The following is a 72,089-nucleotide window of genomic DNA, read 5'->3' on the forward strand; positions in this document are numbered from 1 at the left end:
TGGGCAGGCCTGGTTTTTTTTTTTTTTTTGCGCTGCTGTCTTTAGTTTCTCACTATCTTTCATACCAATAGACCCTGGGACCAAGTTGATTTTTTCTATCACCTCTTGTATCAATCGCAGTTGCCTGTAGACTGGTTTCCCTGAACACTCTAGAGCTTTAATAATAGCGACCAAAAATGCATAATGGGATTTTATGTATGCAGTGTCTTTGGAAATTGTTGTGTCCTTTAGAAGATCTTTAGCTGAAGTAACGCTAACTGCCTTCTCCCGCAATTTAAGAAAATGTTCTTAAAGTCTTCCAAATGCTCGCTGTAATATTCCACGTTCCCCAGCGACTAAGTACGGGTTCTGGTGGAAGTGGTACGGTGGGAAGTTCCTCTCGAAATAACTGGATTCTTGTAGGTGCTTTAATAGAAAAAAACCTTTTGATGACTGAAACTAGCTTATTTACCTGTGGAAAATCGAGATGTATCGTCTCAGCTACACGATTCAGGGCATGGGCAATTCATGTGCTCTGGAACAAGGCTGGATAAAATACTTTCAACAACTTAACAGCAGCAATCATGTATGCGACAGCATCATGTAGATTGCAAATACTTTCTTTTCATATAGACTGTTGGGAAAAAGCAATTTAAGGGCTTTATTAACAAAGTGAGCAGTTGTTTCCCAGTTAGTATTTTTTAGCTCCCTGCTGCAGTTCCGATGAGGTACGGAGCGAGTGTCTGTACCTAACTTTCCAGCAGTCTGTCAGTTGTCTCACCGACAGTGATCCATATGTATGAATCGCCTAGATCTTCCCTTATCCTGTTCAAAGTATTTTTAGATAAACTATCTAAATAGATCTTTCTCAGTGTGGATTGTGATAGAATGGTCCAGTGACAGTATTCCCCTAGAAAACTTTTGAACTGGCTATTTTCAAATGCATTGAATGGTATGTTTGCCACAACAATGGCTCAACACATGTCAAGATGAAATTCGTTCTTGTTTGTTGCATTTGATTTAGTTACAAACGTTTGTTTCAACTCTGATTTATTTTTTAAAATTTGCCTGGTGTTTAATCCCTGCAACATGCTGACTTAAATGCGGCCTCTGTTCAGAACGTACCTAAAAACGAAAAGAAATGAGAAATACTTTGTGGAACAATTAACGTATGAGATCTACTTGGCAAAATTAACCTACATTAAGCGTTTAGAAACAATATTTTTGCATTCTCACGTGTGTGGTCCAATTTAACTCGGGGGGGGGGGGGGGGGAAAGTGGCATCACTGTTCTCTGAGTGGGCGTAGCAGATAAAAAGAATCAGAGATGATTTGGAGCTGGCTGCTTTCGGTATGCTTGACTTTCCGCAAATACACATCCAAGCAGCACGCTGACCGACTGAATGAAGACAGTGCAGGTTTTTTAAACAGGCTGTTCCGACAGGGCAGGAAGGCGCCCGAGGCATATCACAAGGCTCCTCTGTGGCTTGCCAGTCCATTTGACCGTTCACTTCACGCATGCAAACAAACCAGTTATCATTCAGTTACTGATTTGTAAGTAGACGGAAAGACCAGAAGAGTAGTTTTAGTGATACAAGTTTTATCTGACTGGATTTTTAAAAATTAGACACAGTTTCTATCATGAAATTAGGTATTTTTAGGATTTTTAAAAATGAGGTACAATCAGGTTCTAACATGAAATTAGGTATTTTAGGTACTATAAAATTACAATTTTCGATAAAATATTTGCGTAATTCTTAGCTGTGAAGACTATGAGTGAATGTTAGCCATAAAAATTTTTATTTAATTGGATTTCAAAAATTTAGGTGCAATCAGGTACTAACTTGAAATTAGGTATTATTAGGAGCTATAACACTGGCATTTTCAATCGGGTAAGTTGGCGTAATTCGTGTATCTACAACTTTTGTTGCCTTTAAAGAGGAACAAAATAGGTTTTTACCTAAAATCCGAGATCTAATTATAAGGTTTAATGCATGTCCGCGCTAAATTTCGAACTTCTGTAAAAGATCGCATGTCTCGGAAGTTTTGCGTCCGTTTAAATCTGATAGGCTTTTTTAGTTGTTTCTGCAACGGTGTTCTGAACCGTTTTGTGTACCAAGGGGGATCAGCGTCGTGTGTTGATTTATTTGGTGTTAACCTCTTAGTTGCTGCAGATATTATTTCTTCGAATTCAAGCCACATCCGGTCTGTGCTTACATTGTTAATTTGGAATGAGTGGAGATTGTCTCTCAGGAAAGCTTCAAGTGAATTTTTATCTGCTTTTTTTAATATGTAGAGGTAGGGGTGTAAATATGGAAATGTGTGGGTAATGTGGAAACGTATAGTATCTGACCTGCTGAGTACTGTACTGTAGCGGGGCAGCCAGAAATTGTTGCAATGTTTTCCTATTTGTCACGGTAGAGGGTTAGGAGTCAGCTGAGCAACAGACGCCATGACAGTGATGGAATTTACGTTCGCGCATTTTCTAAACCTTTTTCGAGGTAAGTTGTGGTATTATATTTATCTACATACTTGTAGTTATTTTTCTTTACGTCTGCTAGCTTATAAAGGGAGGTGCTTAGAAGGTGTTAGCAGTCCTTTGTCAACCTTAAATGGATAGTTGTTTAATGTAATCTACCGAAATGTAAAACGGACATTGTGTAGGTAATATGGAAGCATACTTAAGCTGGCATTGCTGAAACGTGTCCACAATACCGACATCAAGTACATTACTTCTAATACGTTTTACGTATGTTTCTAGATACCACAAAAGCTAACTGATCGGAAACCAAGAGCTATTGTAAAGAAGTGGGATGCAGAAAACATGATTAAGGCTATAATAGCCTTAAGAGCAAAGCAGATGGGGCTAAGAAGGGCAGTAAAAGTTTTCAGTGTACCTCAGACGACACTTCAAAGGTTTGTGCATAGTGATATGTCACCTGAAGAATTTTGTCCTTTGAGACTTTGACGAAGGCCTGTTGTTGTGTTCATAGTTCCGCGTAGTCAGCGCATACACAACTTTCCCACTAGAGCGCGCCCCACTAAGCACAAAAGCGCAGGCGCAGCGCTCGTCCGTCTCCACACTACGAGATGGCGCTGCCTTAGAGACGGACCAAATTCTGCTTCCGCCGATCCGCGTATTAATATGTAACGCAGCCAATGAGATTGCTGCTAACGTAGAACCTTTTCTCCTTGCGGATCACACTCGCGCAGTGATACCTGATTATAACGAGTGTACAGACCTCCGATTAGTCAGTCTGCGTTAGTCTGCATTAGTCTATAGTCAAGTTTCAGTCTGTGCCTAATAAGATTATCATATTCCTGTACATAGCCATGAAAAGAAATGTATAGACACTTTGTCAAGTATCAGATATATGTGAGAATAAGATTAACGTACCAAGACCAAAGGAACTTCAGATTGTCAATTGTAAATAGCATCCAGAACCAAGTTAAGTTATTTTTATGCTTGCTATTATTTTAATAAATGTGTGTGAAAATTAATCAAGTTCTGTTTAAAGTTGGTCACCGTCAATCTTCTACTCTAAGCGTGCAAGTGGCATTTCTATCGTCTGACCTAACGGCAGAAGATAAACACACCACGATAAGACCATGAGACATATTGCTGACACTCGTCTACTTCATTAGAGCGACAAGTCAAATAATCTGATGGTGTGTGTACCGAAGGTCTTACAGTACACACACCACACCTGTACTACCTGATGCTATTGAGAAACAGTTGGTACAGTATCTCATTGAAATGGATAATCGCTTCTATGGCCTTACCACATTAGATGTGAAGAGACTGACACATCAGCTGGCGGAAAGAAATAATATTAATCATCCTTTTACTTCAAATGCTGCAGGTAGAGCTTGGTTTGTCCTTTTTCTTAGACGACACAGAAATAAACTCACAACCCACAAACGTATGGGGATCTCATTCTCGAGAGCGAACGGGTTCAACAAAGAAGCTGTAGACAAGTTTTTTGTCATTTTGGAAGTTGTGTATAGTAAACACTCCTATAGTGCTTATCGTGTGTACAATGTGGACGAGACTGGGCTCTCTGTCGCCCAGAGCAGAATACCACATGTAATTGGACTGAAAGGTAAACGTCAAGTAGGTGCCCTCACATCAGCCGAGCGAGGATCCCTGGTGACTGTCATATGCTGTATGAGTGCTGGCGGTACTTTTATACCACCAATGATGATCTTCCCCAGGAAGAACTGGACTAATACTCTACTGAAAGGAGCACCACCTGGAACAATTGGTAAATGCTATCCTTCACGCTGGATTCAAACTGAGCTCTTCTCTGAGTGGTGTGACCACTTCATTTCTAAGGCACTCAAAAGAATCTCCTGTGTTGTTAATTCTTGATGGGCATAACGGTCATGCCAGAAACCTTCAAGTTATAGAACGTGCAAAGGGAGAACCATGTTACAATCTTGAGCATCCCGCCTCACACCTCTCATAAAATTCAGCCACTTGATAAGACCTTTATGGGCATCTAAAAACCTAACGCTGAGTATGTTCGCCAATGGTTGCGACACAGCAGCCGGCACTTATATCTGAGTTGTTTGGGATAGCCTACCTAAAGTGCCCCCAGACTGGCTCTATTGCTGCAAAAGGATTTTTGTAGACTGGAATTTTCCCATGTGACGGGACTGTTTTCGCAGAAATCGACTTTATAGCTGCCACGTCGGCTTTAGATGAGGCCAAAAGTGTGAGAGGAACATGAGAATCCAGCATCTCCAGGTGGAAGTAATGACCTCATACAAGAAGACACTCAGAACGCATTCAGACTTGTGACAACTGACAGCTCAAGTGAAGATGGCCAAAGAGAAAGCAGAAGGTCAACATCGTTGTCAAATACCTCATCAAACACCTGTGTGTCTCCACAAGATATCGTGCCGATCCCTCTTCTAAAGAAGAAGGTTTCCAACAGAGGTCGTAAGCCAGCTGTTTTGACATCTTCGCCTTATAAAACACACCTTGAAGACTCCTTACTAAAGGGTAAACAGAAGCTTCCTAAGGCACCCGCCAAAAGCAAGAAAAAACGTGAAGCTCCTCCTACAAAACCATGCAAAAAAAAGGCTTATCTGAGGATTCAGGTGAAGAGCCTAATGCACCAACTGTCTCTTCAGGCGAGTCAGATTTGGATCTCCCAGTTCGAGAAGAAAAACCTACTGAAGAAGATGCCATTTGTACTTTTTGTGGAAGCGCATTTTCCAAAGACGTACGGGGGGAATTGTGGCTTATGTGTAAAGTGTGTGAGGAGTGGAGTCACTCTTTGTGTGCCGGAAATGAAGGAGATATTTACATATGCGATTTTTGCAAGTGAACTTCCCTTATGACGCATTTTTCTATTAAAGTTGCGTTTAAAAGTATTTTTGTGTGGTTTAAATTTAATATAAAATAAAATAGTTTCTAATATTTTTAATAGTTTTCGTTTGAAGTAGTCAGTTTCCCACAATTTTAAGGCGTTTCCACATCACCCGCACTTCTTGAAAAGTTAATGAGTTGTTGTGCAAGCAGAAAATATTTTTTTAATCTTTAACATATTGAGTTTTTGTGTGTCATAGTATTACATTCACTGCCAAAACATTATGAATCAGCTGTGGCTAAATTTTGAAGCTGAAAGAGAAGTAAACATTTCTTTTATACAACAAAAACAAACTGGGTTTCCACATTTACACCCCTACCTCTATTTTTCGTTTATTTTTGGAGGATTTGGGGGTTACAATATTCAGTCTCCCTGCGACAACCCTGTGTTCACTGATCCCCTATCCGTTTTGATGCTCGTTATTACCTCAGGATTATTTGTTGCTAAGAGTTCTACTCGACTTGTCTTCGGTAACGCCAAAAGTGAAGATATCACCCCTTCTGACGCGGGTAAAGAGCTAGACTAGTATTGTGAAGATGCCTGTGTTTGAGTAGCGTTCCGGGAGGGGCCGATAGAGTCCTCTGGTGTCGGTGGCAGGAGCGGCGATGGGCGAGATACTGCAGCGGTGGGTGTGGCGGCGGCTGGGCGTGGCTGTGGACAAGGATCCGGCGCTGTTCGCGCGCCAGGTGGCCGACGGCGTGCTGCTCGCGGACCTGCTGCAGGCTTACGGCGTGCTGGGCCACGAGGCACACTCCTGCGTCTCTCCAGTCACTGACCCGCGGCTGCGCCTCAGCAACCTGCGCTTCCTCAAGGTCAGCTCACTTCCACCACCACTGTACTCCGTTCATCATAAGAACAAACCCGAATGAAAACATTACGCCGTGTATTCTTCCGCGTTTGCTTGAATCTCATTGGATTTCGTTTCACGTGGAGCGGAAGCCGAGTTGTGACCAGTACAGTCAAGTACGATCATAGGGGTACGTTTTATACTGTGTTACAGCCACATAGATTGAGCGATAATGTGCGGGACAACAGCTTTACTGCCGACCTGTGTGGTCGAGCGTTTCTAGGCGCTTCAGTCCCGAACCGCGCAGCTGCTACAGTCGCAGGTTCGAATCCTGTCTCGGGCATGGATGTGTGTAATGTCCTTAGGTTAGTTAGGTTTAAGTAGTTATAAGTTCTAGGGGACTGATGACCTCAGATATTAAGTCCCATAGCGCTCAGCCATTTGAACCATTTGAACAGCTTTGCCGGCGCGTTAAGCTTGGACTGCACTGGCCAGCCAGAGGTCCAACTAGCCTGCACTGACGTGAGCGTTGCAGTTCAGACGGAAAGAGAGACGGGCAAAGAAACAAAGGATGAAATAATATTTGAAATTACAATGAAATCCATCCACGCTCTATCCATCTGGTTTTTTTTTTTTTTTTTTTTTTTTTTTTTTTTTTTTTTTTTTTTTTTTTTTTTTTTTGTTCGTTATAGTTCATAGTTCGTTGAGTTTGGTTTGGGCGGACGTCACAAGACATCCGTTCAAGATTCTTTGACTCAGTTTTTTATTACAGAGAGCACGCAGCCCTCTGACCGAACACTAGCTACTGTGCCCGTTATACTCATCACTAGTGGCTTTTTGCGATTCCCGTAAAAAAAAGTGTTCGGGCACTGTTTGTATATCCGCAGAGAAGAAGATGGTCAAATGGCCGGTGAGCCTTAACTATATATAGTTAAAGAAAGAACAGATACCATCTTCATATATATGCGGATGCACAAACAGTGCCCGAACTCTTACGGGAATCGGTAAAACGCCGGGAGTAATGGGTATAATGGGCAGGGGCACTATGGATATAGTGCTGACAGTAAGTTGGGAATGTGGGTCCCACGGGAGGCGTGCCAGAGATAAGTCCTTGCAGGCGCACTATACTCTGTCTCTTCGGTGGCTCAGATGGATAGTGCGTCTGCCATGTAAGCGGGAGATCCCGGGTTCGAGTCCCGGTCGGGGTACACATTTTCAACTGTCCCCATTGACTTATATCAACTCCTGTATGCAGCTAGGGGTATTCATTTCATTGTAATTTCATTTAACGAGCTGCATGGTCACCGATGGTATCTGTTCTTTCGGACATGTCCGAAAGAACAGATACCACCTTCATATATAAATAATATTTGGCAAAACTCCAGCACTGCCGCGTGCTTCCTAGGTGACCAGATGGAAAGTATAAAATACTCGCGTTCTCACCTGACATAGTATTCTGTTTACAAACACAGGGCAATTTTTCTGATCGAGCTATGTGTGACGCAAAAGCATACAGCAGGGATTTCACCGCACTGTTGAATACTGAAGCCACTGAAGCTATTAATTACAGTCAGTGGTCTGGTAACCTCTTAGCTCCTTCCTTATCCGAATCCGAGAAATACATTTCAGTACTGGAACTGTCATCTGCTACGTTGATAACGAGTCGCTCAACAACAGAATCCACAAAGCCACCCATCGGCCGCATTTTCTCCTCTTCTTTTATGACGTGGCATCCTATATCCTGCCAACGTTCGGACGTGGGAAAAAGCTGGGTGAGTTAGTTCCAGTACGTCTGGCAGCTTAACAGCCTTGTTATTTCTAGGGCCAAATCCCTTAACTTGACTCCAGATCGGTTCTGCTGGGTTTATATTGTAATGGTGCAGTGGCAAACGTAAAAATGCAGCACTTTTATGGTGCGCTCGATGCTGTGGAAATGATTTTTCATGTTTCTACGAAATATATCTACATTCGTGGTATAAAACAATGGACATAGTCCAAATACAGAGTATTTAGTTTTAATTTTTGCCTTAAAAATTTAATTGTTATGTTTTCTTAATTTTAGCAACCTTTAATAAAAAGTCTTTCATAAAATATCAATAACTGAGACATTATATTTCAAATAAAAACAGGAATTTCGCGTGCAATATGTAATTACATAACTTTACTAGAAGAAGGGATCGGTTGGTAGGACTCGTTCTAAGGCATCAAGAATCACCAATTTAGTATTGGAGGGCAGCATGGAGGGTAAAAATCGTAGAGGGAGACCAAGAGAAAATACACTAAGCAGATTTAGAGGGATGTAGGTTGCAGTATGTATTTGGAGATGAAGAAGATTGCACAGGATAGAGTAGCATGGTGAGCTGCATCAAATTATCAGCTATCAGTACAGTGTCATCAACATATCGAATGTTATCCGTTAGCCTTTATGCCATTTTCTACATCATCAAGTGCCTCCTGGAAAATACTCTCAGAGTATAAGTTAAATAACAGGGGTGACAGTATGCATCCTCGTCGGACTCCTCTATATATATTGACCAAATCTGTGACCTCATTATCAAATTTAACCTGCGCTGTCTGATTCCAGTATTAATTCTCTATACAGCGGATATTTTTCTCATCTATATCAATTCTTTTCAGAATTTCCATGAGTTTATGATGTACTCTATCGAGTGCTTTCTCGTAGTCAATGAAACATAGGCCTACATTTTTACCCAGATCATAGCAGTTTTGTTCTAGAACTTGTAGTGCGGCCATTACTTCTCATGTACCTAAACCTTTTCTAAATCCAAACTGTGTCTCACTAATGAATTTCTCACATTTCTCCTATAGCCTTTGATGGACGACTCTCAGAAATCTCAACATTTGGTCTAACATCTGAAAAGATGTTCTTAGGGTAGTCTTCCCATATCTCTTCCTTCTCAATGGTATCCAGAACTATTTTATTATTTTTGTTGGTTAAGAAGGAGATGTTTTTGCTTCTTTATATCCTAGCAGTTTCTTTTAACTTTTTATGTAAGTTAAAATCGTCATGTGAAGCTAGCAAGCTGTCAATTTCTTCACATTCATGTTGTAGCCATTCGCTGCTCTAATCTTTGATTGTATGAGTTTCTGGGTATTATTGTACTTAGTTTGATCTAACTGGGCTTTATATCTTCACCGTTCATCCATCAATGAAAGAATTTCATCAGTCATTCATTTCTATTTCTATTTTAGATCTCTTGTTTTATAGCCTATTTTTTCTCGAGGAGTGGTTAGCATAATATTTTTCAGCTCTTCCCATACTCTGGTAATGTTTTCTTGGCCAATCAGAGGTTTCATTGTCACTATTATATTGATGATGTCCTTGCTAACTTCACTTCTTAGTTCAGACTGTTTGAGTTTTCGTAAGCAATCTTCCTTTGTTGAGTTGATTTTTTGTGTTTTACAGGTTTTGTTTTTAGAGAAACTACTAGTAGCATATGGTCAGATGGAACATCTGCTCTAGGATAAGTGGATGCTCTTGTAACTGAAGTTCCAAAACGCTTATTAATTAAACTATAGCCAATATGGTTACGGACTATATTGTCTTTGTTGTCAGCCGGAGATTTCCATGTATAACGTCGTCGTTGTGGTAATCTGAACGATGTATTAGTGACATTCATGTTTTCTTCTTGGCAGAATTGTAACAGACGATCACCTCTCTCGTTTCGTGTTCCTAAACCAAAAGGACCTACGTGTCCTCATTTCCTAGCTTGGCATTTAAATCTCCCATTATTATATTAATTTCGTAATGTTTTGTTAGGGCAAAGACTTCTTTGACTTGGACATAGAAAGCGTCCACTTCTTGTTCATCTGCATCTGCAGTTGGTGCATATACTTGAATAATGTTGAGGTTAACTGGCTTGGCACTGAGTTTCAACAAGGCAACCCTATCGGAAAGTGACAAAAAATCCGTAAAGCTCTTGGAATAGCGCTCTGAGACAATAACGCACACTACTCTTCTATGGTTTCGGTCCTGATTCCCAGAATAAAACAGTGTACATCCAGCTGTAGAACACATTCCACTGTCAGGCCACCAAGTTTCTGCTATACGAAGTACATCAATACTTAGTCGTGTCATTTCTTGGATAACATTTGCTAATTTTTCTGCTTCATATGTTCTTCGAACATTCCATGTCCCAGTATTAATTTTCTTCCTTGTGTTCATCCTTAACGTGGGTCCATTTAGAACTGTTCCCCCTGGAGATCCAACTGGGGAACTATTTAAAACTCCGGAACATTTAGAAATGAATGCATCCATCCATGTTGTTCACTAGGAATTATGTCGGGGTGGTATCCCGTTGCCTTCTCTCAAAATGGTAGCCGCTCCTAACATGCAGACAGATGCTATTAGCAGCCGCCCACTGTGGATCAGACGCAACTGAGCCTGTTGGTCCGCCGGAAGTATTTGATTTCCCACCTACCACCCATATCTGGGAGGCATTCCCCTATCCACCACGCGTGGACTCTCCATCTAGGGGTTACAGGCTCCCCCGAGGGCGTAGCAAACTGAACTGGTTAAATCTCTACGGCTCCTACAAGCTTATCGCTTCTCTTATTAGTAACACACTTGAAGCTGTTCACGATATTAACAGAAATGCCAACTACACCTAGCACGTTTGAAGAGTGGAACGAAAAACTTCCCAAGTGCCATTTTTTTTTATAAAACGTGTTTTGAGACCATTGTTTTCTCTGTATTATACTCCACGTCCATGTTCTAAGCTTCAAATCATGGAGAAAATGTGTGAAACATTCATTACTAGAGGGCACATGGACTTTGTGCTAAGCAGTGATTACCAGTAGAGTTCCAAGTGCCATGCATCAGGATCTCTACCATTTAGCCTGGGATGGTTTGAAGAGACAATAAAAGTTTTCGGTGATTGGGCACAGCTTTTTGAGCTGCGACAGAGATTTTGCAGTGATAGAGAAAAGAGGAAAGGCAAGAAAGGCTTTGTTTGAGCAAGGTTTACACAAGGCTATTGAATCAGTTAAAGTTATAAACACTTTCCGTGTAATTTCAATGCATGGCAGCCGACTTGTTTGATTCTAAAGATGCTGCTGAAACGTTGTTGCCAATGCAGGCTTGTAAGATCCCCAAATATAGAGTCTTATACCCATCTACCTCAAAATAGTTTAATAAGCCACGGCTGCAAAATGCTAACACGAATTCGTTACAGACGAATGGAAAAACTGGTAGAAGCCGACCTCGGGGAAGATCAGTTTGGATTCCGTAGAAATGTTGGAACACGTGAGGCAATACTAACCCTACGACTTATCTTAGAAAATAGATTAAGGAAAGGCAAACTTACGTTTCTAGCATTTGTAGATTTAGAGAAAGCTTTTGACAATGTTAACTGGAATACTTTCTTCCATATTCTGAAGGTAATTGGGGTCAAATACAGGGAGCAAAAGGCTCTTTACAATTTGGACAGAAACCAGATGGCAGTCATAAGAGTCGAGGGGCATGAAAGGGAAGCAGTGGTTGGGAAGGGAGTGAGACAGAGTTGTAGCCTATCACCAATGTTATTCAATCTGTATATTGAGCAAGCACTAAAGGAAACAAAAGAAAAATTCGGAGTAGGAATTAAAATCCATGGAGAAGAAATAAAAACTTTGAGGTTTGCCGATGACATTGTAATTCTGTCAGAGACAGCAAAGGACCAGGAAGAGCAGCTGAACGGAATGGACAGTGTCTTGAAAGGAAGATATAAGATGAACATCAACAATAGCAAAACGAGGATAATGGAATGTAGTCGAATTAAATCGGGTGATGCTGAGGATATTAGATTAGGAAATGAGACGCTTAAAGTAGTAAATGAGATTTGCTATTTGGGGAGCAAAATAATTGATGATGGTCGAAGTAGAGAGGATATAAAATGTAGACTGGCAATGGCAAGGAAATCGTTTCTGAAGAAGAGAAATTTGTTAAGATCGAGTATAAATTTAAGTGTCAGGAAGTGTTTCTGAAAGTATTTGTATGGAGTGTGGCCATGTATGGAAGTGAAAGATGGACGATAAATAGTTTAGACAAGAAGAGAATAGAAGCTTTCGAAATGTGGTGCTACAGAAGAATGCCGAAGGTAGATGGGTAGATCACATAACTAATGAGGAGGTATTGAATAGAATTGGAGAGAAGAGAAATTTGTGGCACAACTTGACTAGAAGAAGGGATCGCTTGGTAGGACATATTCTGAGGCATCAAGGGATCACCGGATTAGTATTGGAGGGCAGCGTGGAGGGCAAAAATCGTAGAGGGAGACCAAGAGATGAATACGCTAAACAGATTCAGAAGGATGTAGGTTGCAGTAGGTACTGGGAGATGAAGAAGCTTGCACAGGATAGAGTAGCATGGAGAGCTGCATCAAACCAGTCTCTAGACTGAAGACCACAACAACAACCTCAAATAGCTACATAAAAATTCTCACGCTCAAACATAAGAATGGACAAATGTCAATGTACTCAAGAGAGGAAAGAACATGGCAGATGCATGCCATGAAGCGCTTCATGTGAAAGACCAGGCATATTGAAATGCCTGATGACGATGTTGCCATTCTTCCTCAGCTGCACAGGATGTTTTACAGTAAACTTTCCAACATCTGAACCCAAGAATGGTGTTGCGTAAGAAACAGATGCCAATACTGAGAGATTTTTTCCCTGAATTGAAAAAAAAAAAATTGAATAGAAACACGAAACGGTTTTTGTTGAGTACAGTTCTTGTAGCTAAAATATTGCTAGTATGGTTTGGCAGTTGTATTGTGAAAAATAAACGTAATGCCTCTGTATTAATGGCATCTGAAATAAAAATTTGTTTATCTTTACTTAGAACCAGTCGGCTTCCTGGTCTGGCATTATATATATATAGTGGTAACACCGGTTCCCGTCAGATCACCAAAGTTAAGCGCCGTGGGGCTGGGCTAGCACTTGGATGGGTGACCATCCTGTCTATCGAGCGCTGTTGGCAAGCGGGGTGCAATCAGCCCTTGTGAGGCAAACTGATGAGCTACTTGATTGAGAAGTAGCGGCTCCGGTCTCGGAAACTGATATACAGCCGGGAGAGCGGTGTGCTGACCACATGCCCCTCCGTATCCGCATCCAGTGACGCCTGTTCGGGAGGAGTTAAGTTTAGTTTAGGTTTTGGATACAAGTAAGTTATGTTCAAATGAGGTAGATAGTTTTTTTAATTCTCCTGGCGTATATGAGGTCTGGCCTTTTGCATTTCCACTCGTCATTTGTCTGAATGATAACAGTCTGCCACACTAGATGATACTGGATGGATTAAAATATCCCTTTTCTAACATTCTGTCATTCTAGCAATATGGAGACTGGCGGTAGTAAGAACACAGGACAAAAAATTAATTACCTCTAGAAGACATCTCGATAATACCGCTTAATATTACATGCTGGTTCCTGTTCATGGTAACCTGATTGAGTGATATCAAATCGTGATACGAAAAAAATAATCCCCAGAACATCACAGAGACATTTTCCGCCTGAACTGTACTCTTCACACATTGCTCTCATTCTGCTGTCGTGACGCTCGATGCCTCGTATTATTTGAAAAAGGCACAAAATCGCGACTCTTCGGACCACGCTACACGCCCCCAATTACTGCTGTCCAGTTTCTATGTTGATGGGACCAGTGAGGACGTGCAGGTCTATGTACCGCTCTGTGCAATGTTCTTCTCTGAGGAACCCGATTCCAAGTGCATTGCATAACGTTCCATTCGCAATGTTCACTCGAAAACTGGAGATGGACCTACATACAGTGACAGCAGGAATTTCAGTCGGGTTTGAAAGCGACTGTTACTGACAAGCCACAGCACTCATCTCCGGTCTCTGTCGCTTACGATCTTCTGACGACCACTATTCCTACGCCGTGTTACATCGCTGCGGTTGATATACTGTTTCTTGTAGACAGACTGCAAAATCTGCGTTGATACTCCAATTAACCAGGCTTCTTCGTTCACGTGCGCTAAATAGCTTATTCAGACATGATTGCGCACTTCTGTCACGTCTCCACGTCGACCCAGTCTACTGCACTGATACTATACACTCAGGTGACAAAAGTCATAGGCTCCCTCCTAATATCGTGTCGGGCCTCATTTTGCCCGGCGCAGAGCAGTCACTCGAAGTACACTACTGGCCATTAAAATTGCTACACCAGGAAGAAATGCAGATGATAAACGGGCATTTGTTGGACAAATATACTAGAACTGACATGTGATTACATTTTCACGCAGTTTGGTTGCATAGATCCTGAGAAATCAGTACCCAGAACAACCACCTCTGGCCGTAAAACGGCCTTGATACGCATGGGCATTGAGTCAAACAGAGCTTGGATGGCGTGTACAGGTACAGCTGCCCATGCAGCTTCAACACGATACCACAGTTCATCAAGAGTAGTGACTGGCGTATTGTGACAAGCCAGTTGCTCGGCCACCATTGACCAGACGTTTTCAGTTGGTGAGAGATCTGTAGAATGTGCTGGCCAGGGCAGCAGTCGAACATTTTCTGTATCCAGAAAGGCCCGTACAGGACCTGCGACATGCGGTCGTGCATTATCCTGCTGAAATGTAGGGTTTCGCAGGGATCGAATGAGAGGTAGAGCCGCGGGTCGTAACACACCTGAAATGTAACGTCCACTGTTCAAAGTGACGTCAATGCGAAGAAGAGATGACTGAGACCTGTAACCAATGGCACCCCATACCATCACGCCGGGTGATACGACAGTATGGCGATGACGAATACATGCTTCCAATGCGCGTTCACCGCGATGTCGCCGAACACGGATGTGATCATCATGATGCTGTAAACAGAACCTGGATTCATCCGAAAAAATGACGTTTTGCCATTCGTGCACCCAGGTTCGTCGTTGAGTACACCATCGCAGGTGCTGCTGTCTGTGATGCAGCGTCAAAGATAACCGCAGCAATGGTCTCCGAGCTGATAGTCCATGCTGCTTCAAACATCGTCGAACTGTTCGTGCAGATGGTTGTTGTCTTGCAAACGTCCCCATCTGTTGACTCAGGGATCGAGACGTGGCTGCACGATGCGTTACAGCCATGCGGATAAGATGCCTTTCATCTCGGCTGCTAGTGATACGAGGCCGTTGGGAACCAGCACGGCGTTCCGTATTACCCTCCTGAACCCACCTATTCCATATTCTGCTAACAGTCATTGGATCTCGACCAACGCGAGCAGCAATGTTGCGATACGATAAACCGCAATCGCGATAGGCTACAATCCGACCTTTATCAAAGTCGGAAACGTGATGGTACGCATTTGTCCTCCTTACACGAGGCATCACAACGTTTCTCCAGGCAACGCCGATCAACTGCTGTTTGTGTATGAGAAATTGGATGGAGACTTTCCTCATGTCAGCACGTTGTAGGTGTCGCCACCGGCGCCAACCTTGTGTGAATGCTCTGAAAAGCTAATCGTTTGCATATCACGGCATCTTCTTCCTGTCGGTTAAATTTCGCGTCTGTAGCACGTCATATTCGTGGTGTAGCAATTTTAATGGCGAGTAGTGTAGCATCGACTCAGCAAGTCGAAGGAGTCCCCTGCAGAAATACTGAGGGATGCTGCCTTCGTAGCCCTCCACAATTGCGAAACTGTCGTCGGTGCAGGATTTTGGGCACGAATTGACCTCTCGATTAGTCCAGAATGTTCTTCAAAACAATCGCGTACAATTGTGGCCCAGTGACATGGCGCATTGTCATCCGTAAAAATTCCATCACTATTTGTGAGCATGAAGTCAGTGAATGTCCGTGAATGTAGACGAACATTACCATTTCAAGTCAATAATCAGTTCAGTTGGACCAGAGGACCCAGCCCATTCCATTTAAACACAGCCCACACCGTTAAGGAGCCACTACCAGCTTGCAACAGTGCCTTGTTCACAACTTAGGTCCACAGCTTCGGGGGGTCTGCGCCACATTCGAACCTTACCGTCATCATTTATGAACTCAGATCGGGACTCGTCTGAAGGCCACTGTTTTCCAGTCGTGTATGGTACAACCGGTATGGTCACGAGCCCAGGAGAGGCGCTGCAGGTGATGTCGTGCTGTTAACAAAGGCACACGCGTCGATCATCTACTGCCATAGCCCATTACGCCAGATTTCGCCGCACTATCCTAACGGATATGTTCGTCATACTTCCCACACCGATTTCTGCTGTTATTTCATGCACTGTTGCTTGTCTGTTAACACTGACAAGTCTATGCAAACACCGCTGCTCTCGGTCGTTAAGTGAAGGCTGTAGGCTACTGCGTTGGCCGTGGTGAGATTTACGAGGTGCTTCAAGTTCTAAGGCCTCCGATTTTTTTTCTCCGGACTGGAAAGAGATAGAAACATGCACATTGTTTTAAAATGAGGCCGCATTCATTGTCAATACGTCCCAGAGATGGCAGCACCGTGCGGCAGATGGAATTTTACCGCCAGTGGTGGGAATGAGAACTGTTTTAAATACTTAAAATGGCGACGTTTTCCTTATTTGAACAGCGTGCAATCATTCGTTTTCTGAATTTGCGTGGTGTGAAACCAACTGAAATTCATCGACAGTTGAAGGAGACGTGGTGATGGAGTTATGGATGTGTCGAAAGTGCGTTTGTGGGTGCGACAGTTTAATGAAGGCAGAACATCGTGTGACAACAAACCGACACAACCTCGGGCTCACACAAGCCGGTCTGACGACATGATCGAGAAAGTGGAGAGAATTGTTTTGGGGGATCGCCGAATGACTGTTGAACAGATCGCCTCCAGAGTTGGCATTGCTGTGGGTTCTGTGCACACAATCACGCATGACAACCTGAAAATGCGAAAAGTGTCATCCAGGTGGGTGCCACGAATGCTGACGGACGACCACACAGCTGCCCGTGTGGCATGTTGCCAAGCAATGTTGACGCGCAACGACAGCATGAATGGGACTTTATTTTCATTGGTTGTGACAATGTATGAGACGTGGATGCCATTTTTCAATCCAGAAACAAAGCGCCAGTCAGCTCAATGGAAGCACACAGATTCACCGCCACCAAAAAAATTTCGGGTAACCGCCAGTGCTGAAAAAATGATGGTGTTCATGTTCTGGGACAGCGAGGGCGTAATCCTTACCCATTGCGTTCCAAAGGGCACTACGGTAACAGGTGCATCCTACGAAAATGTTTTGAAGAACAGATTCGTTCCTGCACTGCAACAAAAACGTCCGGGAAGGGCTGCGCGTGTGCTGTTTCACCAAGACAACGCACCCACACATCGAGCTAACGTTACGCAACAGTTTCTTCGTGATAACAACTTTGAAGTGATTCCCCATGCTCCCTACTCACCGGACCTGGCTCCTAGTGACTTTTGGCTTTTTCCAACAATGAAAGACACTCTCCGTGGCCGCACATTCACCAGCCGTGCTGCTATTGCCTCAGCGATTTTCCAGTGGTCAAAACAGACTCCTAAAGAAGCCTTCGCCGCTGCCATCGAATCATGGCGTCAGCGTTGTGAAAAATGTGTACGTCTGCAGGGCGATTACGTCGAGAAGTAACGCCAGTTTCATCGATTTCGGGTGAGTAGTTAATTAAAAATAAAATCGGAGGCCTAAGAACTTGAATGCACCTCGTAATGCCTGAAATTTTGTGTTCTCGGCACACTATTGACACTGCGGATCGCGAGATACTGAATTCCCTAACGATTTCCGAAATGCAATGTCCCTTGCGTCTAGCTCCAACTACCACACCACAATCAAAGCCTGTCAATTCCCGTCGTATGGCCGTAATCACGTAGGAAACCTTTTCTCGTGCATCACCTGAGTGCAAATTACAGCCCGGTCAATGCGCTGCCCTTTTATACCTTGTGTACGCGATACTACCGCCATCTGTTTATGTACCTATCGCTTTCCCATCACTTTTGTCACCTGAGTGTACAACGGTCATACACATACACGCTTTTCACTGGTTTGTCGCCCCGGGTAGCTACGTGGTCTGGGGGGGGGGGGGGGGGGCCTTATCACGGTCCGCCCTGCTCCCCCGTCGGAGGTCGAGTTCTCCCTCGGGCATGAGTGTCTGTGTTGTTCTTAGCGTAAGTTAGATTAGGTAGTGAGTAAGCGTAGGGACCGCTGACCTCAGCAGTTTGGTCGCAGAGGATCTTACCACAAATTTCCAAATTTTGTCACTGGCATGACGTCCGTTAGCAACAGAAGGTCACGGGAGCACCTGGTACCAGTTATACGCCATCTAGAGCTCTCCATAGCGGCCATTGTGCTCTTTTAAGGTGTTGATTGATATTTTGTCGAGTGACCTTATGATCTGCCCTGCGATTTCTGTTGCATGGACGGAGAACACTGGTATTGGAGCATATGATATTGTTAGCTGGGACACTACAAGTTCGGCCACTTAAACCGAAAGTGTTTTCTTTCGCCGCGCAAAATGGCTCATATATGGTTGGTGAAGTTCAGAAATCAAACATGAATCCACAAAAGCAGTTCGATGCAACTCTAAAAAATTCTGGATAAAATCAACTTTGAAGTTTTCCGATTGTCTTTAACATGCTAAAGCAGGGTCGACATTTCTCGACAGGTCGTGTGACTGTATGACAGAATGATCGCCCACTATGTATGGGACATGGATTCCTAGTCCTGCCAAAGTTTTAAACAAAGTTGCATGTTCCATGAATATTTCCATGAAGCGTAAACTACATAAGGATGTACAAAAATTTAATTTATAATGCTTTTTTTGTTCAAACGATCTTTTATGAAAGATCAGTAATTATTTATTTAAAAAACAGCAGTTATATATCTGTTAATTTACATATATTTAATGAATTTTATGTTTAAATGACGTATGTATTCAAAATGAGCGGGAGGAAACGAAAAAAATAACAACCGAAACGACATTCGAACCAGCGATTAGCAGTCTCGATCGCTACTGACTTTTTTTCATCTTTAAGTTAAGCTTCACGGAATTGCTAGTAGAACATGCACATCTGTTTAAAAATTTGTACCAGCCGAGAATCGAACCTGTAACCCATATGTGGCACGCGATCGTTCTACTACACAGCCACCCGGTCTGTTGAGAAAAATCGGTCTTGCTTTCACGTATTAAATACGGTCGGAAAATTTGTCAGTCCATTTTGTCGAGAATTTTTTAGAGTTGCAACGCACTGTTTTGGGGAATAAAGATTTGAGTTCTGAACTTCACACACCATAAACATTAAAAATTACATAAATCAGATTGCTATGTGGTCCCTTAATGAGTGTTGTGCCTTAAGTGTATTTGTGTGTAATTGTATATGACTGTAATGGCTGTGTGTAAAGTGTGGTGTCATGTTTGTGTTATATAACTTTCAGAGAAGGAAGTAGGTGGCTCTAAGTGCTGAGACGTAGCAGTCCTCTGGATTAGCGCAACAAGGAGACACCACAAACTTGAGCTCACATTTTAAGGAGAAAAAATACACTAGAAAAATAACAGACCCAGCTATCGATCTCACGTGAAAAGTTGGGCCATAATTCCGGTAGTAAGCAGTTATGACCTCCTGAATGTGCAGATTTTAAACCTTCGCGTGCACCGCTTGTTGGTCCCTTGCTCCGTCACACTCCCGCAGATTAGACACCGACTGCAGGAACTGTACAGAGGACTTACAACTACCGCTCTCCTATTCACGGGATGTTGAAGGCGAGGTCAAACTAGAGGGTGGGCAACATGTCTGCTGAACGTGTTTTAAAATCTTGTTCGAGAACACGCATAAAATACGCAATATGTCAACCTCACGCACATATTGGATATATACGAGGGGGGACCCAAAAGTAACCAGAATCGTAATGCTGCACATCGTGTACTTGTAGTGGCAGGTTGCGCCGCCAGAGGGTTGCAGTAGGAGCTCTGCTGAGTCATTCTGCCACGCTGCGTCACCCAACAGTGACAAGTGCGGTTTCTTTGGTAGCTCTTTGACTGTGCGTACAGTGCAGACGTGACACGAGGAAGTGGCTAGTTCTTATGAACAATGTGCGGCAGTGAAGTTTTGTTTCTTGCTCGGCAAGAACGCAGCAGAAACTGTTGCGGTGATTCAGACAACCTACAAAGACCATGTTCTTAGTAAAACTCAAGTGTACGAATGGTTTTCTTGGTTTAAAAAGGGAGAAATGGTCGTTGAAGATCAGCCCCGTTCCAGTCGACCTTCAACTGCTCGAAGCGAAGACAACATCGACAAAATCCGTGATCTCATCAGTGATGATCAACGCAGGACAATCGACCAACTCGAGAACTTCTCCGGGTTGTCCTGGAGCTCAATTCAGCGCATCTTGACCATCGATTTGGGGATGCGAAGAGTGGCAGCAAAATTCGTGCCGAAGCTTCTTACCGGAGATCAAGGAGATTGTCGCGTTCAAGACTGTCTCGAAATGAAGGACGCGTTCAAAGATGATCCACATTTTTTCAACAAAATCATTACAGGTGATGAGTCATGGTGCTATGGGTACGATCCAGAAAGTAAACAACAGTCATCACAATGGAAATCACCTGGCTCACCTTGACCAAAAAAGCTCGACAAGTGAAATCGAATGTGAAAACGATGTTGATCTGTTTTTTTGACATCAAAGGGATCGTACACTCTGAATTTGTCCCTGAAAACCAGACAGTAAACCAACAATTATATTTGGAGGTTATAAAACGGCTTCGCAGAAGTTTGTCGCGAAAACGTCCGGCGTTGTGGGAGTCTGGCGTGTGGTTCCTGCATCACGAGAATGCTGCCGCGCACATGACTCACAGCGTTCGCCAGTTTTTGGCCTCAACGAAAACGACTACCTTGACCCGCGCTCCCTATTCGCCGAATTTAGCACCCTCGGACTTCTTCCTATTCCCGAGGATGAAAAGAGAATTGAGAGGAAAGCGTTTTGCGGATGTGGAACACGTAAAACGCAATGTCATGAAAGTGCTAGCAGCTATCAAAGAGGACGAATTTAAAAGGTGTTTCGAACGCTGGAATGAACGTTTGAACAAGTGTATTAATGCTAATGGAGAGTACTTCGAAGAAGATTAAGGTTGTATTTGAAAACAATAAAGTATATGCTTTCTAGAAAGAAATTCCGGTTGTTTTTGGGTCCCCCCTCGTATATGGGCTGTTGATAAAATATTGACACATCTATATTTTTTCCCAGTACTTACGACGTATATCGGCGATATTTTTTCATCGAATATATCGATATACGCCTATCGGAACGGCAATGACGAGTGCCGATATTTTTGTTTTATATCATATTTTTTCTTAATTTCCTGTGAATATTTGAAACTGTTCTTGTAGTAAACCATAAATTTACTTTCACTGTGTGGAGGAATCGTACTACTTTTTGGTCTTCCATCGCGTCCAGTCTTTCTCTGAGACTGTGTGAAGCAAATATGCAGTAGGTTGCACAAAGAAGAAGTCCGGTTGCGTTTGGGGGGGGGGGGGGGGGGGTAGCGGTGTGATTGGAATGACAAGATTACTGATGCGCACCAGTTTCGTTAAAAATAATTTTTAACGCAACTAGTGTTCCATTTCTTCACATCGGCATTCTTCAAAAACAGTTGTTGAAAATGACAAGATGGACGGATACGTGTGAGGGGAAATGCTGACGTGACCGGCGCGCAGCGCCATCAACAGGAACTGCGACGTTTAACTTCACTACGGATTCTTGACGCTACAGTGCAGGTTAATGGCGTTTGCAGAAATGAAAAACCGGGGAAGTCGACATGAAATGTTCCGGACAAATCGGATACGTGACGAAACCGACCGACAGACCCATCGGACACCTTTTTTGTGCCACTTACATACAGTTATACCATTATTAGCAACGAAGTCTCACCAAGCGTGATCGTGCATCGTTTACCTTTCAGTTCTTTCATTAAGGGGAATAAGCAGGTTGATAACTTATTGATGTACAGAATATCTAATAATAAATCAGTACTTAAATATTCAGCTCTAAGACCGGCAGAATATTTACAATGTGGAGCCGTTATTTTATAAGGCGGTATGTAGGTACTCTCACCCTCTTTGTATCGATACTGCAGTCGGTATATCGAGGCAGGTGCAGATATGTTTTATTAAATATCGATAAGCGGGACTCCCGATATTTTAAGAAATATCAACAGTCATAATTTTAAAAATATCGAGACTCCGATACACAGATATAATACAGCGTGATTATAATTAAAGTTAAACTTTCAAAACGCTGTAGAAATAAGAACACTGGTTTCTATTTAGCAAAAATGACAAAAAGCAGATTTCAGAGTACTTGACGGCTCAACACAAAAGTTTTGTCTCAAGTACAGATAGTGTTGAGGATCAGTGGACAAAGTTGAAAACCACCGTACAATATGCATTAGATGAGTATGTGCCAAGCAAGATTTTAAGAGGTGAAAAAGAGCCACCGTGGTACAACAACAGAGTTAGAAACCTGCTACGGAAGCAAAGGGAACTTCACAGCAAACATAAACATAGCCAAAGCCTTGCAGACAAACAAAAATTACACGAATCGAAATGAGGAGGGCTATGCGAGAAGCGTTCAATGAATTCGAAAGTAAAGTTCTGTGTATTGACTTGACAGAAAATCCTAAGAAATTTTGGTCTTATGTCAAAGCGGTAGGTGGATCAAAACAACATGTCCAGACACTCTGTGACCAAAATGGTACTGAAACAGAGAATGACAGACGAAAGGCCGAAATACTAAATGTCTTTTTCCAATGCTGTCTCACAGAAGAAGACTGCACTGTAGTTCCTTCTCTAGATTGTCGCACAGATGACAAAATGGTAGGTATTGAAATAGATAACAGAGGGATAGAAAACAATTAAAAACGCTCTAAAGAGGAAAGGCCGCTGGACTTGATGGGATACACAGAGTACGCGAAGATACTTGCCCCCCTTCTTGCAGCGGTGTACCATAGGTCTCCAGAAGAGCGTAGCGTTCCAAAAGATTGGAAAAGGGCACAGGTCATCCCCATTTTCAAGAGGGGACGTCGAACAGATGTGCAGAACTATAGACCTATATCTCTAACGTCGATCAGTTATAGAATTTTGGAACACGTATTATGTTCGAGTATAATGACTTTTCTGGAGACTATAAATCTACTCTGTAGGAATCAGCATGGGTTTCGAAAAAGACGATTGTGTGAAACTCATCTCGCGCTATTCATCCACGAGACTCAGAGGGCCATAGACACGGATTCCCAGGTAGATGCCGTGTTTCTTGATTTCCGCAGAACGTTTGATACAGTTCCCCACAGTCGTTTAATGAACAAAGTAAAAGCATATGGACTATCAGACCAATTGTGTGATTGGATTGAAGAGTTCCTGGATAACAGAACGCAGCACGTCATTCTCAATGGAGAGAAGTCTTACGAAGTGAGAATGATTTCAGGTGTGCCGCAGGGGAGTGTCGCAGGACCGTTGCTATTCACAATGCATATAAATGATCGGAAGTTCACTGAGGCTTTTTGCGGATGATGCTGTGGTATATCGAGAGGTTGTAACAATGGAAAATTGTACTGAAATGCAGGAGGATCTGCAACGAATTGATGCATGGTGCGGGGAATGGCAATTGAATCTCAATGTAGACAAGTGTAATGTACTGCGATTACATAGAAAGAAAGATCCTTTATCATTTAGCTACAGTATAGCAGGTCAGCAACTGGAAGCAGTTAATTCCATAAATTATCTGGGAGTAGGCATTAGGAGTGTGTAATGTTGTTGCTTTAATATGTTCTGCTAGTGGTGCTGTTATTCAAGACCATAAACGTGGGTTAAAACCTGTGAGCTGTCTGGGGAAGTTAACCTTGCATTACTGTGCAATTGTTTCACCAGGTATCCAGTCTAGCTTACCAAATTCCCAACCAGACTAACATTAATTATAATCTTTTAATAGTCATACGACAACTGGTGATATATATATATATATATATATATATATATATATATATATATATATAAGAGAATTTAAATAAAAAGAAATAAATCAGTTTATATTTGGAAATTTATTTTAACATTGATCATTGAAATTTCAGCATATTAAACTTTATTCATAACTAAACTGGTGCCTTATTTAGGATTGTGAAAATGTGAGATTGTAATCTTATGGAACACATCAAATATGGAGCCAAGACTGGAAGACTGCATACAACACTGCATCCATAAAATAACACACGAAGAACGTTGAAACATATGCAAGAGGAAATTAACCACAACCAACCGATTCAATTTTCACCCAAAGAAGTTACGTTCGTAGCACAATCCTGTCCGTCATATAATTACCACACACTGGTATACTAAATTCATACTAACTCCCTGTGAAATCTTCCCGAAAAGAGTAGCTGAGGGCTACTTTGATGATTACACCACATGCTTCACGTGGTCAACTTGGTTTACACAAAGAGTGTAACTCCACAATAATTTTGATAATTAAAATAAATTAGATCGAAAAGCAATTTACAAAAGAAAAGCCTCAAACTGGTTACTATCGTCTTACTATTAACCTGATGGGTCAAACCATTGTATGAGCACGTGGTACTGCTCTCACAAAGTACACCCCACGTGGGTTGAACATAAAGAAAAGTTGCTATATTGAAAAATATTGTCAAAGAATCTCACGCACATTCGCATTTAAGATTGATGATCTTAGTTAGAGTTACTGATCAACGCGTGGTTCCACTTTACTCACAAAGTAGTGACAAAGCAACTACCGGAATATACTCTGAACTTCACACTCGAATTACACTGCGCTGCAATTTAAGATAACATTAGATATTTTAGAGCTAGGCTGAACTTAAGAAATCCATTGTCCTACGGACTTAGCAGACACGCGCTTAGCCGGAGATCTTACCACTTCTGACGCTCGCCGCGGACAGACTGACGTGGTCCCTTCCTGAGGGTGGCTCACAAATACAAGCGGAAGTGGCCAGAGAGGCAGCTTCCTATACCAACATGACAAGGGACGGACAGGACCATACTAAGGATAGAAACCTCTTTGCTTTTAGAAAGCGTAGCTACCTGTTCCGACGTTGGTGCTACTGTTCTCTAGCAGACAGGCTTGTCTGCTACCATCCAGCATGCAACTAGAAATAGATTTGCTCATTCATCCTCTCACACAGAAGGGAAAGGGGATGACAGTATCTTATCATATACAGTATATAAAAGAAAGCGGATGTAGGTTCCGTATGAGACTGTGTGACATGAATTACATATAAACTGTGTTTTAAAGTGTAGTAGTGTGACAGATCGTTCTTGTTTATGTGTAAAAGTAACACGTTTCACTGCTCAGTCTCCTCCCAGATAGTCAGAAACACCACAGTAAATTTAGAAGAGGAATTTATGCCGTAAATGACAACATATTTAAGAAATTAACATGAAAGGAATCCAACATAGACCTTTCATAACCCCAACGCTCCTGGAAAAGACTGTGCAGGAAATTTTCTAGCCGTGCCAGGACATTCCCAAGCAGGCTTGTCACACCCAACTTAAACCAAAAATGTAAAGAAAAGGCAAAAGGTCACCAGCTACTTGCTAAAACACAATAATTTCAACACATATTTAGAATCTACCAATTTCAAAGAGAAAAAAACAATCTGTGACACCTATTTAAAAGATAGTGTAGACCTAATTCGGTCAGCAAATAAAAACAATGGTTCCTGTGTCATTAATATGAAAACAATTTCTGGTTGCTACCCTTATGGAGTTCACCAGTATTTGCTCATTGCAAGAGCCAACTGATCACAGGAAAATTTAGGACTGTTTATTAACAAGTAAAATTTATGAAAATAGCAAAGGTGCCACAGCAATTAAAAAACATGAAAATAATATCAGTATTATGAAGCAGAACATTGCAATACACAAACCGCAAAGGCAAAAAAAAGGTAAGAGAAAAAACATGTTTTACGAAGTGGTTATCGCAAAAAATCCTATATCTTATAAAACTAATAATTTGTAGAACTAAAAAAACTTTGTGGCACTAATTTAATCACTCTATTTCAGTTAGTTAGCAAACAATGATCACTGTGTCATTATACTGAAACTACAATTAATTATGTGATTGTTACCCTTATGGGGTTCCTCACTATAAATATGCCCCATGCAAAGGCTAATAGATCACAGTCCAATGAGAATGAATAGCTATCTGACTGATAAACGAAGCAATGCCACAGGAATGAATTTACGCAACAAAATATCACAAACCTAATACATCACACAAGAACAAACATTGATCAATAAAACAGGTCTGAAAGAACAATAGTCAACGTCTAAAAAAAACACCAATAAATAAAACACCCGCAAAATACAAGAGTCAAAGTCTAAAAAAAAACAATAAATAGAACACCTGCAAAACACACGAGTCAAAGTTTCTCTGACAGAAGCACACGAGTCAAAGATTCTCTGACAGAAACACACGTATATGCATTGGACTAAGAACCGTATAATTACTGTTCACTGACACACTCAGTAGTTCCACTGTTCCAAGGCACAATATAAGGGGAGGGGGGGTTCGTCGCCACAGCTGTCAGTAGGGATTTTTGTCCATCTGTTGCGTACAATCCCGCCGTCTCTGCCCTCTCATGAAGTTTCTCTTGGTGGCCCGTGTCACGTACATCTCGATTTGGTTACATGTTTGTGTTGTCAAATTCGTGCGGTATCCTCGTTTGACAAGCCAGGTTGATATTCCTGGGCAAGGATGACACTTAATGGCTCTTTTTTGTGCCACCCTTATCAACCAGAGAACACCGAACCATGATTTACTGTCGCTTGACAGTGGGCATCCACCAGGAAATGCTGATAGGCGTCGTTGAAGTCTGCCAGTTTCTCTCGACAGTATGTGCCAAAAGGCTCCAAGCCTCTTGTGTTGTTACATTCTTGAGTTATCCTGAATTGGCTCGCCGGTTTGATATTCCTGGGCAAGGATGACACTTAATGGCTCTTCTTTGTGCCACCCTCAGTGACCAAAGAACATCGAACCATGACTTACTGTCACTTGACAGCGGGCATCCGTCAGGAAATGTTGATAGGCATCATTCAAGTCTGCAAATTTCTCTGGACAGTACGTGTCAAAAGTCTCCACGCCCCTTTATCCCCTGTCTTCTGTCGTTTCACCGCGGCCGTCTTGTCACGGTCGCTTGCGTGTGGTGCTTTGCCAGCAGATGGATTTCCCCGCGGGGGACCGCTCGGCCATCTCAGGTCATCGCCTCCACGAAGGGTCGCACTGGTGCGGCCGGCTATTAACTCCGGGTGCAAGGGAAAGTGTTTTCCGCGTGACCTTCTTTTGTTGTCGACCACGCTCCCGAAGTGGCCCGGTTGACAGTGTGTCCTGCTGGGAAACCCGCCAGTTTACAACTAGTCCTCCTCCTCGCTGCTCCCGCTGTCTCGTAAGAGTTTAGCCGGATCATTTTCACGTTCTCAACTGCATTCACAGAAATTGTTCATCGTAGTTATGTGATTACAAAATGTCATACATAATACCACTTAGTATTGTCTTTCACAATTTTTAAGAACAAAAGTGAGACTTAATTTTTTTTAATAAAAAAGTTAAATGAATCGACAATATAAAAATTAAAGTTAAATTACTTGACAATATAAAAAATAAAAGTGAAATGAGTTGACAGTATAAAAATAAAAATTAAATGAACTGACAATATAATATCTAAATCCACATCACTAATGTGGTTCACTTCTGTTTTAATAAATCAAATGCACACCTGTTGTCTATACTACAAACTAACTACCCATAAACATGCGTTACTCAAAATTCTACTTCTATCCACTACTATCACTACTAGTTAATCCAACAAGCTACTTCAACAAAGTGTTTACACCACTACAACATTGTTCTAATTCGTCCTCTTCCTTACGATCGCCGCATATGTCTTGTCACATGATAAATATGGAGAACTTTCCTTAAACATACACAGTAAAAGAACAATGGTTATTTACACGCCAAAACATTTATACCAGTTGACACACCTGATAAGAGACTCGCAATTATACATTTATCATACTCATATATTCACACATAAAGCAGTAAGAAAATTTCATCTAAAATTACGTTATCACAAGAATTAATCATATAGATGACTCTGAGCAAGGTAAAAATATTTTCCTTATAAAGGTTATACTACATTTTCTTACCCATTTCGTTCCTTCTTTAAGTTACCTTTCGCTTACAAATCAGTTATTTCGGCTGTGGTGGTTATTCTGGATTCATTTCTCATGAATGGCAAAATTGTGGTCTCCTCTATTCTGTAAAACAGTTTCATCTTAACATACTGAACTTACAACAGACACAAAAGATCCGAATCCTCCTGTAGTTTAAATGACAAATGTTTTGCTTCATCCTTATTACCTTAAACCAAGCTTTCCTTCGGTCCCATTATCAAAATTATTTAATCTTCCTCTACCTTCAAGAGGGAAATTTCCTCAGTACAAATCATATAGGCTGCAGTGCATCCCGCACCAGCGAAAACAGTAAGCTGTAATGCTCACAGCATCAGCAAAACACATAAACGTCGCTTTTCTAGGACAAGTATTAACGCAGAATAATTTTTCAGGCTTTGGCTCAACATCAATCAAGACTACAGAAAGGATCCATATTTCTGTTCCATTCTCCATTTGCTGGAAAACTGCTCGTCATTTGACTGCCATAATACTATTTCAGGGCCACGTAAATTACACAAACCACAATTCTTCTTCCACCTTGAAGGGAATCAATCTACTGATGAAATCCACAGACAGCACTTTACGTACTCAGCTATAAGGAACAAAAAAGATATATCATCAATATTAACATATTAGCGCATATTGGGAAGCCATTGGTTAAACAATCGTATTATCGCATCCTGTTTTCAAGATTCCAAACTTACTCTTTCCTTTCTCAGAGTTTTCCTATCTTAAAATATTCATACAGGACGCATACTATAGTAAGAGATCCTCATTTATACTGACAGATATAGAATAGTAATAGATAGATAGTAGTACTGAAAGCAGAAAATCGGAAACAAGACTATTAACAGCTGGGGACCTGGGTTTGCCAGTCCCATAATACCCACAGATCGGATATTCCCCTGAGTTTTGCATTAATTCAACACAGATCTTGCTTCTCTCAGGAGCGACTCTTTTCAATTTACATAAAAAAACCATAAACAGCATTTCACTCGTTCACAAAGAAACCTTTTATCTTCACATTTGAACCAACATAAATCTTAATTGCATAAGGAAAGAAAAAAAAACTAAAAACATCACTTCAATCAATCACATAGAAACATCTTTATCATTATTTTTACCAACATATTATTCAAAATGCATTTATCACAAATGTAAACTAATCAATTCTTTCTCCTCACCACTTCTCACTGTCCTTTCTACTCATTTGATATGTCGCTCATTTGTTCCGATTGGGCGCCTTCTGCGCTGATCGTTTGTCATTGCCGGTTTTCTTCATTTCCATTTGCTGGATTATGTCTAGGGTTAGCCGGCCGAATTTCAACATCATGAGGTGCCCTGCCTACAGTCCTATTCCCACCGTGTTCACCGTAGTATCGATTTTGGTTGCCGTAACTGTTGCGTTCACGATCCTGTCCACGTCCTCGATCATTTCTGTTGTTCCACCTGTGTTCGCGACTGTTACCCCAGTTTCTACACGGCCGGTCCCGATTATTGTTCCGTTCGCGTCGCGACGACCAGTCACGCCGTTGATTAGTACTACGGCCACGACTGCGATCGCGCTTCTGTGCCCCATAATAACTTTGTGCCTGATTAGGCGGGCATTCTGCTGTATTATATTCCAACTCTTGGAGAAGTGTCTTAAACGTTTCCACGTCCTCTTTGCATTGTCCCGCAAGAATGACGTGGCGCAAGTGCACCGGCAATTTGGTGATGCATATCCTAATTAGTTCCGCAGGCCCGTATGGGTCGTATAGAAATTGATTTGCCTGCAGCATGTGATCGAATAGGCGTGCTGGGCTGCCGAAACCAGACTGGTTCAAATTTGGCAGCATAATTATGCCATGCTTGACCCTATCTTGTGCCGCTTCCGACCAATAGGCGGACAGAAAGGCTTGTCGAAACTCCCGAGTGGAATTGCAGTGACGCGCTGCCGACCTCATGCGAATCGCCGGTTCGCCTTCCAAATAGCCACACATATATTCTATCTTATGTGAACTTGCCCAGTCGGGAGGAAGACAGAATTCAAATTGCTCAAGCCATGCTCGTGGATGTATTCCTTTTTGCGAATTTCGAAATATCTCAAACTTTCTCCCCGTAAGGAAATGTTTGAAATCAAATCCCCACCTTTCCTCCCGGCGAGGCCCGTGAATGTTTCTATTTCTCTCATGTCTGCCCCTCAATACATTCTTCTCTGTCGTCAAAATCTCCCTCGTGGCCGGAGTCCCTCTCTGCACTGTTCGTACAGCTATTTTTGGTGCTATTGGCGAGTTTGGAATCACACCCCATGCGGCTTTCCAGATGCGCCACGCGTTCTTGTAACTCACCTGTTATAGCTTTGTGCCGCCTGTTCACTTCGAACTGTCCCTTCTGAAATCTAAGAAGCGAACGCACTTCTTCGGTCTCTGCGACCGCTGCCGGTGTAGTATTGTTATTGCTCTCCGTCACCTTCATCATGCCTACGATGTCCGCTAATGCCGCAATCTTAGCATGTATTTGTCTGTTGTCCTCCACCCCAGTCTGCTTCAGTTGTTCTACTTGCTGTTCGAGTGCGTGAATCGCTAGACTGTTGTCCGCTACTATGTTGCTAACAGACGTGGGACAATGCATGTCCGCCTCCTGGACCCTCAAGAGTACCTGCTGGCGTTCCCTTTGGCATTCTTCTCTCAGCGCTTGGAAAATCCTAAGTAGCTGTTCTTCGCTCTCTTTCGATTCCGCATCGCGACTCTGCTTGCCCTGTTCTAAGGCTTGCAGACGATCATCGATTTGTTCAAATGCACAGCCTAATTCTTTCATAATATTACTTTTTATTTCACTTGTCAGATTGTTTATTCTTTGTGAGATATCATCGGAAACTCTCTGCATCGACTTGTGGACTATATTTGTCTGCTGGATTAGTTTTTCGTCTATTTGTTCGCCTAGCTCTCGGATCGATTTTTCGGATGATTCTTTTTGTCCTCGGAACGATTTTTCAGATTTCTGCGTCATTTGTTCGCCTAGCTCTCGGATCGATTTTTCGGATGATTCTTTTTGTCCTCGGAACGATTTTTCAGATTTCTGCGTCATTTGTTCGCCTAGCTCTCGGATCGATTTTTCAGATTTCTGCGTCATTTGTTCGCCTAGCTCTCGGATCGATTTTTCAGATTTCTCTGCGTTTTCTTTATTTTGTTGCAATAAGGCTTTCATGAGTTCTGCCAAATCAATTTGGTTGGTTGGAGGCAAACTAATTTCTGGCTCTGATGTGAGCCCGTTCGTCCTGTTTTGCATTTCCTCTGAAGTATTCCCCACTGCATTTTCGGAACCGTCCGGCGTGTTAATATTCGAAATAAAATTATCCCCATGGTCCATGTTGCTTAAGTTGTTGGACCGCCTACTTTTAGCTTGGTTACGAGTCTGCATTAGTTCAATTTATGCCCAGTACACAACACACTAATCAGAATAAATGTATCCCGCAAAAATTACGACAGTCACACGAAAGGTACCCAACTTAGTACGCACTTTTTCACATGCACATCAAATTTATATCTTTGATCGAAGTCAGTGCAATTTACAAGCGAGAAAAAAAACACATACATATAAAACACACAAATATAGAAAACAAAGCAAGACTAACAACACAACGCCGCTCAACAACGCCGTGAATCTTTTGAAAGTCTGCTCAGAAACAACGCAGAAGTTGTTTGAGCGCTGCAGGGAAAAAAATTAAGATTATAAATTATCGCAATCTAACGTTTCAGAGATTCCAGAGTCTAGCGGAATCACAGAACAGGGTCCCCATGTGTAACATTGTTGGTTTAATTTGCTATGAAAGCGGTGCTGATAGACAATAAAAGCGGGTTAAAAGCTGTGAGCTGTCTGGGGAAGTTAACCTTGCATTACTGCGCAACTGTTTCACCAGGTATCCAGTCTAGCTTACCAAATTCCCAACCAGACTAACATTAATTATAATCTTTTAACAGTCATACGACAACCGGTGATATATATAAAAAAAAAGAGAATTTAAATAAAAAGAAATAAACCAGTTTGTATTTGGAAATTTATTTTAACATTGATCATTGAAATTTCAGCATATTAAACTTGATTCATAACTAAACTGGTGCCTTATTTGGGATTGTGAAAATGTGAGATTGTAATCTTATGGAACACATCAAATATGGAGCCAAGATTGGGAGACTGCATACAACACTGCATTCATAAAATAATACACGAAGAACGTTGAAACATATGCAAGAGGAAATTAACCACAACCAACTGATTCAATTTTCACCCAAAGAAGTTACGTTCGTAGCACAATCCTGTCCGTCATATAATTACCACACACTGGTATACTAAATTCATACTAACTCCCTGTGAAATCTTCCCGAAAAGAGTAGCTGAGGGCTACTTTGATGATTACACCACATGCTTCACGTGGTCAACTTGGTTTACACAAAGAGTGTAACTCCACAATAATTTTGATAATTAAAATAAATTAGATCGAAAAGCAATTTACAAAAGAAAAGCCTCAAACTGGTTACTATCGTCTTACTATTAACCTGATGAGTCAAACCATTGTATGAGCACGTGGTACTGGTCTCACAAAGTACACCCCACGTGGGTTGAACATAAAGAAAAGTTGCTACATTGAAAAATATTGTCAAAGAATCTCACGCACATTCGCATTTAAGATTGATGATCTTAGTTAGAGCTACTGATCAACACGTGGTTCCACTTTACTCACAAAGTAGTAACAAAGCAACTACCAGAATATATTCTGAACTTCACACTCGAATTACACTGCGCTGCAATTTAAGATAACATTAGATATTTTAGAGCTAAACCTGAAATAAAGATGATTAAATTTTCAGTTAGGCTGAACTCAAGAAATCCATTGTCCTACGGACTTAGCAGACACGCGCTTAGCCGGAGATCTTACCACTTCTGACGCTCGCCGCGGACAGACTGACGTGGTCCCTTCCTGAGGGTGGCTCACAAATACAAACGGAAGTGGCCAGAGAGGCAGCTTCCTATACCAACATGACAAGGGACGGACAGGACCATACTAAGTATAGAAACCTCTTTGCTTTTAGAAAGCGTAGCTACCTGTTCCGACGTTGGTCCTACTGTTCTCTAGCAGACAGGCTTGTCTGCTACCATCCAGCATGCAACTAGAAATACATTTGCTCATTCATCCTCTCACACAGAAGGGAAAGGGGATGACAGTATCTTATCATATACAGTATATAAAAGAAAGCGGATGTAGGTTCCGTATGAGACTGTGTGACTTGAATTACATATAAACTGTGTTTTAAAGTGTAGTAGTGTGACAGATCGTTCTTGTTTATGTGTAAAAGTAACACGTTTCACTGCTCAGTCTCCTCCCAGATAGTCAGAAACACCACAGTAAATTTAGAAGAGGGATTTATGCCGTAAATGACAACATATTTAAGAAATTAACATGAAAGGCATCCAACAGAGACCTTTCAAGTGATTTTAAATGGAATGACCATATAAAATTAATCGTCGGTAAAGCAGATGCCAGACTGAGATTTATTGCAAGAATCCTAAGTAAATGTAATCCCAAGACAAAGGAAGTAGGTTACAGTACGTTTGTTCGTCCACTGCTTGAATACTACTCACCGGTGTGGGATCCGTACCAGATAGGGTTGATAGAAGAGAGAGAGAAGATCCAACGGAGAGCAGCGCGCTTCGTTATAGGATCATTTAGTAATCGTGGAAGCGTTACGGAAATGATAGATAACTCCAGTGGAAGACTCTGCAAGTGAGACGCTTAGTTGCTCGGTACGGGCTTTTGTTGAAGTTTCGAGAACATACCTTCACCGAGGAGTCAAGCAGTATATTGCTCCCTCCGACGTATATCTCGCGAAGGGACCATGAGGGTAAAATCAGAGAGGTTAGAGCCCACACAGAGGCATGCCGACAATCTTTCTTTCCACGAACAATACGAGACTGGAATAGAAGGGAGAACCGATAGAGGTACTCAAGGTACCCTCCGCCACACACCGTCAGGTGGCTTGCGTAGTATGGATGTAGATGTAGATGTAGATGTCAAATTGCTACGGAATATTATCGGAGAAGGGAGAAAACGTATGGCAACAGAAAAAAAATAGTGTGAAGATTGATCAATAGATGGCGCTTTATGTGTCAGAATACGTAAGTGAAAACACCTGTCATGCGCATGTCCCATTGAACTTGGTATAAACACGCCGGGTACACGGCTTTTCCTCCTTTCGCGTCTGCGACGTTCGCCATGACTGTCTCATTGCAGGATCGCGCTCTGCTTCTAAAGCCGTATTACAAGAATGACGACCGTGCACACATCGCTCGGCAGAAGGTCCATCGGCGTTGGTCCGATGAGTGCCTTGGGTCTGGAGAAAATGATTCGGAAATTCGAAAAGACGGATTCTTTTGGTGTGCAACCTGATGGAGGGAGGAAACGAATTGATTCGACGTCAGTGGAAGCAGTGGCCACAGTAATGCAGGAGGAGTAAAGTAGTGGTGCGCAAACGTGTAGTGCACGGAGAATTGCCCGAACATTGCACATACCCGTGAGTACGGTGCGTAAAATCCTACGAAACGTCCTTTGCTATCCATTCAAAATTACCCATGCGCACGAATTGCTTCCTGTTGACCTGCCAGCAAAAGAGACCTTTGTTTTGGAATTTCTTGCTCGCATAGAAGTGGACAATGATTTTCCGTGGAAGATTTTGTGGACAGGTGAAGCCCACTTCCATCTGATAAGATATGTCAATACACAGAATTGTCGAATAGGGGCAACGGAAAATCCACACGCGTATCAACCAGTACCACTTCATGCTGAAAGTGTCACTGTGTGGTGCGGGTTTACGGCATCATTTATCATAGGGCCATCTTTTTTCGAAGAAACAATTGCTTCCGGACCTGTTACCTGTGCCCTCACTGGCAAGCGCTCTAAGTGTCTTTTGCGCAACCGCGTCATTCCAGCTATCCAACAGCGTGGATGTGTGGATTGGATCATTTTTGTGCAAGACTGCGCACCTCTGCGCATTGCAAACCCAGTTAAGTAGTTGCTGAAGCGCCATTTCGTAAATGCTGGAATTATCAGCCGCCATTTTCCTACACCCTGTCCGTCCCGATCACCTGACCTTAATCTGTGTGACATCTGGCTTTGGGGCTATCTGAAAGATGTTGTGTTCAGCGTCCCGATTGCAAACTTTTTTCACTGAAGGCACGCGCTATGGAACACATTCTGAACGTGACCCTGGAAACACTTCGATCAGCTGTGGAACATGCTGTATCTCGATTTCAACTTGTTGCAGAAAACGGTGGACAGCATATTGAACATGTTTTGCGCCAGTCACACGGAAATTAATAATCCGATTTGATTATGATTGATGCTTTTTATGCGGTTTGTGGCCTCAGGACAATTAAAAACCGATTTTTCACATCCGATGTGATATGACCTTGCCGTGGTGGATGGGCTTACGTAACTAACAGTATCACATCTGTACCCCCATGCACACTGAGTAGTGCAGTTTGCTTAATGTCAAACGTACACCTTGGGCATTGCTGCATGATTCATTTGTAGTCGACCATTGTTAAATTATGATGATTATTGCGCCATCAATTGCTCCATTTTGTAAATATTTATTTTTGTTCTGCCATACGTTTTCCCCCTTCCCCGATAATATTCCGTAGCAATTTGACGTCATTCTGACCAGTGGTGTTATTTCTACAGAGGTTTGAAAGTTTAATCACTCCGTATACAGGGTGAGTCACTAACTATTGCCACCAAGAATAACTCCGAAAGTATGATACAAGCTGAAAAGTTTGTGGGACGAAAGTTGCATGGGACAATGGGGGCCATAAAATGACGTTGGTTTTTTGTCACTAGGTGGGGTCGCTTCAGAAATATGAAGGTCAGCTTTGTTTTTTTTTTATGGGATGCTATAGTTTGGTACTTATTTGCTGATAGCAGCTATCGAGACTAATCCTATGATGTGAAACAGTAAGGTCTTCTAAGGTCAACGAAGGTCAAAAAGATGGCATGAACGTTCATTTACAGAAGGTGTTCGAAGTGATGATCATTGGTATCAATGCAGTGCTGCAATCTTCTTATCATGGATTGAGTCGTATTCCTTATCACATCGGCTCTTATCGAAGCTCATGCTCCGACGATTCTTTCTTGTATATCTTCAGGTGTAATTGGAACGTCTTTATAAACAATGTCTTTTACCAATCCCTACAAGAAAAAATCCAGACGCGTCAAGTCTGGCGAACGAGCTGGCCACGACACATCTCCTCCGCGTTCAATCTAACGATTTGGGAATTGTCTCTGCAACTCATTTCTAGCCATCAGCGAAAAATGTGTCGGTCACCCATCGTGTTGATAGTTCAATCTGTTCCTTATTCTTAAAGTTATTTCTTCCAATAACAAACCTAATGTTTCTTGCAGGAATGTGGTGTACTTCCTACCATTAAGATTTGCTTCGATGAAATTGAAGCCTATAATCCTGTCCTCCAGAATCCCACACCATACATTCACCGACCACGGGTTTTGGTTTGCAACTTGCCGAAGGCAATATGAATTTTCAGTTGCCCAGTAATGCGTGTTATGCAAATTAACATTTCCATGGTTCGTGAAAGTAGCCTCGTCAGTAAATAAAATCAAATTAATTAATGTGTCATCCCTCTGAATCTTAAGTTGAGCTCATCGGCAGAATTCAATGCGACGCATGCAATCCGTACCTGGTAATTCTTGGTGGACGCTGATTTGTTAAGGATGATATTTATGGCGATGCAGAACACGAACAACACTACTCTGGCTAATGGCAGATACCCTTGCAATTTAACGCGAACTACCAGAAGGATCTCGGACCACAGTGGCAAGAGTACCAATTTCCGTTTCCTCGTTTGTAACTTTCCTTTGCCGGATATGTTTCCGATGCGTTAAAGACCCAGTTATTCTCAGTTTATCATACACATATTTAAATGTATAACGTGTAGGGTGAGTACGTTGAGGATATCTTTCAGCGTATAAGTCTATAGCTCTCACTGAATTTCGTTGGCAGTCTCCGTAAATGAGAAGCATATCGACTTGTTCTTTGAAGGAATACATAATTCACATTCACATGATTCGACGATAGTAGTCTTACCGTTCCTATTAGTGTTGTATTGTGAAACTGTCGAATGTTGTTTACGTGTCAAAGTCAAGTTAGATGGATACGCCGTATTCGGCAAATATTTACTATTTGCACGATATACGAGCGAGAATTGTCAGAGCATGTTCTTCGATAAGTGCCGAAGTGATAAGGAATACTGCTCAATCCATGGTAAGAAGACTGCAGCACTGCATTGATACCAAAGGCCTTCATTTCGAACACCTTCTGTACATGGTCGTTCATGCCACCATTTCGACCGTCGTTGACCTTAAAAGGCCTTACTGTTCACACAGCATTGGGTTCGTCTCGATAACAGCTATCACAAAATAAATACCAAACTATAGCATCCCATTAAAAAAAAAAGGTTGACCTTCATAGATCTGACACGACCCCGACTAGCAACCGAGCGGTTCTAGGTGCTACAGTCTGGAACCGCGCGACTGCTACGGTCGCAGCTTCGAATCCTGCCTCGGGCATGGATGTGTGTGATGTCCTTAGGTTAGTTAGATTTAAATAGCTCTAAGTTCTAGGGGACTGATGACCTCAGAAGTTAAGTCCCATAGTGCTCAGAGCCATTTTCACCCACCTAGCAACAAAAATCCAACGTCATATTATGGCCCCCGTTGTGCCATGCAACATTTATCCCACAAACATTCCAAGCTACTATCATACTTTCGGAGTTGTTCAAGGTGGCAGTAGTTAGTGACTCACCCTGTATATTGGGTGTTGAGAAATTCCCGTTACAGACTTCTAGGAATTGGAGAGGGGAGTGAGTACATACTATTTTGAATACAAATCTGTGTCCGGAAACGTATCATTTCCGTGCTTCAGTTGTCTGAAAACATCATATAATTATATTTTTCCCTGAGACATTTAAGTCTCTTCTTTATCTAAGATAGAGCAACGGCCTTGCCGCAGTGGATACACCGGTTCCCGTCAGATCACCGAAGTTAAGCGCTGTCGGGCGTGGCCGGCACTTGGATGGGTGACCATCCGGGCTGTCATGCGCTGTTGCCATTTTTCGGGGTGCACTCAGCCTCGTGATGCGAATTGAGGAGCTACTCGACCGAATAGTAGCGGCTCCGGTCAAAGAAAACTATCATAACGACTGGGAGAGCGGTGTGCTGACCACACGCCCCTCCTATCCGCATCCTCAGCTGAGGATGACACGGCAGTCGGATGGTCCCGATGGGCCATTTGTGGCCTGAAGACGTAGTGCTTTTTTTTTATCTACGTTAATGACTGAAGCACAAATTTTAGTTCATTTCTTCTGCTTCAATCACTATGTCTGAAAACATGTTTGCTGGGAAGGTTTGCAACAGGGTAGTTATGATGGGGTAATCTTACGTCAGATTGGCTGATGTCATTTGACGTGTATCCTACCTCTCTGACCTTGTTAGAGCCTCATCGTAATTCGGAATAACACAGGCACTGCAATATCATATTTATCCGCCACAACGGGCAAGCGACTTTCGAGTAAAATGTCTCCTCTGTATGGGAATATACATAATGGATGTACAAGTACAGATTGTAGACAAACAGTTGACGATATATGGAAGTTTGAGACTGGACTTCAGTCGTGCTCGAATGGCCATATGATATGGCGACCGCTCGCGATAATCATTCGAGGCCGCGCGGGCTAGCCGTGCGGTCTTGGGCGCCTTGACACGGTTTGCGCGGCTGCCCCCGCCGGAGATTCGAGTCCTCCCTCGGGCATGGGTGTGTGAGTTGTCCTTAGCGTAAGTTAGTTCAAGTTATATTAAGTAGCGTCTAAGCCTAGGGACTGATGACATTAGCAGTTTGGTCCCATAGGAACTTACCACACATTTCAAATTATTCGAGAACCGGTCCGGCAAAAATTTTCACTGTCGTCATTCCATTATAAAGCCGATGGTTATCCATATTCACAACTGCGATTGCATTTAATGTATTTAATAACGGCTGCAGTCGTCGCTGTGCCTGTTTCTTCAGACATGCATGCTTGTCTGAAGGAACTTTGCATCGTAATTTGGAATAACACAAGCACTGCAATATCATATCGTACTTATTTTTTGTGTTACCAGTCCACTTAATTTTCAGTTTCTTGTAAATCACCAAACCTCAAACGATTCGATTTTCCTCTTTTGGTTTCCCTATCGTCCGTGATCGACTTCGATACAATGCTGTTCTCCAATCGTATATTTTCCAGAAGTTCTTTCTCAAGGTAAGACCTGTGTTTGATACTAGAAAACTTATTTTGGCCAGGATTCATATGAAGATGTAATGCGTTTAATCAAATATAACAGTATGGTATTATTGTAAAGAAGACATAAAATAGAGCAAAGTGCTCAAAAGCGGGCCCTCTTTTGTTTTAAAAAAAGAAAATAATAACAAATTATGTTTTAAAAGCATGTATTATTTACTTTACATTTTTGTCACCATTTACATTTTGCTCTTAGAAAATCTAATTAAAAGTTCATATGGAAAAAATTATTTTCAAAAACATTATACCTAGCGAGTTTGAAAAATATTTGACAAAATCAGATTCCTCCTAAAAATAATCGAAATAGCACTAAACAAAACTGGAAAACGTATTATATCAGAGAAAACATAATCTAGTTTCACACTAGGTATGATATAACATCACCCAGAAGGTTATAAAATTTCTCTTTGTTTTATTCGCTGAACCCAAGACCCCTGGTGAAGTACGTTTTTGTAGGCTTTCATTCTGACAGTGTGGTTTTGTGGCGCGTAAGAAAAAGTCAAACTTACTTTTTTCCCTCAATTTGACCTATGAAAGAACTTTCAGTGCTATTTTGCTCTGCAAATTGTAGGGCCATTCTGTACAAGTTATTAGGAGTAAGATCTAAGAAAGGAGATTCCATAGCAAGACAGTATTAAATCAACTCTTCTTTAAGATCTTTGCCCAAAATTACAGGTCTGCCTCTTTGGTTTTGCTGTTTCCTCAAGTGTACCGACCTTCATGTCGGACAACCTCACAAGCTTTGTTCCTTTTTTTCATTTTCTTTTTTACATTAAACTGTTTGTCGACCTTCTTCCAACTCATCTTTTTCTGAACTGCATCAATAGCTTTAGTCATTTTAGATCATCTCCCCATTATCTTCTTCGAATCTGCAGTAGAACTCCTAGCCAATAAGACAGGCAGACTTTAAACACGAAAAAGTAAGCGGTTCGGTTTCATCAGCTTAAGGAAGTCCCGTTTAGGCAGCTACAGCCTACGTTTTGTTAAGTAATTAAATTTTTAACCAAACATCTAAATGAAACGTTTTAGACATAAACATTAACCTTGAATATTACGTTTCAAGAACAGATGTGGGTTGAAAGACTTACATGCTGATATCTGGGAGAAGTAACGAAAAATACAGCACAATAAAAACTATATCAATTGTCAAAACATATAACGTCGAAGTGATAAGTAGCAACTAGCGGTCAGGCGAATGCAGAGCCAGGAGACTAGAACGCCTACTTTAGGGGGAGGGGGGGGGGCACTTTCCTCATAAGTATGTGAAATAGTAGTATAAAATTGTGCTTTAGGTATATTACTGAAAAGTTCTTACCATTTTCATATCAAGATAATCTGCCTACAAAAAATTTTGAGTGGATAACAGTCAGTAGTTTCAGATATAATAAGATTTTTGTACTTCCTGACTAATATATAACTTCTGGGGTACGACATATTCTTAAACTTGCCGAATCAGCTATACACTGATGAGTCAAAACTTATGACCACCGACCACCGCGAGACTGAATGCAGCCTGGTGGCCTTGCGGACACATGATCTTCTAAAGAAGCATACAGGTTATCCCAGGAGGAATTGTCAGTACTCCGGAATTTGACAGGAAAGATCATTCCCAGCAAAAAAGTCTAGTAAACATTGGCTCTAATATACACACCTTAAGAACTATGAGCACATGTTCTGTAGAAGAGATGGGCTACACAGTAGTGAAGAGAACAAGTGCTCCTTGTTTACTGGAGGTTTTTTCTTGTTTTGGACCATACTACCACTTCGCAAAATATGGAAAGCTAAGAGCTTGCACTAGAAGATATTTGTTTCACGGAATCGAAGATGGAGAAGTTCTCATAGTTATTAAGGTATGCAGTTCAGAGCCCATGCTTACTAGACATTTTCGCTTCGAATGATCGTTCCTGTCACATCCCTGAATATTAACCATTCCTTCTGGGATATCCTGTATAAGAGGACTACAGACGAATGGGGCGTCATTCTACTGACGCTACGAGGCGCAAATGTGGAAAATCACTAACGTAAGCGGCATTGATAAAGGGCATATTGTTATGACCTAGCGCCTGGGAACGAGCATCTGGGAAAGGGCTTTTCGCTTGCTGCTGTCGTGGTTGAGGATGGGGAAACCAAGAGTGGACGAGGTTTTCGACGTCCACCCCTCATCACTGGACTTGGAGGTAGGGGACTTACCTTCTTGCTAAAGCAGAATAGGCGGCGATCTGCCGCAGATCTGACAAAGGAGTACAGCACTCAGGCAGGACACACTGTTCACAGCAAATCCGATTGTGTTCCCATGTTGATCAAACGACGTCGTCAGTTACAATTTCAATGGACATGGGGTCATCGTGACTGGTCCATCGATCGATGGAAACGTGTCGCCTGTCATGTTTGTAATTACACATCGTTCATGGTCGTGTCCAGACACACTGCCACCCAGGCGAACGAATGCTCGAAACGTGCACTGTTATGGACGCAGGCCGGATGGGGGCAGTATTATGCTGTGGAGGACATGCACCTGGGCAAGACGCAATCAATACCTTCACTGCGCGATGACAACGATACAGTTACTGATGACAGTGTTACTAAAGCAGAATTATTAAACACTGTTTTCCGAAACTCCTTCACCAAAGACGACGAAGTAAATATTCCTGAATTCCAATCAAGAACAACTGCCAAGATAAACACAGAAGTAGATATTCTCGGAGTAGCAAAGCAGCTTAAATCACTTAATAAACCCAAGGCCTCCGGTCCAGATTGTATACCAGTCAGGTTCCAGATTATACTGATACAATAGCTCCATATTTAGCAATTATATACAACCGCTCGTTCACAGGAAGTTCCGTACCTAAAGACTGGAAAATTGCTCAAGATACACCAATACCCAAAAAGGGAAATAGGACTAATCCGCTGAATTACAGGCCAAATCACTGACGTCGATTTGCAGGTGTGTTCGAGCATCATGAATTACCTCGAAGAAAACGATTTACTGACACATAGTCAACACGAATCCAGAAAAGATCGTTCTTGTGAAACACAACTAGCTATTTACACACACGAAGTGTTGAGTGCTATTGACAAGGGATTTCAAATTGATTCCGTATTTGTAGATTTCCAAAAGGCTATTGACACGGTACCACACAAGTGACGTGTAGTGAGATTGCGTGGTTATAGAATATCGAGCCAGTTGTGCGACTGGATTCGTGATTTCATGTCAGAAAGGTCACAATTCGTAGTAATAGACGGAAAGTCATCGAGTAAAACAGAAATAATATCCGCCGTTCCCCAAGGAAGTGTTATAGGCCCTCTATTGTTCCTGATCTATGTTAACGACATAGGAGAAAATCTGAGTAGCCGTCTTAGATTGTTTGCAGATGATGCTGTCATTTACCGTCTTGTAAAGTCATCAGATGACGAAAACGAATTGCAAAATGATTTAGATACGATATCTGTATGGTGCGAAAAGTGGCAATTGACCCTGAATAAGGAAAAGTGTGAAGTTATTTTCACCGCTAAATTTCGGTTACGTGATAAGTCACACAAATCTTAAGGCTATAAATTTAACTAAGTACTTAGGGATTACAATAACAGATAACCTAAATTGGAATGACCACATAGATAATGTTGTGGGCAGAGCAAACCAAAGACTGCGATTCATTGGCAGAACACTTTGAAGGTGCAACAGGTCTACTAAAGTGACTGCTTACTCCACGCTTGTCCGCCCTATTCTGGAGTATTGCTGTGCGGTTTGGGATCCGCATCATGTGGGACTGACGAATGACATCGAAAAAGTTCAAAGAAGGGCGGCTCGTTTTGTACTATCGCGAAATAGGGGAGATAGTGCCACATACGTGATACGTGAATTGGAATGGCAATCATTAAAACAAAGGCATTTTTCGTCGCGTCGAGATCTTCTCACGAAATTTCAATCACCAGTCTTCTCCTCCGATTGCAAAAATATTCTGTTGGCACCCACCTACGAAGGGAGCATTGATCATCACGATAAAATAAGAGAAATTTAAGTTCTCGTTTTTCCCGCGCGCCGTTCGAGGGTGGAACGTAGAGAGACAGGTTGAAGGTGGTTCATTGCACCCTCTGTCAGGCACTTTATTGTGAGTAGCAGAATAGATGTAGATGTGGATCCGTGGAAGCTGTGGCACTAATCGAAGACACCATGACAGCTGTTGACTCTGTGAATATTGTAACAGACCACATGCCTCCTTTCATGCTTGATGTCATCCCCGACGGCACTGTCATCTTGCAGCAGGATACTCGTCCGCGCCAGAATAGTGCTACACTAGTTTTAAGAACATGATAGAGACCTCACGTAGATGTCTTGGCCAACAAATTCGCCTGATCCGAACCTGATGGAACACATCTCGGCCGTTATCGAGCGCTAACACGGCGCCAAGAAACCACTGGCCAGTAATTTACAGGGACTGCGTGACCTGCGTGTAATCATCTGGTGATACATACCTCCAGAAACCTACCAAGGGCTTGTCTAATCCGTGCCATGCAGAATCGTTTCGTTTCTGTATTACGTTCCAGAGGTGGATCAACATACAATTGAGCAAAGGCCGTCTTAACGTTTTGTTTCATCAGTGTACAAAGGAAAAAAAAATCTTGAACATGCCAGCAGTCAACTAGTGTAGAATTATCGATACAATGAGAACCATACAGCCAACCAGTTGCACGTCAAAAGTTTATTCAATCCTTTATCTAGGTCAGAAAGATATAAACCTGTCTTCCTCAGAAAAAGTAATAACACCTAAAAGTAGGATATATTACAACCATACATGGAAGTCATATGAGCAGCAAAAACAAACATAAAAAATTGCGTACAATGGAAATATAAAATGAACTTTGTGTTACATATTATGTAAGAAGAGAAACGAAATCATAAGGCTTAGTCAGCAGTAAAATGTTCCATACAAATGCTATGGCATAACCATAAGGCTTAGTCAATATTAAAAATGATCCATGTAAAATCTGAGGCTACGTGCATCGTACAGACAAACAGACAACTAACACGACATAAGGGACAAGCCAGCAGGAAACTTACGCCCAGGTCGCGCTCACATAGGAAGCGGTGCCAACCACAAAAGAGACCTGACATTTTAATAAAATTACCTTAAAATAACATTGCAGAAACAGTATTTCTTTTCCTCGCCGTTTCAAGGAAATATTTCGTTTAAGATAAGCCTCTTCTTACTAACGAATATGGCTGTACAGTTTCGTGTTTGACTAACAGCAATCCTGGGAAAAATTTAATTCACGCCTTAAAGCGTGATGACGAAACATTTTCTCATTCTGGCGTCCATAAAATAAGGTTTAATGATTGTCCCTGCGACTGTATAGCGCAGACAGGAAGAGCTATCAGGGCGAGACTCAAAGAACATTTACTGGGTAAATGGGACGGTGGCTGTACGTGTGCCGATCATCTCATGCATTGGCGCACTCGCCTATAAAATGTGGAAGACACCATTATTTTGCGTGGGGTAGAGAAGGGTTTTATATTGGACTTGCTGTAGGAATTTCAGATTTTTAAACACAATTTCATTTGGAGGGACATTATTCTTAATCATCAATTATAGCTTAAAAACAGAAACTGTTTCGGTGGCTTTCGGCTGGTTCTTAAATTGACACAGCAGCTGTATTTGGTTTCCCGCGCTGTTTCAAGGTGTTATTTTTCTCAAAGACACAGTCTGTCATCATCCTACTGTAATGTGCGTCGTAGTTTTATCATTGGCATAGGTCCAAAAGCTTTTTTTATAAGTTTTGTTAAGTTCTTCTTTCTGTAACGTTATTTTAGCGAAATTTTATTAATATTTCAGGTGTCTGGGTACTCGAAGTCTTTCGCGGTGCCATGCTCCAATAAAATGTTATAGGTTTACAAGCCTTGTCATTTCGAATGAAACGCTACAGACTCCGACAGACACCTATCGAAAGCACGAGTGTTTTATTCTAAATGACGCAGCTTGTTAATCGATACGATTTTATTGGTGTCAGGTGTCTTTTGTGATTGGCACCGCTTCTTACGTGAGCGCCACTTGGGCATAAGTTTTCTGCTGCCTTTTCCGTTCTGTTCTGTTAGTTGTCTGTTGGTGCGTATGATGCACGTAGCCTTATATTTTACATGGATCATTTTTACTTTTGACTAAGCCATATGGATATGCTGTAGCATTTATGTGGATCATATATGAATCATTTTGCTGTTGGCGAAGCCTTGTGATTTCTTGTCTCTTTCCATACAATATGTAACACGTAAATTTATTTTATGTTTCTACTGTATTTAATTTTTGATGTTTTTCTGATGCACTTATGACTTCCATGTACTGGTTGTAATACACTGGTGTGCCAAAGAAACTATTATAGACATGCCTACTCAAATACAGAGATATGCAAACAGGCAGAATACGGCTCTGCGGTCGGCAACGCCCATATAAGGCAAGAAATGTCTCGGGCAGTTGTTAGATCGGTTACTGCGGCTACAGTGGCAGGTTATCAAGATTTAAGTGAGGTTGAACCGGTATTATAGTCGCCGCACGAGCGACAGGGACACAGCATCTCCGAGGTAGCGATGAAGTGGGGATATTCCCGTACGACCATTTCACGAGTGTACCGTGAATATCAGGAATCCGGTAAAACATCAAATCTCCGACATCGCTGCTGCTGGAAAAAGATCCTGCAAGAACGGGACCAACGACGACTGAAGAGAATCGTTCATCGTGACAGAAATGTAATCCTTCCGCAAATTGCTGCAGATTTCGATGTTGGATCATCAACAATTGTCAGCGTGCGAACCGTTCAACGAAACATCTTCGATATGGGCTTTCGGAGCCGAAGGCCCACTCGTGTACCCTTGATGACTGCACGACACAAAACTTTACGCCTCGCCTGGGCCCGTCAACACCGACATTGGACTGTTGATGACTAGAAACTTGTCACAGTAAGACTCAGTTTTTACAGTTTCTAACAAACAATTCAACAAAACCTGACATTTTAATCTCACAGAACGGGCATATGATTTGTGGAACTGAATAGTTCAAATTTCTAGGTGTTCAGATAGATAGTAAGCTGTGGTGGAAAGCCCACATTCAGGATCTTGTTCAAAGACTTAATACTGCCATTTTTACTATTCGAACGGTATCAAAAGTGAGTGATACTTCGACACTTAAATTAGTCTACTTTGCTTATTTTCATTCACTTATGTCGTATGGTATTATGTTTTGGGGTAACTCTTCTCATTCTAGAAGGATATTTTTGGCTCATAAACGGGCGGTTCGGGCAATAAGTGGTGTGAGTTCACGAACCTCTTGTCGACCTCTGTTCACGAGTCTGGGTATTTTGACATTGGCCTCTCAATATGTATATTCCTTATTGTCGTTTCTTGTTACCAATATTAGTTTATTCCCAATAATAAGCAGCTTTCACTCGGTTAATACTCGGCAGAAATCAAACCTCCATCTGGATCGGACTTCCTTAACTCTTGTGCAAAAAGGTGTGCAGTATACTGCTGCATCCATTTTCAGTAAGCTGCCACTCGAATTCAAAAATCTTAGCAGTAATCCACGCGCTTTCAAATCGAAACTGAAGAGTTTCCTCATGGGTCACTCCTTCTATTCTGTCGAAGAGTTCCTTGAAAAATTAAGCTGATTCTTATTGTATTGGTGATAGCGTTTACTTAAACTTATGGACTGACTTTTTTTCAGGTTCATGAACATTTATTTTTATCTGTTATTACTTTTATGTTGTAAGTTCATGTACTGACACGTTCCATGACCTTGGATATTTGCTCCTCGATTTGGTCCTACGGAACTTGACGTGTAAATAAAAAAAAAATGTTGCCTTGTCGGACAAGTCTCGTTTCAAATTGTATGGAGCAGATGGACGTGTACGGGCATGGAGACAACCTTATGGATCCATGGACCCTGCATGTCAGCAGGGGACTGGTCAAGCTGGTGGAGGCTATGTAATGGTGTGGGGCGTGTGCATTCGGAGTGATATGGGATCGCTGATACGTCTAGATACGACTCTGACAGATGATACGTGCTTAAGCATCTTATCTTATCACCTGCATCCATTCTTGTCCATTGTGCATTCCGCAGGACAATGCGATACCCTACACGTCCAGTATTGCTACAGAGTGGCTCCAGGAACACTCTTCTGAGTTTAAGCACTTCCGCTGGCCACCAAACTCACCAGACATGAACATTATTGAGCATTTCAGGGATGCCTTGCAAAGTGCTGTTCAGGAGAGATCTCCACCCCCTCGTACTCTTACGGATTTACGGACAGCCCTGCAGGATTCGTGGTGTCAGTTCCCTCCAGCACTACTTCGGACATTAGTCGAGTCCATGGCACGTAGTGTTGCAGCACTTCTCCGTGATCGCGGGGACTCTACACGACATTAAGCAGGAGTACCAGTTTCTTTGGCTCTTCACTAGGTGTTATTACTTATTCTGCGCAAGTCAGATTTATATCTTTCGAAACCTAGATATTGTTGTTGTTGTGGTCTTCAGTCCTGAGACTGGCGTGATGCAGCTCTCCATGCTACTCTATCATGTGCAAGCTTCTTCATCTCCCAGTACCTCCTGCAGCCTACATCCTTCTGAATCTGCTTAGTGTATTCATCTCTTGGTCTCCCTCTACGATTTTTACCCTCCACGCTGCCCTGCATTACTAAATTGGTGATCCCTTGATGCCTCAGAACATGTCCTACCAACCGATCCCTTCTTCTAGTCAAGTTGTGCCACAAACTCCTCTTCTCCCCGATTCTATTCAATACCTCCTCATTAGTTATGTGACCTACCCGTCTAATCTTCAGCATTCTTCTGTAGCACCACATGTCGAAAGCTTCTATTCTCTCCTTGTCCAAACTATTTATCGTCCATGTTTCACTTCCATACATGGCCACACTCCATACAAATACTTTACAAAACGACTTCCTGACTCTTAAATCTATATTCGATGTTAACAGATTTCTCTTCTTCAGAAACGCTTTCCTTGCTATTACCAGTCTACATTTTATATCATCTCTACTTCGACCATCATCAGTTACTTTGCTCCCCAAATAGCAAAACTCCTTTACTACTTTAAGTATCTCTTTTCCTTATCTAATTCCCTCAGCATCACCCGACTTAGTTCGACTACATTCCATTATCCTCGTTTTGCTTTTGTTGATGTTCATGTTATACCCTCCTTTCAAGACACTGTCCATTCCGTTCAACTACTGTTCCAAGTCCTTTGCTGTCTCTGACAGAATTACAATGTCATTGGCGAACCTCAAAGTTTTTATTTCTTCTCCATGGATTTTAATACCTACTCCGAACTTTTCTTTTGTTTCCTTTATTGCTTGCTCAATATACAGATTGAATAACATCGGGGAGAGGCTACAACCCTGTCTCACTCCCTTCCCAACCACTGCTTCCCTTTCATACCCCTCAACTCTTATAACTGCCATCTGGTTTCTGTACAAATTGTAAATAGCCTTTCACTCCCTGTATTTTACCCCTGCCACCTTCAGAATTTGAAAGAGAGTATTCCAATCAACATTGTCAAAAGCTTTCTCTAAGTCTACAAATGCTAGAAACGTAGGTTTGCCTTTCCTTAATCTTTCTTCTACGATAAGTCGTAGGATCAGTATTGCCTCACGTGTTCCAACATTTCTACGGAATCCAAACTGGTCTTGCCCGAGGTCAGCTTCTATCAGTTTTTCCATTCGTCTGTAAAGAATTCGCGTTAGTATTTTGCAGCTGTGACTTATTAAACTGATAGTTCGGTACTTTTCACATCTGTCAACACCTGCTTTCTTTGGGATTGGAATTATTATATTCTTCTTGAAGTCTGAGGGTATTTCGCCTGTCTCATACGTCTTGCTCAGCAGATGGTATAGCTTTGTCAGGACTGGCTCTCCCAAGGCTGACAGTAATTCCAATGGAATGTTGTCTACTCCCTGGGCCTTGTTTCGATTCAGGTCTTTCAGTGCTCTGTCAAACTCTTCACGCAATGTCATATATCCCATTTCATCTTCATCTACATCCTCTTCCATTTCCGAAACCTGGATAAAGGTTTGAATAAACTTTTGACGTGCAACTGGTTGGCCGATGATTCCTATTTTATGTATAAAAAAGGCTACTCCAAAATGTTGCCTCCTCTCCGATAAATTTCCGTCGGTGCAGGTATGGCTGGAGGAGGTGGGCGTGCGGTGCGAGGACGCGACGTTGCGGGCGATGGCGGCGGCGACGGGAAAGGGGTCGGCGGCGGTGTCGCTCTTCTACCAGGTCTTCTTCTGCCTCGAGGGCAAGGACAGGTTGCACTTCCTCGCGGAACAGGAGGTGGAGTACTACAGGATGCGCCAGAAACGGCCGTCCCGCTTCACCGTGGAGCCCGTGCCGGAAACGCGGGAGGCGGCCGAGGAACCGGCGACGGTGGAACGCGAAGAGCCGTGCATCAGCAAGGAGGAGCTGGCCAAGCTGTACAGCGAGCAGTACCACGCCCTGCTGCGCGAGTGCCGCGACTCGCACGTCGACGTCGAGGACAGGGAGGCCGAGGCGCAGTCCCCACCCCACAAGCCGTGCCTCGAAGTGGGCAAGACCAGCTTGTGGGCCGTGCACGTACCACCGTCCTCAACGACACAGACACCCTCGACGTCTTCGGTACTCGATCGCGAATACACCCAGAGTGAGCTAGAGTGCATCCGGCAGCAAGCACGAAAATTGAGCAGCGGTGAAGCGAAGCCCAAGAAGCCGACCGCGGACGTCCTGGAGGAACCGTCCCGGAAAGAAATCGCTTACGCCACGTTTAAGAAACGGATGCAAAAGGTAGTCCTCGGTGAACTGTGGGAGGCGTTGCTCCAAGAACAGGAGAAGCAGTTCGACCGCATGGTGACCGAAAAGCTCATCAAACAGTCTCAGTACGAGAAGAAAGCGGTTTCCAAACTCTTCTCGGTACGTAGCCACAAGCGGAAGATGGTGGAGAATCGACTACGCGTGGAAAAGATGCTACTGGATCAGCAACAGCAAGAGCTCGATAGCGCTCTTATGGAGGTGTACGACGAACAGTGCTTTCGAGAGAGCTTGTCGTTGTTCGAGAGGGACCGCTTTCAGGAACTTCAGAAGAGGTTGGGCGACGATAAACAGAGGAAACGCTACGCGAAGCACTTCGGAATCTGCATGGACGTTGTCAAATCCGCCGTCGACTTCGGCCTGAGAGTTTCCGAATTCAAAAAGACCAACAGAGGCATTGTGCCGCAAGAACTAGTGGATCAATGGAAGGCGCTCTTCTTCAAAGGTCTCCCTATATTCGACGTTCTGGAAGGAGGCGGGGAAAGGCTTCTAGCGGAGGAGATTGTTAACGAGCTCATTGAGGAAGTGGAGCTGGAGACCGACAGGCAAATCATACTGGACGAACACGACCTGCAAGCGTACCTGGCACTGGAGGAAACCTGGGAGGTGGCTGTACTCGCTCCACACCTCGCAGGCACCGAAAGTTCACTCAATGTGCTGGGCCACGTGATCCACCGGTTACTGGCAGCAAAATACCCGTACCCTCTTCGGCCGATGCCGGCAGACATCCCGCGGTATCCAGTGGCCGCGGCCCTGATAGCAGAATTAGAAGACGACAAGTTGGCTATCCTGGAGGGCCTCCTCAAACACAAAGCTGTGCACGTCGTGAAAATGGAGAATGTAATCAACTTCTGCGTGGCTGCGTTTAAAGAGGAGTGTACGCCAGACTCCAAAGCAGAAACGGAGAACAAATTGAGTAAGAAGAAAGCGAAACAACCTGCCAGCACGCCTTCGACGAAAGCCACAAAAGAAGAGCCTGAGGTTGCCCCGACAGATAAGTTTACGCAGACACCTGTTAAAATTCCTGAAGATGGTGAAGAGGAGGTATTCGAAGGGGAAGAAAAGCCACGTGAAATGTCTCCGCAGTCAAAACTCGGCCAGAGAGCTTTCGAGATTCTAGGCGTCGGGGAAGAGATTAACGATGAGCTTCTGGCATCAATGCTGATCGAATACCTAAAAAATCAGATGGAAATCAATGGATGGGTGCTCATAAATTTCCCCAAAACTTACTCGCAGGCCTCTGTCCTCGAAGAAAAGTTATCTGGGCAACAGATGCCGCCCGAGTCATCTGAAGACGATGAAGACAAAGATCCGTTTCGTGAGCAGAGGGTTTCGAGGCTATTACCCAACCCGACTCCAGCAGAACCTCCGCCTCCTTTCTCGACGTATCTAACCGCTTATATTCACGTCGAGAAACTAGAGACACCCTCAGCTTTTGAGGAGGACAATGACGAGCAACTTGACGTGTTTAATGAGAATCTCTCCCCACTTGAAAAGCTATATACGGAACAGGGCATGAATTATGCATTCTACTACGAGAGTTTTGACTTCCCTACCCTGAAACAGTTGGCGAAGACAGTTATAGGGGACATGGAAATGCCTTTAAAACCTTCAGTCGAGCTGTTTGGTGAGGGTTATGAAGATCTGGCCGAAAAAGGAAAGAAAGGAAAATCAGCGAAGAAACCGCCGAAAAAAGTGGGGGCCAAGGAGGTTAAAAGTAAAACAGAGGAAGGGAAGGACGAACTGGAGGAACTTCTTGCATCTGACATGACGTCGAAGGAGGAAAGTTTTCTGGCGAAAGAGGGAGAACCTACGGAAGAGCCAGCGAAACCTGGCGAGGAAGGTTGGCACTACGTTGACCTCCCCCAGCCACTAGACCTGCAGTGTACGCTCGCCACAATCTGGGAGAAAACTGAGTGGATGTACACGCGAGCCCTTAAGGAAATCTTCTTCAGCAAACGAATCCATTATTCTCACATCGTTCCCTACGTAAATTACGTCACTGAGCTGTTACAAAAATATATCAGGCGTCCTGATCTAAAGCAGGATGCGGTCCACGAGTTCCAGACGAGATACAACGAAATGGACGAAGATCTTCGCCAAGACGATGAGATAAAGAGCGAGCTTCATTGTAGAGTCACCGAACTGCGTCATTGTCTATGGGAAATATGCGACAGGAGAATGAAACAAGCCGAAACCGAAAGGAGGAAGATCATTTGCGAGAGCTGGATCGCGGGAGAGATGGTGGCTTTTGTAAATCTGTTCATCGCAGCTGCGGAAGTTGAATTGGATCGTTACATCGACACACTTCAGTTGATAAGCGACTATTACATGAACATGATGTCGAAACTACCGAGCGAAAAAAGGTTTGATAAAATAGCTATTCCACCACTGTCGAGTGACCCAGAACCGGGAGAGGCGCAAGAACTTGACGACTTAATACGAAAATCAAAGGTCGACTCATCGGGCTCTCTTCCCAGAAGCAGTACCAGAGACGTCTTGACGAAGGGAGTAAGCAGAGGCAGTTCTGTCACCAGAAGTGCCCGCAAGAGTAGTATAGTAACTGGAGCTTCTGTTTACAGAAGTATGTCATCGACAGCAGGCACGAGAAAGGGGGCAGTTGCCAGGATCTTGATAAACTCAGACACAAGTTTCTCCGTGCAGACCCCTTACCACAAGGCGCTCACCGCGGCCGTGTCTTCCGCTGTTACGTCTGTGGAGAGAGTTGCACTGCAACTCCGAGAGATGGTTACTGCAGAAGGAACTGCAGATGATAAGAAGAGCAAAAAGTCCACGAAAAAGGAGGACACTGCGAGAAGCGCGGCAGGTGAAACTACTCCTCTCGATAATCTCGTCTCAGAGTGGACGTACTGCGCAAACGAAGAGATGTCGAGAGTGATATATCGTCTGAATATCTTGTTGGCCAGAGGCCTAAACGATCTGACTGAAATTCTGAATGCAGTTCAGTCGATGTTTTATTCTCTCTACGAGGAAATCGGAGACCGATACAAGCGCGAGGTGGAGAGTGTGGATAATTTGTGTCAGGTGCTTTTCACAGCCATAGAGGAAGAGCAGCCGATAAGGGAACAGCTCGTGTTGGAGCAGGACATCTTCGTCGTGAAGCCGAACGTTGTGCTGCTGCCGGAGCCGCCACCTCCCACTCCCCAGCCTCTAGAAGAGCGTCGGGCTGTTGACGAGTTCCGTATCTCCCAGTTGCAGAATCTAAGGAAGAGGTTGCACCGCTTAGCACCGAGCGGCAACATGCCCGAGAGAGCTTTCGTTTCCCTTTTGGAAGACTGTTTGTTCAGTGCGACTGTGGAAGGCGAGGAACCTATACTTCCGCCGATATGGATGGAGCTTCAAGCCGCAGACCTTCAGAATATAGTGCACAAGGTGTTCGGCAGTCAAGAATGCGTCGATTGGAGAGACTTCCTCATCTACGGATTAGATTTGGAGTATCCTACTGAAGAGGATATCCTAGACGTGCGCCGTCAGTTCAGAGTAATGGACGTTGACGGTACGGAAACGGTGTCGTTCAGAGACTACCAGAGGGTGGTGTTTTGGTTCGAGAAGGAACTGGAAGAAGACTCGCAGCTGCGGCTGCGGAAGTTCTCGGCGAAAGACTTATTGTCCGACGTTTTCACCGCAGGCTACAACAAAGTAAGTTACACGTCACTGCTGCTGTGTTTCTGTAAGGACGAGGACGAAACGGAAGGCTTCAGGAAAGCTCTGGCTCTGTCGACGGGGAAGAGGATAGTGCTGGATCCCAACGATCTTACGAAAGAAGGTTTCCTCACGGAGGCGGAGTTGATGAGGCTCGCAGAATCGAAACGGCGCGCCAGGAAGGCGGCGAGCACTGTAGCCGGCATTATCCTCGACGACACTATCCAGTTTACGGAGGGGGTGGTCATAGAGGAGGTTAGTGAGGAGATAGTGGCGTCGGCGTCGAAGAGTGGTAAGAGTAGAGAGGTAGTGCTGTCGGTGTCGAAGAGCGATAAGAGCAGACACGCAGTGGAGTCGAAGAGTGGCAAGAGTGTGGTTGCGGAAGAGGCGGAAGAGGAAGAGGAGGAAGAGCAGGAGGCAGAGGCGGAAGAGCAGCGGCTGCTGTCGGAGCAGGCGCTGCCGCCCGACCAGTCGTGGCTGACGGAGGTGCCGATGCGGACGACGCTGTGCGTGCTGGCCGCGGCGCTGCCGTGGCTGACGCGCCTGCCGCGGCTGCGGCAGGGCCTGCCGTCGCTGCGGGAGAGCGTGGAGCGCGTGTACGGGCCGGCGCGCTCGTTGCCCGCGTCCGCGCTGCTGGCGCACCCGCAGCTGCGCCGCCTGCTCTCGCTCACCTCCAAGTTCCGCGCCTGCAAGCTGGCGCCGCTGCTCGCGCAGGCGGCCGAGGCCCGCGCTCCGGCGCGCACGGGCTCCGTGCAAGCGTGAGCGTCCCTGTCGCTGCGGCGGAAGTCGGTGGAGGGACCTCGAGACGTCGCACTTCCAGTTTCAATGAGCCTAAACCCTGTTTAATTTTTCCAGCCTTCTTCGCAGTTTACTTGATTCTCTGTGACGAGTCCAACTGTGGTGCGGCCCAGTTGCGTCTCTGGTTAATAAACTAAATTGCCATCATCTGTTTACTCCGACAAAGTCGATGTTTTTCCTGCTTTTTTTTATTTTAATTTTTTTTACACAATAGCCATTTTTAACAATACAGAGAGGCGACAAAAGTCATGGGATAGCGATACGCATACAGGGTGTTACAAAAAGGTACGGCCAAACTTTCAAAACATTCCTCACATACAAAGAAAGAAAATACGAGGGCAGTTCAATAAGTAATGCAACACATTTTTTTTCTCGGCCAATTTTGGTTGAAAGAACCGGAAATTTCTTGTGGAATATTTTCAAACATTCCCGCTTCGTCTCGTATAGTTTCACTGACTTCTGACAGGTGGCAGCGCTGTACGGAGCTGTTAAAATGGCGTCTGTAACGGATGTGCGTTGCAAACAACGGGCAGTGATCGAGTTTCTTTTGGCGGAAAACCAGAGCATCTCAGATATTCATAGGCGCTTGCAGAATGTCTACGGTGATCTGGCAGTGGACAAAAGCACGGTGAGTCGTTGGGCAAAGCGTGTGTCATCATCGCCGCAAGGTCAAGCAAGACTGTCTGATCTCCCGCGTGCGGGCCGGCCGTGCACAGCTGTGACTCCTGCAATGGCGGAGCGTGCGAACACACTCGTTCGAGATGATCGACGGATCACCATCAAACAACTCAGTGCTCAACTTGACATCTCTGTTGGTAGTGCTGACACAATTGTTCACCAGTTGGGATATTCAAAGGTTTGTTCCCGCTGGGTCCCTCGTTGACTAACCGAACACCATAAAGAGCAAAGGAGAACCATCTGTGCGGAATTGCTTGCTCGTCATGTGGCTGAGGGTGACAATTTCTTGTCAAAGATTGTTACAGGCGATGAAACATGGGTTCATCACTTCGAACCTGAAACAAAACGGCAATCAATGGAGTGGCGCCACACCCACTCCCCTACCAAGAAAAAGTTTAAAGCCATACCCTCAGCCGGTAAAGTCATGGTTACAGTCTTTTGGGGCGCTGAAGGGGTTATTCTGTTCGATGTCCTTCCCCATGGTCAAACGATCAACTCTGAAGTGTATTGTGCGACTTCAGCGTGTTCGTAGGCACAAAAATCTGAACGAACTTCTCCTTCTTCATGACAACGCAAGACCTCACACAAGTCTTCGCACCTGAGAGGAGCTCACAAAACTTCAGTGGACTGTTCTTCCTCATGCACCCTACAGCCCCGATCTCGCACCGTCGGATTTCCATATGTTTGGCCCAATGAAGGACGCAATCCGTGGGAGGCACTACGCGGATGATGAAGAAGTTATTGATGCAGTACGACGTTGGCTCCGACATCGACCAGTGGAATGGTACCGTGCAGGCATACAGGCCCTCATTTCAAGGTGGCGTAAGGCCGCAGCATTGAATGGAGATTACGTTGAAAAATAGTGTTGTGTAGCTAAAAGATTGGGGAATAACCTGGTGTATTTCAATGCTGAATAAAACAACCCCTGTTTCAGAAAAAAAATGTGTTGCATTACTTATTGAACTGCCCTCGTATGTTATGTGGACATGTGTCCGGAAACGCTTACTTTCCATGTTAGAGCTCATTTTATTACTTCTCTTCAAATCACATTAATCATGGAATGGAAACACACAGCAACAGAACGTACCAGCATGACTTCAAAGCCGGCCGAAGTGGCCGTGCGGATAAAGGCGCTGCAGTCTGGAACCGCAAGACCGCTACGGTCGCAGGTTCGAATCCTGCCTCGAGCATGGATGTTTGTGATGTCCTTAGGTTAGTTAGGTTTAACTAGTTCTAAGTTCTAGGGGACTAATGACCTCAGCAGTTGAGTCCCATAGTGCTCAGAGCCATGACTTCAAACACTTTGTTACAGGAAGTGTTCAAAATGTCCTCCATTAGCGAGGATACATGCATCCACCCTCCGTGCATGGAATCCCTGATGCGCTGATGCAGCCCTGGAGAATGGCGTATTGTATCACAGCCGTCCACAATACGAGCACGAAGAGTCTCTACATTTGGTACCGGGGTTGCGTAGACAAGAGCTTTCAAATGCCCCCATAAATGAAAGTCAAGAGGGTTGAGGTCAGGAGAGCGTGGAGGCCATGGAATTGGTCCGCCTCTACCAACCCATCGGTCACCGAATCTGTTGTTGAGAAGCGTACGAACGCTTCGACTGAAATGTGCAGGAGCTCCATCGTGCATGAATGTTGTGTCGTACTTGTAAAGGCACATGTTCTAGCAGCACAGGTAGAGTATCACGTATGAAATCATAATAACGTGCTCTATTGAGCGTAGGTGGAAGAACAAACTAAAATGAGCTCTAACATGGAAATTAAGCTTTTCCGGACACATGTCCACATAACATCTTTTCTTTCTTTGTGTGTGAGGAATGTTTCCTGAAAGTTTGGCTGTACCTTTTTGTAACACCCTGTATACAGCTGGCGGTAGTATCGAGTACACAGCCTACAAAACGACAGTGCATTGGCGGAGCTGTCATTCGTTCTCAGGTAATTCGTGTGAAAAGGCTTCCGACACGATAATGACCGCACGACGGGAACTAAGAGACTTTGAAAATGGAACGGTAGTTGGTTCAAATGTCCCTGAGCACTATGAGACTAAACATCTGAGGTCATCAGTCCCATAGAACTACTTAAACCTAACTAACCTAAGGACGACACACACATCCATGCCCGAGGCAGGATTCGAAACTTCGACCGTAGCGGTCGCGCAGTTCCAGACTGAAGCGCCTAGAACCGCTCGACCACTCCGGCCGGCACGGTAGTTGGAGCTAGGTTCATGGGACCTTCCATTTCGGAAATCCTTAGGGAATTCAACATTCCACATTGTCAAGAGTGTGTCGAGTATTCCCAATTTCAGGCATGCCCTAGGGAAATATTACGGCTGTAGTTTCCCCTTGCTTTCAGCCGTTCGCAGTACCAGCACAGCAAGGCCGTTTTGGTTAGTGTTACAGGGCCAGATCAGTCAATCATCCAGACTGTTGCCCCTACAACTACTGAAAAGGCTGCTGCCCCTCTTCAGGAACCACACGTTTGTGTGGCCTCTCAACAGACCCCTCCGTTGTGGTTGCACCTACGGTACGGCCATCTGTATCGCTGAGGCACGCAAGCCTCCCCACCAACGGCTTTGGGAGAGCCAGTCCTGGCAGAACTCTACCATCTAGTGAGCAAGATGTAAGAGGCAGGCGAAATACCCTCAGACTTCAAGAAGAATATAATAATGCCAATCCCAAAGAAACCAAGTGTTGATAGGTGTGAAAATTACCGAACTATCAGTTTAATAAGTCACAGCTGCAAAATACTAACACGAATTCTTTACACACGAATGGAAAAACTGGTAGAAGCCACCTCGGGGAAGATCCGTTTCGATTCCGTAGAAATGTTGGAACACGTGAGGCAATACTGACCTTACTACTTATCGTAGAAGAAAGATTAAGGAAAGGCAAACCTACATTTCTAGCATTTGTAGACTTAGAGAAAGCTTTTGACAATGTTGACTGGAATACTCTCTTTCAAATTCTAAAGGTGGCAGGGGTAAAATACAGGGAGCGAAAGGCTATTTACAATTTGTACAGAAACCAGATGGCAGTTATATGAGTCGAGGGACATGAAAGGGAAGCAGTGGTTGGTAAGGGAGTGAGACAGGGTTGTAGCCTCTTCCCGATGTTATTCAATCTGTATATTGAGCAAGCAGTAATGGAAACAAAAGAAAATTTCGGAGTAGGTATTAAAATCCATGGAGAAGAAATAAAAACTTTGAGGTTCGCCGATGACATTGTAATTCTGTCAGAGACAGCAAAGGACTTGGAAGAGCAGTTGAATGGAATGGACACTGTCTTCAAAGGAGGTTATAGGATGAACATCAACAAAAGCAAAACGAGGATAATGGAATGTAGTCGAATTAAGTCGGGTGATGCTGAGGGAATTAGATAAGGAAAAGAGACACTTAAAGTAGTAAAGTAGTTTTGCTATTTGGGGAGCAAAGTAACTGATGATGGTCGAAGTAGAGATGATATAAAATGTAGACTGGTAATAGCAAGGAAAGCGTTTCTGAAGAAGAGAAATCTGTTAACATCGAATATAGATTTAAGAGTCAGGAAGTCGTTTTTTAAAGTATTTGTATGGAGTGTAGCCATGTATGGAAGTGAAACATGGACGATAAATAGTTTGGACAAGAAGAGAATAGAAGCTTCCGAAATATGGTGCTACAGAAGAATGCTGAAGATTAGATGCGTAGATCACATAACTAATGAGGAGGTATTGAATATAATTGGGGAGCAGTTTGTGGCACAACTTGACAAGAAGATGGGACCGGTTGGTAGGACATGTTCTGAGGCATCAAGGGATCACAAATTTAGCATTGGATGGCAGCGTGGAGGGTAAATACGTAGAGGGAGACCAAGAGATGAATACACTAAGCAGATTCAGAAGGATGTAGGCTGCAGGAGGTACTGGGAGATGAAGAAGCTTGCACAGGATAGTGTAGCATGGAGAGCTGCATCAAACCAATCTGAGGACTGAAGACTACAACAACAACAACAACAACAACAACAACCTCTCACCACTCGCACCACAGTGGCCGACTGTCTGCACTTAACAACCGAGAGCAGGGTTCGCGTAGAGTTGTCAGTGCTAACAGACAAGCAACACTGCGTGAAAAAACTACAGAAATCAAACTAGGACCCAAGACGAACGCCGCCGTTTGGACAGTGTGGCGAAAGTTGGCGTTAATAGGCTATGGCAGCAGACGACCGACGCGAGTGCCTTCGCTAACAACACGACATCGCCTGCAGCGCCTGGCCTGATCAGATGAGTCCCGATTTAAGTTGATAAAAACTTATTGTTGGGTTCGAGTGTGGCACATATCCCACGAATCGATGAACCCAAGTTGTCAACAAGGCACTGTGCAAGCTGGTGATGGCTCCATAATGACGTGGGCTGTGTTTACATAGAATGGACTGGGTTCTGTGGTCCAAATGAACCGATTAATGACTTGAAATGGTTATATTCAGCTACTTGTTCCCAGCCGGCCGCGGTGGTCGAGCGTTTCTAGGCGCTTCAGTCCCGAACCGCGCAGCTGTTACGGTCGCAGGTTAGAATCCTGCCTCGGGCATGGATGTGTGTGATGTCCTTAGGTTAGTTAGGTTTAAGTAGTTCTAAGTCTAGGGGACTGATGACCTCAGATGTTAAGTCCCATAGTGCTCAGAGCCATCTGAACCATTTTGAACTTGTTCCCAAACAACGACGGAATTTTTATGGATGACAATGCGCCATCTCACCGGTCCACAGCTGTTCGCGATTGGTTTGAGGAACATTCTGGACAATTCGAGCTAACGATTTGGCCACCCTGATCGCCCGACATGAATCCTAACAAACGTTGATGGGTCATAATCGAGAGGTCAGTACGTGCACAAAATCCTGCACCGTCAACAGTTTCGTAATTACGGACGGCCGTAGAGGCAGCATGGCTCATTATCTCTGCAGGGGATTTCCAACGACTTGTTGAGTCCATGTCACGTCGAGTTGCTGCACTACGCCGGGAAAAAGGATGTCCGACGTGATATAAGAGGTACTGCATGCCTTTTGTCGCCTCAATACATTTATGTGTATAATACAAAGGATACCTCCTGACTTTTTTCTCAGCAGTACATAATAATATTTTCTTGAGAAAATAAGCCGAGATGCCTAGTAACAGCTGCTTATAAGTGACACAATACTGACTGGAGAAGATTCCGGATTCATTTAGACACAACAGTTTCTAGGTGCAAATTCAACTGACGACATTTGTGGTGACTGGAAAGGATTAAACCATTATCATCCGAGGCTTATGAAGACTGTCGATTACAATCTGCATGGTATTAAAGCGCTGTCCTTCCTGATGTGCTTGTTATGTTTTTAAAATTTTTTAAAAATACATCGTGAAATTGGTCAACTCGGTGACAATTTTAGCCCTTTTTGTAGCACAATCTCATACGAACATGTACTGCAACGTTTAATTTCCACATTTGAGTTTTATAACTGGAAGGTTAATTGACACAAAGTTACCTCCCCCCCCCACCCCACCACCACCACCACCACCACCACCACCTCCATCCCTAGCTCAGTATTACTTTGTGATGTGAAGTTTAAGACAGGGAGAGTAGAATTAAATTGGCCAGTCACAAAGATGGGTACCTAGTGTTTCTTTATGACACATGTTTGTAACTTTGTTACAAATTTTCCCCAGTTTTATGGGTTTTCATTCATCCACACACCGAAAAACAATTGCCAAAAAGTTTGCCAATTTGGTTAGATTCAGTTTCTAATTTTCTTAAAATCGTCGGCCTATCCTTATTAAAACAAAATAAGAACGAAAAAACTAAACTCCGTTAAGCAAGGTAATTTAACAAAACTTTTACAGATTTATTTACATATCTGTTCTGTGGGATCCAATGAGCGAAATCGGGTCAGAAGCCTTAGCCTGCATTTAAACATTTAACACTATATCGCCTAAGCAAGGTAATTACTTCAAACTGTTAGACACTTACTTACAAATTCGGTGGTATGAGAAAAAACAAAAGTACGTGACACTTTTAATACAATATTCTGAGCAACTCCAAGTTATATTTAGAAAAAAAGTTATAAAGCAAAATAAAGCTTCGTCTTTTTACTGTGTCACTCACAAATATTCTTAATTTCATTAACAGGGCATGTTTTCTAGAATTTCAATTGTCACACTTATTTTTACTTGTATGTATGCTGTCACAAAGTTGCTATCTATAATCTACAGAAATAACTTTTCACGCTTTCCATTGGCTGAAGAAAATTTTTATAAAACTTACATCTTATACAGAATGGTCTACAGGTACAGGTCTTTTATATCAACATACCTTCAGTTAGTCAGCCCTTCAAAGTTATCGGCAGTAGCAGAAAGTTAACAAGAAGTATAAAAGCACGTTTGTAACAAACTGACTTTGTCACCATCTCAAGTGTAAAGCACGTACTAGCAGGTCCAATCAATAGTGGCAGCCCTATGCAAGAACACACTGCAACAGAACTATTGACCGGAGTTACAGAATTTACACTACTGGCCATAAAAATTGCTACACCACGAAGATGACGTGCTACAAACGTGAAATTTAACCGACAGGAAGAAGATGCTGTGATATGCAAATGATTAGCTTTTCAGAGCATTCACACAAGGTTGGCGCCGGTGGCGACACCTACAACGTGCTGGCACGAGGAAAGTTTCCAACCGATTTCTCATACTCAAACAGCAGTTGACCGACGTTGCCTGGTGAAATGTTGTTGTGATGCCTCGTATAAGGAGGAGAAATGCGTACCATCACGTTTCCGACTTTGATAAATGGCGGATTGTAGCCTGTCGCGATTGCGGTTTACCATATCGCGACATTGCTGCTCGCGTTGGTCGAGATCCAATGACTGCTAGTAGATTATGGAATCTGTGGGTTCATGAGGGTAACACGGAACGCCGTGCTGGCTCCCAACGGCCTCGTATCACTAGCAGTCGGGATTGTGCAGCCACGTCTCGATCCCTGAGTCAACAGATGGGGACGTTTGCAAGACAACAACCATCTCCACGAACAGTTGGACGACGTTTGCAGCAGCATGGACTATCAGCTCGGAGACCATGGCTGCGGTTATCCTTGACGCTGCATCATAGACAGGAACGCCTGCGATGGTGTACTCAACGACGAACCTGGGCGCACGAATGGCAAAACGTCATTTTTTCGGATGAATCCAGGTTCTGTTTACAGCATCATGATGGTCGCATCCGTGTTTGGCGACATCGCGGTGAACGGGGGCACATTGGAAGCGTGTATTCGTCATCGCCATACTGGCGTATCACCCGGCGTGATGGTATGAGGTGCCATTGGTTACACGTCTCGGTCACCTCTTGTCGCATTGACGGCACTTTGAACAGTGGACGTTACATTTCAGATGTGTTACGACCCGTGGTTCTACCCTTAATTTGACCCCTGCGGAACCCTACATTTCAGCAGGATAATGCACGACCGAATTTTGCAGGTCCTGTACGGGCCTTTCTGTATACAGAGAATGTACGACTGCTGCCCTGGCCAGCAAATTCTCCAGATCGGTCACAAATTGAAAATGGTGGCCGAACAACTGGCTCGTCACAATACGGCATTCACTACTCTTTAGGAACTGTGGGATCGTGTTGAAGCTGCGTGGGCAGCTGTACCTGTACACGCCATCCAAGCTCTGTTTGACTCAATGCCTAAGCTTATCAAGGCCGTTATTACGGCCAGAGGTGGTTGTTCGGGTACTGATTTCTTAGGATCTGTGCATCCAAATTGCGTGAAAATGTAATCACATGTCAGTTTTAGTATAATATATTAGTCCAATGAATACCCGTTTATCATCTGCATTTCTTCTTGGTGTAGCAATTTTAATGGCCTGTAGTGTAACAATAAAAAGCTGGAATGCGCTGTTGGTACAAAGTAATACCTTCGTCACAAAGTTTCTCAGTGTTACGGTAGCGACATCGCTAAGATTAATCATAATTTATAGCATATTACCGTCTGTTTCTTAATATTTTTCTTCGGTGTTTATTTTGTGATGCTCATATACAGTGTAGGAGTGATAATAGTCAAAGTAAGCGTAGCAGTTACGTATTACGTTAAGTCAGTCTGTTTGCTGTAACTCATATAGCTGAACTGACTGTAGTGCGTGGATATTGGAGTTTCTCGTGATGAATAAGTTCTTTCATTTCGATATAATTTGGTTTTTTCGGTGTATAACTGCCTGTTCACGACGCAGATTTGGAAATGTTGTGGCAGCGTTCCCGCCCGCAAACCTGTAAATGAGCGTGTCCATCTACCTCCAAAACTCGCCTGTTGACGTGGGCCAGATAAGAATTTTGTTTAATTTCTCGTTGGTCGAGATTTTGTCATTCAAAAGAAGGTGCCATTGTAATCTTACGGATGATGGTCAGTGTCGGTTAGATTGTCAGTGAGAGAGGACCTGTTTTTCTGCTCCAGATAAAGGCGAGTACACTGTTCGCTTGCGAATTATATTTACGGATTTTAAACTGGAGCGACATGTTTGCAGTTAACGGTGTGAATAGTAGTTTAGTTTTATTTAATTTTCTTGCGTGTTTGTATGCTCGCTAGGCACAGTCTTTCGTTTTTATAACAATGTAGTGTAACATATGGACGCTTGTATCGACCCTTGTATTGTACAGATTTTTGTTCATTTGTTTTGGTTGGATAAGGTCAGGCAACGGCCTTGCCGCAGTGGATCCATCGGCTCCTGTGAGATCACCGAAGTTAAGCGCTGTCGGGCGAGGTCGGCACTTGGATGGGTGAACATCCAGGCCGCCATGCGCTGTTGCCATTTTTCGGGGTGCACTCAGCCTCGTGATGCCAATTGAGGAGCTACTCGACCGAATAGTAGCGGCTTCGGTCAAGAATACCATCATCACGACCGGGAGAGTGGTGTGCTGACCACATCCGCCACTGAGGATGAAACGGAGGTCAGATGGTCCCGGTAGGCCACTCGTGGCCTGAAGACGGAGTGATTTTAGAGAAGGTCAGCGTCGGGTAGACCATCAGCGAGAGAGAACCTGCCTTCCTGCTGCAGATAAAGGCGAGAAACCGTTCGTTTGCAAATTTTATTGACGAGTACTGTGAGTTGACACAGGTTCTCATAAGAAATTACTTATTTTAAGTTTCAAAAAAATGGATCAAATGGATCTGAGCACTGTGGGACTTAACAGCTGAGGTCATCAGTCCCCTAGAGCTTAGAACTACTTAAACCTAACGAACCTAAGGACATCACACACATCCATGCCCGAGGCAGGATTCGAACCTGCGACCGTAGCAGTCGCGCGGTTCCGGACTACAGCGCCTAGAACCGCATGGCCACCGCGGCCGGCTTTAAGTTTCACCAGTGTTTCTGAGATCCAACTTCTACATTTCGTGCGTGTTTGTTCATTTATTTATCAGGCTCAGATCAGTGCTTTGTTAACTGTGCAGTGCATAGAACAGCTGTTTGCATAGCGCCAGGCACTTGTTTTTGTGTTTCAAGAGCCACTTGTAGTAGATAGCTCCCACAGCCGAGGTGATAGCTCTGCTAGCAACAGAAGTAGCGCATTAGAGTACTGTGAGTTGACACAGCTGCTCATAAAAAGCGACTTACTTTATATTTCGTCAGTGTTCTTTAGCTTGAACTCCTATATTTCGTGCTTGTCTGTGTATTTAGGAGACAGTCTTTAGTACGGACAGGAATTGTGACTGCTGCATTCAGTGCGAGCCGAGTTGGCGAGCCTTCGCTCATAGCACCAGGTGGCGTTGGTTCTGGTTATGCAGCTTGTGGCTGTTGCCAGTGGCCATCACTGTGGGAGGCAGGATGGGGCGAACCGAGGACTTCCAGCACGACTCAAGTGTCCCCTATCAGTCCACTGTGATTTCTCCGGGTACTTCTCGCATCGGTTTGATCACTCACCTCAGGTCAAGTGAGAGGTCGTCCCGAGGTGTGGCCATCAATGAAACACTTTCTGAGGGGCTGATGGAAGGGCTGCACCAGTTTGTCCGACGAACAGATTTCGGGTGCTATCTGTGGCTGACGAAGTTCCTGAGCCAGCTGAAGTCGTTCGCTCCGTTCCAGAAGAATCATCTTAACCTGCAAAGTCTGTGCATTCACAGAGAGTGGGACTACTGGTAGATGGGAGCTGCAACGCTAGACGTGAAATGGGGCCCCTTAGGGATGTGGCAGCCAAGGAGAGGAAGGAATCCAATGTGCACTCTGTGCATACCTGGGGGAGTCGTTCTACATGTGGGACGGGTGCTTCCGGATGCCACGAAGAGCACAGGGTGCAGCGAACTGCTGATGTTGTGGCTTAGATAGGTATTAACGACGTGTATCTCTTTGGATCAGAAGAGATTCTCTCTGGTTGCGGGCGGCTTGCTGAAGTAGCAAAGCCTACCCGTCTTGCTTGCGAGATGAAGGCAGAACTCACCACCTGTAGTATCGTCGACTGAACCGACTTGGTCCTTCGGTACAGAGCCGAGTGGAGGGACTGAATGAGAGACTCAGGCGGTTCTGCGACCATGTAAGCTGCAGAGTCCTAGAATTGCGCAATGGGATGGTGGGTTTCCGTGTTCCACTAAATAAGTCAGGAGTCCACTACACGCAGGAAGCGGATACACAGGTAGTGAGGGCTGTGTGGAGTGAACAGGGTGGTTTTTTAGGTTAGAAGGTCTCGGGTTCGTGCGGAAAGGGCTTCAGTTTCATAGTGTGCAGGACAAACACAGGAAGAGGGTAGGCACAGGAACAATCAATGTTGTAGTTGTAAACTGTCATAAATGTATTGGAAAAGAACCAGGGCTCCAAGCGCTAATTCAAAGCATTGAATCTGAAATCATTGCCGCGCGGGGTAGCCGCTCGATCTAAGGCGTCTGGTCGCGGGTCGCGCGGCTCCTCCCATCGGTGATTCGAGTCCTCCCTCGGTCATGGGTGTGTGTGTTGTCCGTAGCGTAAGTTAGTTTAAGTTAGATTAAGTACTGTGTAAGCTTAGGGACCGATGACCTCAGCAGTTTGGTCCCATAAGATCTTACCACAAATTTCAAAAATTTCCTCAAATCGTGATAGCTATGGAAAGCTGGTTAAAGCCGGAAATAAGTTCAGCTGAAACTTTTAGAAAGGACCTAACAGTGTTCGGAAAGGATAGATTAAATACAGTTAGTGGTGGGGTGTTTATTACTGTCAGAAGTAGTTTACCTTGTAGTGAAATTGAAGTAGATATTTCCTGTGAGTTAGTATGAGTAGAGGTTATACTTGAAAACAGGAATAAATTAATAACTGGTTCCTTTTACTTACCACCGACTCAGACGGTATAGTCCATAGAAAACTTGAGTGTCATTTCAGTTATAGTTGGTAGTGACTTCAAGCTACCCTCGATATGTTGGCGAAAATACATGTTTAAAGTCGGTGGTAGGCATGATACATCGTCCGAAATCGTACTGAATGCCTTCTGAGAAAATTATTTTGAGCAACTAGTTCAGGATCCTACGAGAAGTGTAAATGGTTGCGAAAACCGTTTGCACTCTTAGCAACAAATAATCCTGATCAAATACACTCCTGGAAATTGAAATAAGAACACCGTGAATTCATTGTCCCAGGAAGGGGAAACTTTATTGACACATTCCTGGGGTCAGATACATCACATGATCACACTGACAGAACCACAGGCACATAGACACAGGCAACAGAGCATGCACAATGTCGGCACTAGTACAGTGTATATCCACCTTTCGCAGCAATGCAGGCTGCTATTCTCCCATGGAGACGATCGTAGAGATGCTGGATGTAGTCCTGTGGAACGGCTTGCCATGCCATTTCCACCTGGCGCCTCAGTTGGACCAGCGTTCGTGCTGGACGTGCAGACCGCGTGAGACGACGCTTCATCCAGTCCCAAACATGCTCAATGGGGGACAGATCCGGAGATCTTGCTGGCCAGGGTTGAGCACGTTGGGTGGCACGGGATACATGCGGACGTGCATTGTCCTGTTGGAACAGCAAGTTCCCTTGCCGGTCTAGGAATGGTAGAACGATGGGTTCGATGACGGTTTGGATGTACCGTGCACTATTCAGTGTCCCCTCGACGATCACCAGTGGTGTACGGCCAGTGTAGGAGATCGCTCCCCATACCATGATGCCGGATGTTGGCCCTGTGTGCCTCGGTCGTATGCAGTCCGGATTGTGGCGCTCACCTGCACGGCGTCAAACACGCATACGACCATCATTGGCACCAAGGCAGAAGCGACTCTCGTCGCTGAAGACGACACGTCTCCATTCGTCCCTCCATTCACGCCTGTCGCGACACCACTGGAGGCGGGCTGCACGGTGTTGGGGCGTGAGCGGAAGACGGCCTAACGGTGTGCGGGACCGTAGCCCAGCTTCATGGAGACGGTTGCGAATGGTCCTCGCCGATACCCCAGGATCAACAGTGTCCCTAATTTGCTGGGAAGTGGCGGTGCGGTCCCCTACGGCACTGCGTAGGATCCTACGGTCTTGGCGTGCATCCGTGCGTCGCTGCGGTCCGGTCCCAGGTCGACGGGCACGTGCACCTTCCGCCGACCACTGGCGACAACATCGATGTACTGTGGAGACCTCACGCCCCACGTGTTGAGCAATTCGGCGGTACGTCCACCCGGCCTCCCGCATGCCCACTATACGCCCTCGCTCAAAGTCCGTCAACTGCACATACGATTCACGTCCACGCTGTCGCGGCATGCTACCAGTGTTAAAGACTGCGATGGAGCTCCGTATGCCACGGCAAAGTGGCTGACACTGACGGCGGCGGTGCACAAATGCTGCGCAGCTAGCGCCATTCGACGGCCAACACCGCGGTTCCTGGTGTGTCCGCTGTGCCGTGCGTGTGATCATTGCTTGTACAGCCCTCTCGCAGTGTCCGGAGCAAGTATGGTGGGTCTGACACACCGGTGTCAATGTGTTCTTTATTCCATTTCCAGGAGTGTAAGTTAGCGATAGGTGTTTGTGAGATACTGCATCCCCTGTGTATACACCTGCTTCACAGGTGTGCTGTTTACAAAGTTAGTCGCGGTGTGACTTGTAATTTCACATTTCGGACGCCGCTGCTATGCGTTTATCTGTTTCCTTGTAAGAGGTATTCTCCGTTACCAGGGATCATTTCATATAGGACTGATGTCGACATAGTATAATTTCTGAACCATGATCATATGTGGACAATGGACGCTATACATCTCTGTAAAGCTATATTGTGCATGTATCACACAGAGCCACTGTTTTAAGGAAGTAGTTTTCTCGTTTTATGGTTCGATACCATAGTTTATCATAGAGAAACCTGGAAGAAGGATGAATCTCATGCACTGGAAATATATTTCTTACATTGGAATATTAATCACGCTGCACTTCACACGACTGATAGATTGGAAACTCAAGCAATCTAACAGTATAGCCTGTTTTAATTGCTGGACGTTGCAGCCTTAGGAATGCATGTGTTTATGTTCTCTCTTACCAATACCTTCCAGGTACTGATCCTAGGCTCTAGAACAATACTTTAGAGTTGATAGCGTAGTTGATTTACGTAAAATTCTTCGAACTCCATCCGCCTGGAGCTCCATCATGCGTAAAAATCACCCATTTCTTGTTCTTCTTTGCCGTCTGCTATTACATCATAACACTTTCAAATCTGTTACTACCGATAAGGGGTGCTAACCTCCTTGACATGGTTGTATCTGGAGAAATCTTGTGTTCTTGGATGGGCAAGGACTTGGCTGGCTCCAATCATTCATGAGACGTGGAATATAGTGGTCTACTTCTGGTCGGTTGCAGATTAAATCAGTAACGATGCTGAAGGGCGGGTTGGTCAATGACAGTGTGAGGAGTCTTTCAGTCTCTAATTTTACCCTAAGACTGTGAGAATGCTCTGTGACCCCCCATCAGCATAGAGATAGATCGTAAATTAAGAACTATGCTTGAGGTGTTAGAAATATGTAGAGTGTTGTCTGGTATACTTTGATGATGTATGTGTTTGACAATTAACAATGAATGCACGTACTGCACAGTCATCTATCTACATTCGCAGTGATACTGGCAAAGTAGAGAGGGTTACGGTTTAGCTATGATACTGAAATTGCGTAACATGCTGTTGCAGCATTGCTCGGCATTGAAATTGCTGTAAAATTGCTAAAATTGTTCTCACCATCAACTGTGATGCTTATTATTAGAGTACATTGATGGTGTCTTTTCCACCCCATTTGTTCAGTGGTTTGCTGTTGGTTACCGCATAATGATTGACTGACATCGCTTGTTTGAGATGGAGAAAGAGTTTTGGTGGGGGGACAACACCTTCTGGGGATGGAAAGCACCGAAACAGTGATTGCGTACATGACTGCAATGTGAGGAATCAGTCAAAATGGAATGCAGAGCCATCAGCTATTCTGTCAATGTGACAGATGAGTTTAAATGTAGAGGTTGTCAATCACTTTCGGACAGCAGTTTGGAACCTCTCCACAACGTCGTGAAACTCTTCCAGTTTCCTTACGTCGTAACTGTATTTTATTTAAAATCAACCGGTGTGTGTGGCGTGTTATGGTAGCTGCAGTAACAAGATGATTTACACCATTCGACTGCTAGTTTTCTGCAAGAGGCAAAGGATCAGAATGTGTTAATGTCAGTTTAGAACCCAACACAGACCTCGAAGTTGTGGGGACAAACAAAATATATGGCAGTGTATAGAGCATGTTACAGCAGAAAAAAACAGTGCTTCAAACAATGACGGGGAAACAGAGCGCATCTCTTGCAACTTACAGTATAGTGTGTGGGATACGGTCATCCTCCTACAGTACAGGTGATGAAACTTTAAACTGGTCTGTGCAGTGGATCAATACCTGTATATTTAATAGGATTGTCACACGTGCTGGATGCCGGCATGCATGCCGTATTTGTTTTCTATATATGGGAGGAGAAAGATGCAGTAAAAATCTGATCGAGTTCTCTATTGGATGAAGTTAGTGGAGCTTTTATAGTTCGTAATTTTTCCCTGGTGGATGGAACAGAATAACGATGATAAAATGTTGGGGTGATGGACGTGAATGGGCCCTGAGGGACGTGGATCTGTAGTACCAGCTTGTAGTTTGGAGAAGCACCACAATGCCGTAGCAAAATCCACACCCTTCCCCCAGTTCCAGTACTGTCTTTTATACTTCCTTGTGTTGCAGGAGCAGGCTTCGTTTCCGTCGAATGGTCCAAACACAGTCTGGTGTCGAGAAGCTTATGTGTTCTGACAGAAATTAATAACGTGGATAATAAGATTAAAACTTTATGTAATATTGTCAAATGGGAGACAGGGCAACCTGACAGTGCATAGCATACCATAGCAATAAAGCAAGTTGCAAGTATTTTTAACAATCGCTTTCTGAATGTAGCAGGAAAAATAGGGTTAAAGGGTTCAGTTAAAGAAGCAAAAAAAGTGTTAAATATGTCATTCCCCAGGACTTTAGGCATTTAGAAATAGCACCAACATCCCCCACTGAAATTAAGGGAATTATAAATATACTGAAAAACAAGAGCTCATGTGGCGTTGATGGAGTCTCTAAAATAATTTTGAAGTATTGTTCTAATTTAATAAGTGGAGTCTTTAGCGATATATGTAATGCTTCGCTGGCACAGGGAATTTTTCGAGACAGATTGAAAAACGCAATTTTCAAACCTCTTAATAAGAAAGGGGACAAGAGTGACTCAAATAATTATAGACCAATCTCATTGCTGACTCCATTTTCTAAAATATTCGAAAAAGTTATGTATTCAAGAATAGCCTCAAATTTAAGTGAAAATAATTTACTCAGCATGTCACAGTCCGGATTCCGGAAGGGTTACTAGACTGAGAATGCTATCTACACATTTACCCATCAAATAGTACAAGCCCTAAATAACACATTATCGCCAGTTGGTATTTTTTGTGAACTCTCCAAGGCATTTGACTGTGTGGATCATGTCACACTCTTAGAAAACTCGGTTTTTATGTAATTGAAGGCTATACACACAGCTGGTTTGAATCTTACTTAATGAACAGAAAGAAAAAAGTTGTGCTGAATAGTACAAATAATGTTGGGAGGGTGGTAAATTCTGGTGAATGGGGTGTTATCACAAAGGGAGTCCCACAAGGTTCACTTTTAGGTCTTCTGCTGTTCCTTATTCATTTGAATGACCTCCCACTTAACGTTCAGCAAGCGGAACTAGTACTTTTTGCAGATGACACGAGTGTTATAATAAATCACATTCCAGAAAAAGCAGCTGAAGATATTGTTAAGGATGTTTTCCAAAGAATTATTAAGGGTCGGCCATTGTCAGGAACCGCGCGACCACTACAGTCGCAGGTTCGAATCCGGTCTCGGGCATGGATGTGTGTGATGTCCTTAAGTTAGTTAGGTTTAAACAGTTCTGTG

At 43.6% G+C, this 72,089-nt stretch overlaps 1 protein-coding gene and 1 pseudogene across 1 annotated transcript; both read left to right on the forward strand.

Annotated features, from left to right (window-relative positions):
• Positions 1–5,961: 5,961 nt before the first annotated feature.
• On the forward strand, positions 5,962–54,964 carry LOC124594250 (sperm flagellar protein 2-like). Its single transcript, XM_047132614.1, has 2 exons — positions 5,962–6,168; positions 49,976–54,964. The coding sequence occupies exons 1-2, from the start codon at positions 5,962–5,964 to the stop codon at positions 54,962–54,964; spliced, it is 5,196 nt and encodes a 1,731-aa protein (XP_046988570.1).
• On the forward strand, positions 38,353–38,470 carry LOC124597488 (annotated as a pseudogene).
• Positions 54,965–72,089: the final 17,125 nt, after the last annotated feature.

Source organism: Schistocerca americana, chromosome 2 (genome assembly GCF_021461395.2).
Source record: "Schistocerca americana isolate TAMUIC-IGC-003095 chromosome 2, iqSchAmer2.1, whole genome shotgun sequence".
NCBI lineage: Eukaryota > Metazoa > Arthropoda > Insecta > Orthoptera > Acrididae > Schistocerca > Schistocerca americana.

What these genes read in the sequence shown, in the direction of transcription:
- LOC124594250 (XM_047132614.1), top strand. Translation starts at nt 5,962, where the DNA reads ATGGGCGAGATACTGCAGCGGTGGGTGTGGCGGCGGCTGGGCGTGGCT. An exon ending in GCAACCTGCGCTTCCTCAAG is followed by an intron (nt 6,169 to 49,975) that starts GTCAGCTCACTT and finishes CTCTTCTACCAG; the next exon opens with GTCTTCTTCTGCCTCGAGGG.